The sequence below is a fragment of the Agrilus planipennis genome, unplaced genomic scaffold (genome assembly GCF_000699045.2).
Source record: "Agrilus planipennis isolate EAB-ADULT unplaced genomic scaffold, Apla_2.0 scaffold156, whole genome shotgun sequence".
In the NCBI taxonomy this organism is placed as follows: domain Eukaryota; kingdom Metazoa; phylum Arthropoda; class Insecta; order Coleoptera; family Buprestidae; genus Agrilus; species Agrilus planipennis.
The window spans coordinates 225026-295076 of NW_020438859.1; the positions used below are offsets into that span (position 1 = coordinate 225026).

General features: G+C 32.7%; 9 protein-coding genes across 14 annotated transcripts; 2 read left to right on the plus strand and 7 right to left on the minus strand.

Annotated features, from left to right (window-relative positions):
• Positions 1 to 1439: 1439 nt before the first annotated feature.
• LOC108741040 (GDP-mannose 4,6 dehydratase-like) lies at positions 1440 to 5170 on the minus strand. The gene is made up of 6 exons (XM_018475627.2): positions 5069 to 5170; positions 4046 to 4191; positions 3667 to 3956; positions 2260 to 2492; positions 1803 to 2018; positions 1440 to 1739 (listed from the first exon to the last, which is right to left on the minus strand). Exons 1-6 carry the CDS (start codon positions 5120 to 5122, stop codon positions 1608 to 1610), a joined length of 1071 nt encoding a protein of 356 aa, XP_018331129.1. The 5' UTR covers positions 5123 to 5170; the 3' UTR covers positions 1440 to 1607.
• LOC108741044 (uncharacterized protein CG1161) lies at positions 4838 to 6199 on the plus strand. 2 transcript variants are annotated; one of them, XM_025977386.1, is made up of 6 exons: positions 4838 to 5057; positions 5112 to 5170; positions 5339 to 5408; positions 5477 to 5604; positions 5662 to 5902; positions 5985 to 6199. In XM_025977386.1, exons 3-6 carry the CDS (start codon positions 5355 to 5357, stop codon positions 6138 to 6140), a joined length of 579 nt encoding a protein of 192 aa, XP_025833171.1. In that variant the 5' UTR covers positions 4838 to 5057; positions 5112 to 5170; positions 5339 to 5354; the 3' UTR covers positions 6141 to 6199. The 2 variants fall into 2 exon arrangements, with proteins under 2 accessions (XP_025833171.1, XP_025833141.1); XM_025977356.1 differs by lacking the exon at positions 4838 to 5057 and having other exon boundaries at positions 5078 to 5170.
• Positions 6200 to 6366: 167 nt separating this feature from the next.
• LOC108741041 (ADP,ATP carrier protein 1) lies at positions 6367 to 7860 on the minus strand. Its single transcript, XM_025977225.1, has 5 exons — positions 7552 to 7860; positions 7217 to 7478; positions 6932 to 7163; positions 6644 to 6868; positions 6367 to 6486 (listed from the first exon to the last, which is right to left on the minus strand). Exons 1-5 carry the CDS (start codon positions 7721 to 7723, stop codon positions 6475 to 6477), a joined length of 903 nt encoding a protein of 300 aa, XP_025833010.1. The 5' UTR covers positions 7724 to 7860; the 3' UTR covers positions 6367 to 6474.
• Positions 7861 to 8016: 156 nt separating this feature from the next.
• LOC108741061 (gastrulation defective protein 1 homolog) lies at positions 8017 to 10955 on the minus strand. Of its 4 annotated transcripts, none has more exons than XM_018475680.2 (8): positions 10601 to 10955; positions 10256 to 10306; positions 10070 to 10196; positions 9808 to 10011; positions 9453 to 9745; positions 9110 to 9386; positions 8909 to 9060; positions 8017 to 8840 (listed from the first exon to the last, which is right to left on the minus strand). In XM_018475680.2, the coding sequence occupies exons 1-8, from the start codon at positions 10775 to 10777 to the stop codon at positions 8196 to 8198; spliced, it is 1926 nt and encodes a 641-aa protein (XP_018331182.1). In that variant the 5' UTR covers positions 10778 to 10955; the 3' UTR covers positions 8017 to 8195. The 4 variants fall into 4 exon arrangements, with proteins under 4 accessions (XP_018331182.1, XP_018331181.1, XP_018331183.1 ...); XM_018475679.2 differs by having other exon boundaries at positions 10256 to 10289; positions 10584 to 10954; XM_018475681.2 differs by lacking the exon at positions 10601 to 10955 and having other exon boundaries at positions 8909 to 9048; positions 10256 to 10559.
• Positions 10956 to 10983: 28 nt separating this feature from the next.
• Positions 10984 to 12263, plus strand: LOC108741062 (Down syndrome critical region protein 3). Of its 2 annotated transcripts, XM_018475684.2 has the most exons (6): positions 10984 to 11152; positions 11203 to 11346; positions 11403 to 11565; positions 11623 to 11877; positions 11949 to 12074; positions 12124 to 12263. In XM_018475684.2, exons 1-6 carry the CDS (start codon positions 11096 to 11098, stop codon positions 12207 to 12209), a joined length of 831 nt encoding a protein of 276 aa, XP_018331186.1. In that variant the 5' UTR covers positions 10984 to 11095; the 3' UTR covers positions 12210 to 12263. The 2 variants fall into 2 exon arrangements, with proteins under 2 accessions (XP_018331186.1, XP_018331185.1); XM_018475683.2 differs by having other exon boundaries at positions 10988 to 11152; positions 11403 to 11877.
• Positions 12255 to 13067, minus strand: LOC108741063 (ragulator complex protein LAMTOR3). The gene has a single exon (XM_018475685.1). It carries the CDS (start codon positions 12836 to 12838, stop codon positions 12458 to 12460), a length of 381 nt encoding a protein of 126 aa, XP_018331187.1. The 5' UTR covers positions 12839 to 13067; the 3' UTR covers positions 12255 to 12457.
• A 1802-nt stretch (positions 13068 to 14869) lies between these two features.
• Positions 14870 to 55470, minus strand: LOC108741070 (probable G-protein coupled receptor B0563.6). Its single transcript, XM_018475695.1, has 5 exons — positions 55221 to 55470; positions 47374 to 47693; positions 16990 to 17314; positions 16259 to 16619; positions 14870 to 16198 (listed from the first exon to the last, which is right to left on the minus strand). Exons 2-5 carry the CDS (start codon positions 47624 to 47626, stop codon positions 15998 to 16000), a joined length of 1140 nt encoding a protein of 379 aa, XP_018331197.1. The 5' UTR covers positions 47627 to 47693; positions 55221 to 55470; the 3' UTR covers positions 14870 to 15997.
• On the minus strand, positions 20776 to 25821 carry LOC108741071 (protein artichoke). The gene is made up of 3 exons (XM_025978994.1): positions 25556 to 25821; positions 23548 to 23930; positions 20776 to 21558 (listed from the first exon to the last, which is right to left on the minus strand). Exons 1-3 carry the CDS (start codon positions 25603 to 25605, stop codon positions 21299 to 21301), a joined length of 693 nt encoding a protein of 230 aa, XP_025834779.1. The 5' UTR covers positions 25606 to 25821; the 3' UTR covers positions 20776 to 21298.
• An 8290-nt stretch (positions 55471 to 63760) lies between the features above and the next one.
• On the minus strand, positions 63761 to 67046 carry LOC108741064 (zinc carboxypeptidase-like). The gene is made up of 7 exons (XM_018475686.2): positions 66940 to 67046; positions 66088 to 66450; positions 65653 to 65822; positions 65445 to 65586; positions 64807 to 65100; positions 64556 to 64640; positions 63761 to 64010 (listed from the first exon to the last, which is right to left on the minus strand). Exons 2-7 carry the CDS (start codon positions 66448 to 66450, stop codon positions 63838 to 63840), a joined length of 1227 nt encoding a protein of 408 aa, XP_018331188.1. The 5' UTR covers positions 66940 to 67046; the 3' UTR covers positions 63761 to 63837.
• Between the last annotated feature and the right edge of the window lie 3005 nt (positions 67047 to 70051).

Genomic DNA, 70051 nt, shown 5'->3' on the forward strand with positions numbered 1-70051 from the left:
CAGTTCTCTGTTTAAGCACCGAATCAAATATTTGTTAGTAGTTTTTAATAAGTGGATAAATTATTCCCATGTACACATCGATGTCAGGTAAATATATTTAAATTGTTTGACAACAAGTCAAATAGCAACGATGGAAAATCAAATTCGAACGGTCGATTTTTGAAAAGCTGAATTTTTCAAGCTGTTTCTCGACTTGATGCATCAGTATTTTTTCACTAGTTGAGCTTGTTCAAATTTGGACAGATTTTTCCCATACTTTCTTTCATGAGGCAATGTTTTTTCATAAACTCTCGTAATTGTGTTCAGACTCTTTTCGTAGAAAATTTTATGCACTATTAAAGAAAGGATTTTATCTCCTATCCTATTACATTTCAACGCTTTCACTTGGATCAATTTTAAAATCATTCGTAAAGATACTTGATATCTTTTATTGTTACACATATCTGTAGATTTAATAAGGCGATAGATAACATCCACATAATGCTGTCCCCTTATGAGGAGTTAATATCTAGATGTGTTTTAATCCAATATTTATGTTGAATGAATAATACATAGCGAGTTCCGAATGCGAAAGACAAATATTTAACTGTCCACTCCATAATATAAAACGGTTGTTCTTTCGAAAATTTAATGTCCTAACAGGAGCTGCCGATCTTCAATCACGAGTGCGATTGTTAAACAAGTCGAAAGTCAAACAGCGGCGCGGCGTTGATTTAAAGGCCATTCGTCCGGGACCGCACAGGCTACTCAAAGCGCCGAGTCGCACTTGTTATTAGCTGGCATGTGGTAGCGCGGCACCCGTAATTATCTTTTAAAGAAAAGCTCCTGTTTGTTGATTCTAAGCACATTTGAAACGGAAAAGGCATAAGCATAGCATACATGTATATCCTTTCTGCAGACGGTGTATATCTTCCGTTTCTTCCATGTTGATGACGGACGAACGTGAACGTTTATTCGTCTTCGAGGAAATGTAATAAATTGCGAGATGCATACGTCGAAAACCAACAGAACGGTAAAAGTGTGTCTTACGTCAGATATGGATGAACCATGAAAAAAGAACAGGAAGAAAATTCTTTACGATTTCTTTAATTTTTTAATGTGGTGGTCAGATTGTTATCCAAGAAATCGCATTCCTTATTTGGAAAGAATTTTACTTTATTCACTGTAGTGTTTCCCCCGTCGCCTTCTGCTCTGGTGGCAATTTTTACGCGGAGGTTGTTAAAATGCTTTCCTAAATATGATTTTTTACCTGGGAATTGTGTGACACTTTCTCATCCCTTACATCAGGAGAAATGGTACTTTCGGGTCAGGATTTTAGTAAAAAATGGTATATCAGCCTCGGGAAGAAAGTACGGCATCCTTTCTAGAATATTTCCCGAAAACAATCTCTTATGAGGAGTAGAATCATTAAGAAAGTAATAAATATAGTTATATCAAAATACTTTAATAGAGGCAAAATTTATTGATTGTGTCTTATTTCCGTATTTTATATAACCCATGCTTAAATTACTTAATATAATACTGTTATAGTAATAAATATATATAAAACTTTAATAGGCAAGGTAAATGCTAGTAAATAAAGCATACGAATGTGTGTGATGTCTTGATTAGGCCTGAGGATTTTTCTTCATTAACGCAATGTCTGAAGTCATCATGTCGTTTACGAGTTCATCAAATGTTATTCTCGGAGACCATCCCAAGTTTTTCTTAGCTTTAGCTGCGTCGCCAAGCAGAAGATCCTTTAAAAGAAATTGACACACAGTTAAAATAGAAAAAATTGAATACTTTGATTGAAAACTTACTACTTCTGTTGGTCTAAAATATTTCTTGTCTACTTTGACTCTTACTATTCCAGTGTCCTTTTCTTTTCCGATTTCTTCGAGTCCCTCGCCCTCCCAAACAATTTCTTTTCCTATAAATTTAAATGCTGCCTCTACAAATTCTCTCACACTTCTTGTTTCTTCGGAAGCAATTACGAAATCGTCTGGAGAATCCTGTTGAAGCATTAGCCACATTGCCTAAAAAATATTTAAAATATTCTTTTTTTCTTTTTATCAAAGGCAGACAAAGTTTTTGATGATAAGAAAAGTGAAAGGCGTTTTTATTAATCATCTTAAAATTTGAAGTAATAGATAAAAACCAAAAATTACATTTCTATAAATTATTTTTATTTGTCGTCTTTAAAAAGAATTACTGACGATAAACAGAAAATTTATGACTTGAAATTTTTGTTGCTGTAAATTACTTATTGATAGGTACCTCGATGTAATCCTTTGCATGTCCCCAATCTCTTTTAGAATCGAGATTACCCAGAACGACATTTTCTGACAAACCTAAATGTATTTTAGAAACCTCTCTGGTTATTTTCCTGGTAACGAATGTTTCTCCCCTTCTTGGACTTTCGTGATTGAAAAGAATACCATTACAGGCAAACATACCGTAGGCTTCTCTGTAGTTTATAACAACCCAATACGCATACAATTTAGCACAGGCTAAAAGTTTACATTTGAGTCTTATGTAATTAGACATTAACTTCTTAAAGAAATAAAGTAAAATAATAATAATTTTTTTAATTCAACAGGGGGAGTTCTTTTAGGCCTAGCATATAATAGTTCCTAAAATACTTACTACAAATCGGATGGTGAAATAGACAAATGTTCAACATTAACGTAGGTATTCCTTTTAGTTGAGTAGTCAAGGACCGGTATATGTATTAAACTTATTTATTTGTTAATTTTCATTCATTCCAGAAATTTAGAGTTACATGAAGCTTTTAATGTAATCCTTAATGAACAAATTGGAGTGAATACGACAAAACTTTTAAACTCTCAACAAATATGTTAGTCTTAATAACTCTGACACAAAGTTTTTCACAAGAATATTTAATACAATTTGTGAATTTGTGAGGATTTTGAAGTTTGTGTAAAGATTGGATATAACAGAAAATTTTAATTAGGTACGTTACCAATGTATATATAAAGTTTTATAGCACTGCCTTTGCACACGCCTCTGAAAAGTGTTAGTACACGCCTTTGAAATCTAATTTTTCTTGAGACAATGTAATGATTCTGTTTGCTAACGTTTCGTGAATTAGCAATAACATTGTCATCGACAATTTACGAAATAAAATATGCAAAAAAGGTAAAAAATATTTTTTAAAAAGTGATTTGCGTAAAAATGTTTGTAAAATAAATTAATTTGATAAGTAAATTATCATTTTTGATAAAATTAAACTTGTACTTTTTTTGTTTGCCCGTTTCTATTACCTGATATAAGTATAATAACTACTTAGGTATTACCTAATTAGTTTTGAAAGAAAATATCACTTTGAGTAAATAACATCTGTTGTATTTTTGATAAGATATGACTGTGGCTCACTCAATGCTAAAACTTCGATTTTGATAAAAGAGTTCGCAAACTATTTTCGTTACCTAGATTAATCCGATTAGGCGTTGAAACGCATTATTAGATACCTACTAGTGTCAATAACAATCGTAAATCATTTTTCTTTTTATTGAAGAAGCTTATCAAAACTCTCAGTTGAAATAAAAAGGAAAATTACATTACTTATTTGAGTTTAATGTAAAAATGTAATCCTAAAATTTCAACTTTATTTACTTAATTATTCTTTTGTACTTAAAAATAGATGTTATTAAAAACAGTTACCGTATGGGGATCGAGGGTAAAATGGCGTCTTTTCCGTCTGTGGAATTTCTTGAACTTTACCATATAGCTCTGAAGTGGAGGCTTGATAAAATTTAGTAGTCTTTTCGAGGCCACAAGTGCGAACAGCGTCCAACAATCTCAAAGTTCCAACAGCATCCACTTCAGCTGTATATTCGCTCAAATCAAAAGAAACTTTAACGTGACTTTGGGCAGCCAAATTATAAATTTCCTCGGGTTTCACTTCACCCACTAGTTTTACCAAATAACTCGAATCTGTCATGTCGCCGTACCTATTAATTATTTTTTAATTATGTATAAAATGAGGCTTGAAGGCTGAGCTTTCTCAATCTTTCTACTTGATTAATAGCTATTAATTTACCTGAGATGCATTTTACCGCCTTTATGACTATATTTATCGGCATATAAGTGTTCTATTCTGGATGTGTTAAATGTGCTGGATCTTCTGATAATTCCGTAAATTTCATAGCCTTTTCCTAACAGGAACTCAGCTAGATAAGAACCATCCTGAGAGATAAAAGTAAAAAATACAAAATTTGCTCAAGAAGAATAACCTTCCTGTTGAAGTTAAGTTTCAATTATTATGAAGTCAACTTCATTTCGTTATTTGATTCATTCGTTAGTTAAGATGATAGTTGATGAAAATGAAAATATTGAAGAAGTAGAAATAGAAGAAATAGACTAAGATGGAGAAAAGGAAGAATCAGTCTGCAACAACGAAGAACTTTCAAAAAAATTATGATATAATTTACAACTCAGGGATTATATTATGCCCACCACAAATAGAGCATACCATGCAAAATAAACGCGCTTTCCACTCTATTTGAATGGCAAATGGAAACGAATTAAGCGTATGCCCGAGATTATTAACTCTATACCTTGAAAATGATCAGACTTTTGATTTAGATAACAATCCAAATAAACGTTAAAAACGATAATTACGAAATATTCGAGAAAAACTGTTTTTCTGTAACCTTTGGCCGTTTGTAATTTTTGTAGCCGTCCAGTTGGCTTTATGAACCTTTGAGAAATTATTTGTAAAGCTAAAATAAAGGGAACACTGTCGGAAAATCTTCTGTTGGATTTTTTACATGTTTGGTTTTTTTAATAAAGGACTGTGCTATTACAAATACAGCAGTTACGTTAAAATGTAGGGCATAAAAAATAGAGTACAATTTTTAATTTGTGTACTAGGTTATTTAGACAGAATACGCTTACTGTGTACGTAGCCACAGCTGTATTGTATTTTGCTTATCTACGGTATTTATCTATGATGGTATTTTTAAGGTTAGCTAAACGTCAACCTAATTGCTAAAAGCAGTAAAAGTGAATCACAAATTTGAGAATAAATTAACGTTAGAGTGATTTTATAGGTATTACTTACCTGTCCAGTAATGCCTGTGATTAGTGCAACTTTTTTCTTATAGTTGTTAGCCATATCCGCTGCTTTACCACCTCCGAATCTATCTGGCACTACTATCAGAAGGTCTACCTTAAATTTTATGTATCGTTTGTTTCACTTCATTCCTTATCTCTACGTTTTAGTTCAATAAAATCTTATCGCTTACTCATACAACAAAATTATGTTTGATTTTTTTTTTTTTTGATAAGCAATAGGAAAAACTTATTTGAAAGATCCAAAATTGTCTTCCAGGTTATTCAGAAACAAAATGCTTGCTCTAGCAATTATTTGTTCATGCACTTTTTTGCTGACAACAGTCGAGGTTTGTTTTGATAATAAACATAATGTTTACTAAGTAATGTTTGGTATTGTTAATTTATTGTTTTGTAGGCACAGTCATATGAAAACACACGCTGTAAGTGTGTATGCCCAAAGTTTAGTTCGGTTATAAACAGTAGCACAGAATCTTCTCATACAGCTAGAATATTGTACATTGGAAATGGACCTCCAAATAAATGGTTAGTATTGCGAGCAACTGCAACTATTATGACCTATACCTATACATTTTCTTCTAGTAATTGTGATGAAGTTGTTCTTCCAAGAATTTCTGAACAAATTAAAGGAAAGGAACAAGAATTTTGTCCTCGATGTGAATGTAAATATGAAAATAGAAACGTAAAAACGATACAATATGTCGTAATTTTTGTTATTTGGGTTATATCTGTATTGGTAGTGTACATGGCCTTTTTAATTATTTTGGATCCACTACTCAACAAAAAAGTTGATGGTAGTTACCAGGAGCATACTAATGAAGATGTAGGTTTGAAATTAATGTATTCAAAGTTTAAGTATTAATTTAAATTATACTTTTGTACTTTTTTACCAATTTACATTGCAGGATGAAACGATATCAGGAATGGGGGGTCCTTCCTCACACAATATGAGTGTGAGGGGTAATGTTCTTAACAGGGTCGGACATCAACAAGACAAGTGGAAGAGACAGGTAAAAGAACAGAGAAAAAATATTTATGATAAGCATACAATGCTGAATTAAGTTTAATTGTTTATTATGTGTAATCTCTTTTAAATAAAGTTGCTTAAACAATTAAATACCGACTTTTGTTAATTATAAAATTTTTTATTGACCTTTGTTGTAATTAGATATATCGCGTGTTCACTGATGTATGTAACAAATGCTTTTTACACACAAAAATTAATAAAATGGTACAAATATAACACATTAAATTAATAGTGTAATGACTATTAATTTAATATAACACATTAAATTAATAGTGTAATGTCTTTTTTATAATAATAATGCGGAAAAAATAAATTCGTGTAGAACGAGGTATTCTTTTTAGGTTTATCAGGAAAAGTAAACAATGAATTCATAGCATTTCCTTAAGTTTGTCATAAAATACAAGTANAATATAACACATTAAATTAATAGTGTAATGTCTTTTTTATAATAATAATGCGGAAAAAATAAATTCGTGTAGAACGAGGTATTCTTTTTAGGTTTATCAGGAAAAGTAAACAATGAATTCATAGCATTTCCTTAAGTTTGTCATAAAATACAAGTACTAGGGCACCTCCTGTGCCTCGAATAACATTGGAAAAGGCGCCCTTAAATAGAGTACCTACACCTTCGTTTTTTATTAATTTCGCCCAACAATCCAATGTATTTTTGTATTCTTTTTCAGCTCGTCCCGATTGCATCATCATTCGCCTTCGGATGGTATCAAATGGATACGATATAATTCCTGCTACATTTGTAACAACCTAAAAGTATACATATCCCCATTTACGTTTTATATTTATATTTTCTAATCAACTTAGAATTACCTGTGCAATCAGGAATGAAATTATAACGGGGGTGTTTTTCGGATCCGGCAAGAAAGCTTTAAATGTGTCAAACATGCCAAAATATGCTCCACGGTACATTATAATACCTTGCACAGACACATTAAACCCTCTGTATAATCCAACTATTCCGTCACTTTTTACAGTCTTTAGAAGACAGTCTACTAAACCAGTGTATTCTCTTTCTCCAGCTTTACCTACATCCGCACCAAGTCTAAAGACGAATGATTAAGTAATGATGAATTAACAGAAAAAATTGTAAAGTACCTTGTTCTCGCATAATCTAAAGGGTATACAAAACACAACGAAGTAGCACCAGCCGCACCTCCAGATGCTAAATTACCAGCAAAATATCGCCAAAACTGTTTCTTTTTATCAATCCCACCCAGAAACAGTTTCTTGTAGTGATCCTTAAAAGCGAAATTTAACGCTTGAGTTGGGAAATATCTAATTACATTAGCCAAATTTCCTCTCCAAAAGGCTCCAACCCCTTGCTCTTTTGGTATTCTTATAAAACAGTCCACAATACCTTTAAAATGTTATTAAAAATTAAGACTTCATTATGATTTTTTTAATGGATCATGTTATATAAAACTAATTGCCTTTATAACGTTGATCTTCAGGAATTTGTTTTGAAGACGCTTGAACTTGAAGAAGTAATTTTACTCTTTCGATCGGAGCTACTGCTGTTTTTGCGACTGCTGCTGAAATGCCTCCAGCCAAGAAATCTTTCATAAAATTTGATGAATTTGAAAGATCCGGTCCATCCCCCATCTTGGCAATATAATGAATGAATTTCTGTGAGACTTTAAAGTTTTTTAAAAAAATCACATTATACTTTGGTGTAAATTTTTAAATTCGCAAAAGAGAAATGTGAAATGTCAAACCGTTTGTGAAATGATTTTGTTACTTGGATCTTTTTCATCAATAATTGGGTCATTTCTATTTGTATTTTTAATTAATATTTATTTAAATTAGAATATATTGAAAGAAATTTAAAATTAAATTATAAATCCTTACCACCTTCTTTGTAAAAATAGTAAATTAAATAACAGCAATATAGGATTTATTTTTATTTTAATTAAAAAACAACGCAATTATACATATAACTATTATAAATAGTTAAAATTGAAACGTCACTAAACTACTGTTGGAATTTAACAAACACTCGGTAAAAGCAGGCAAAACTTTTACCAAGTGTTTTCGTTAAGTTTTTGCAGTACTATTACAAACGGTTTAAAATAAGTTATTCTGTCTTTTGCTTTTTAGCTGACGTTTCTCCATCTTCCAAACCTTCCAAGATGGATTTCGGCTGAGTTTTAGAATAAGCGGGTGCAATCCAATAAGGATTCTCTTCTGCTTCTTTCGCGTACTTGAGAATGGCTTCTCGTGGATCTTGATCGTCGTCGACACGTTTACTTAAACCTAAATTTCGTATAACGTAACTGCTCAATGTGCCTCCGCTTGAAGCCAGACGACCCCCTTGGCCGGATGTTATTGGCAAGTCTGGTCTTCGGGATTTAACGGGATCCAGTCGATCTTTCTCCATCTGCTTCCGGCTTGTTTTTCGCCGTTCCTGACGAAACAAAGGAAGCGCGTGGGGAGTAATGACCTGCTGAGTGCTGACCACCTCTGCATGTTTAACTCGTCGATGCAATTTAGCGGCACAAAGGGTAATTCCCCTCAAACTAACTTTATCATCATAGTAGCAATCTATAATTCCACTTCCAGTGCCAACGAATATTTGATTTAGTTTTGGATGCCAAATAATTTTGATAACATGTGAATTGGGTGAAGAAATTGAGTGTTTCAGTGTGAATGTTTCTGTATCATAGAACAGCAGCTTTGCATCGGTTTCTCCTTTATTTATTGAAGTTCCCGTTACAAACACCTACAAAACACGTGCAAAAAGAATGAAGTTAGTGAAACGCGTTAAGATCTAAAGTTAACTTATTTTACCGAATCATCTGGACTGAAAAGGCAATCAGTTGTGTCATAACGTGCAAAAAGCTCTACTTCTTTATGGATTGGTTGTTTTAGGCTCCGTTGGTCCCAAACCTTTAATGTATCATCACAACTACGCGTTAATAGAAGGGACGCTGCAAAATGACCTTATTTAAGACAAATGATTATATACCATTATTATTTTTTTCAGTGTACCTATATGAGCATAAGAAATGCAAGTAAATTCAGCCTGTTGATGTGCATTCCTAACCAAACTTGCAGGTGAAACTATACTTTTTCGCATGTCCCATAGTTGAAGAGACCCATCTGGACAACCACATGCAAGAATACGACCGTCTCTACTAAAGGAGCATGCTGTAGGGAAAGTTTTCAAACCATTTTGAGATCGTAGTTTTACAAGTGTTTTATGATTTTTACTGTTATTCAGGTCCCATATTCTCGCCGTCCCATCAGCACTAGTCGTCAAAAATTCCTGTATGTGTAAGATAGATATCAGTTACGCAAGCAGTATGCATTTGTTTTTTCCAAAATTAATTACCTGTCTGTTTACAGGGTTCCATGCTCCACTTAACAGTCCTGCAGTGTGTCCTTTGGTTTTTGCTTGATCGGTAATGTACATGTCTCCTTTAACAGTTTCTAATTGTTCAAAGCCATCTCGGTCTAATATTTTAGCCTGAGCTGCCCCAGAAATAACCAACAGTAAGTCGCCAGTAACAGAATATCGAAGCACTCTAATGGGGTGGTTGTCACAGGGTTGCAATGTCCTAAAACTGCGCATTGTGGAGTCCATTCCAGCAAAGTCCCAAAAACTGACATCATAATCCACAGAACCTTAAATGATAAAAAAAATATTACATTGGTTACCCATCACTGGGATAAAAATTGGTATATACCTGAAGCCAGTCGTGCCCCACTTGGGTCAGCACTTAAAGCAGTAACAGCTTTATTTCCATGTGTCATTTGTGCTTTGTGAGTACATGGTATTAAACCCTTTTGTTCTTCACTTTCACTGTCTGAATCTTCATCTTCATCAGTATTGTCATCTAATTTCTCTTTTAATTTCTTTTTAGTTTCCTTTTCTGGTTGTACACCATAAACTAAAGTATACAAATTTTTCTGTTAATTATGTATAAACGTTAAATGAAAATATTTTACATTTTGGTATTGGAGGCCCTATAAATTCATCATCTTCACTACTTTCACTGTTATCTGATTCTTTACTATCTGCTTCAGGAACTTTTGTAATTTCTCTTGCAGTTTTTGTAACTTGTATCATCATTTCCTAGTAATTCAAAGAATCATTACTAACTGTTTGCTACTAGATATATCAATTATTTTTACCTGAACATCAAAACTTTTAGCTTTCTTCCCAAATGTTGTTATTCCCATTATGTCCTTCATTGTTTGTTGCTCATTATCATCATCAAGGGACTCAATCTGAATGGGTTTTTGCTGAATCCCTGAGGAAATTTTCTCAATAGTACCAATCTTTCCAGTAGCTTCAACAACCTCCGCATTTTGACCAAAATTGCAACTTATTTTTCCAATGTTTATCTTTTTTTTGTTCATGATTGCAAAACTTCTATTCTATATTTATGTTTGTCTAATGAATTCTACATCAGCTTTTTCTTTACTCTTATGAAACCACTAGCAAAAATAATAANCAAATGTTGTTATTCCCATTATGTCCTTCATTGTTTGTTGCTCATTATCATCATCAAGGGACTCAATCTGAATGGGTTTTTGCTGAATCCCTGAGGAAATTTTCTCAATAGTACCAATCTTTCCAGTAGCTTCAACAACCTCCGCATTTTGACCAAAATTGCAACTTATTTTTCCAATGTTTATCTTTTTTTTGTTCATGATTGCAAAACTTCTATTCTATATTTATGTTTGTCTAATGAATTCTACATCAGCTTTTTCTTTACTCTTATGAAACCACTAGCAAAAATAATAAAACAGGACAATAAAAGTGTACCTCTCAGCTTTTTTTTGATAAGTTTGTTTTGTTTATTTCTGTTACATTAGAATATCAGACCAGCAGATTATTTAAGGTTAGGATTATCTGACGTTTGTCATTATCATCTTTCAAAATGCTCTCAAAGTAGTTTTGGCTCAAAGTTTAACGTTCCCTGTCCCAACTTCTGACTAAGAAACTCTTGTTTGGAAGTTTATTTCAGAATGTCTATATCTTTAGACATAAAATTTAAAAGAGTTGATAAAGTGTATCAGGAGGGGGTATGTAACTACCCATTTTAATTCTTGTTAAATAATACTTTTTCTTTCAGGAAAATGTTACCGGTATTATAATAATACAGTGTAATAACAATTTAAAACACGATGGCATTGCGTTAACTATGGAAGGAGCTGTTAATTTACAAGTCAGTTCAAAGAATGTTGGAATACTGGAAGCGTTTTATAATGCCGTAAAGGTTTGTTGTAATAATTGCTGGCTCATAATAAATATCATAACACCATCAATTTTAAGCCAATACAACTTCTGCATGTGGTATGTGAGGTGTCAGGTCCCGGGCGCCTACCAAATGGTTGTACAGAAATCCCCTTTGAGTTACCTTTACAATCACGTCCGAACAGGACCCTTTATGAAACATACCATGGTGTTTATGTAAATATCATATACAGTATTCGCTGTGAGATTAAACGATCGTTCTTATCAAAAGATTTACTTAAAGGACAGCAATTTTTAGTACAATATAAACCTAAAAAACCAGAACCACCTCGTCCTATCAGTTTTAATATTAGTCCTGCTTCATTAAGTATTGGCGGTGCGGGAGCACCCGATTTTCTTCTTAAAGGGAAATTAGATTCTGCACGATGCAGTGTTTCCAAACCTTTCACAGGTCACCTTATTTTGGAAAGGTGTGAAGTTCCAATACGCTCCCTGGAATTGCAGCTGGTAAGAGTAGAAACTTGTGGATGTGCCGAAGGATATTCCAGAGATGGTGGGACAAAGTTCTTTTATTCCGTTTGATCTTGCATTTTATATTAACAGTAACTGTGTTTTGTTTTTCAGCCACTGAAATTCAAAATATCCAAATTGGTGATGGAAATATCCCCCATAATGTCCCTATTCCCATTTATATGATATTCCCCAGGCTGTTCACGTGTCCGACGTTAATTACGCCTAATTTTAAGATAGGTAACTGGGTAAAAAGAAATTAAACTGATGACCAATTTCTTTTTTTCAGAATTTGAAGTTAATATCGTCATCGTTTTTTACAATGACCATTTAGTCACTGAGAATTTTCCAATTATTTTAACTAGGGAGCTTTAATTTCAGGCATTAAAATGAGGAATAATAAGCATCTATAAAGAAATATTGTTTTTATATAGTGTTTTATTTTAACTCCTACTCATACAAGGCATTTATATCCCAACTTTTTATTTAAACATAAAAATAGGACAACAACTTATTTAAATACATACAATTTAATTTAGTTGTAATTTATTATATATAGATGTTAATCTAGAAAAGCCAGTTAGCTTTAAAAAATCATTAGATCTAGAGCTGTGAAAAGTTATTTACATATATGTTTCACCTACAGCTAAGCTTAAGACACTTAATGTGGGTTCTATCTGCTTTTCCAATGCCAAAATGTGCCCCACATTGCAACTGTTATTGGCTATAAAAGTAACTACTAAGGGCAGCTTGTTCATTTGAACAATCAAGTATTGAGGGTATGAGCAAATAAGTGTTTTAGTTTTTCCTAGACCAAGTTTTCCTCCTTGGTCCACTGCCAAAGCGAATGTTGATAAAAACCCTGGACGCATGGGGATTTCAGGGGCCTTGTCAGTGTTGACTTTCAGCACTTGTACCCCATCGCGGTCAGTTATAAGCACAGAATAAACACCTGGTACTTTTTGAATCATTTGAAGAATGTTTTTCTTTATTTCTTCTACCATTTTGTTAACTTTCTGTGCTAGCTATTTATTTTGTTAAATATTTTGCCTCTGATACTTAACTTAACATTCGTATAATTTGTTGGTACAGCTCTTATAGTTATTCCAGATTATTTTACAATACTATTTGTTGTTACCTTGGTTTTTACACACTAATAACATTAAATTTCTTATATTTTTATATAGCACAATTTCACATGCATTATCTGCTTAAGTGTTTAACACGTGTGTATTGTTGGTTGCATAAGCAAAACATTATTTTTCTATTATTTTATATGACGTAACTCTCGGCGGCCATTTTGGTTTTATACGTCATCAAGGAAGTATTCGAATAATGGTACGGATTTGTATGCAACAAGCTCACCACATCTTATTACCTTTTTACTTTTCTTATTAAATTTTTTTTACAACTTATATATTAAAATGTTATTGAATCACTTGCGTTAATGTAAATTATGGCTAGTTCCGATACTTTGCGTAATGTTACGGATTTCTAGCGTCGGGGACTTCTGTTATACGTACACTTTTTTTTTAAGTTGAAACTTTTAATTTTCATTATAATTAGTTTACAGTTTATATCTTTTTAATAGGATAGGTTAATATCATGGAGGCGAATCGTTCCTGTTTCAGTACTTATCATATTTATGAAGATTGTTTTCATTTTTAAATTACTCTATGTTGTAGGTACAGTATTACTACATATCATACATGTATTCAATTGATTGGTTTTAATCATCGGCTTAATAATTATTCTTTATTCTTTCATTTTTTTTAGTTATCACCAAGTTATAACAACATAGTTGTTTGAAATAATAATTTAATGCCAGGAGTGATTTTGTTTTTCACTTAAAAGTTTTTCTATACGTAGGTCATCACTGCAAACACGCTTACTGTTGATTCTAAGTATAATAAATTATTTTGTCGTAATAATATTATATTATATTTATTAGTTTTCAAAATCACCAACAGAATAAACAAGAACCTTTGAAGTTAGAAGTGGCAAAAGGGATCAATGTTTTTAACGTACCAAGTTTGTATGCCATTTAAAAATAAAACCAATCTTTATAAATAACGATACTGATGAAAAGAAGAATCGCTGCTGTGATGTTAACCTTTACTATTAAAAATACAAGCAATTAATAAAATAACTTTTACTGAAAATGAATAGTTTCAACAACCAAATGTTACGCATAGAAATCCGTAGCATTAGGCAAAGTAGTAGAGCTTATTATGTTATAATTTACATTAATCTTATTAAATGACATTAATCAATGTATAAATTATTTTTATTCATATATAATCCGTGCTTTTAATTTCGTATTTTAATATTCTTTAAAATGGATGGGTAGTCGTAAAAGTTTAAAAACTTGAACATCAACGAAGATGTGATAAAGTTATATCAGGGTCAACTTCTCTCTTATCATTCATTGCTATCATGGTCATTCATTCAGTTTTTCAATTCGTCTTTTAGTTGTAGAATGTAGAGCGCAATTTTATTAGAACGGAATGTCGCGTAACGTGGTGGCGGTTGTTATTTTACATGGACGACTTTGTGTTGTTAATTTATTTGCAAATGCAGTCAAGTTTGAAGAAGGTGATGCACCTAAATTTGGAAATGTAAGTTTTTTCAAATCTCTTTGTCTCCTTGTTTGAATTCATTTTCTTGATAAATTTTTGTTGCTAGATATTTAAAATACATTACATTTTGTACATGTACTTGATAAATTTTCAGTCTAAAGGTCATTTAAATTATTGATCACAATGATCATTTCGCCACATTGAAGTGATTCTTCCACCGGAAGGAGGCTACTGTGTTACGAAATCATCACTGTGGTCTAAAGATAAGCAATTTTTAATTGTCTGTTTATTATTGTTATTAATGTCTTAGTTAAGCATTTTCAAGAACATTCATTTTGTGCTAAAAAGCACAAACTATTTTACCAGCATATGTACATATGTTGATTAAAATTGATAAGTAGGTACCTGGGAACATTTTTTTTGACATAATCTTGTATTATGTATTGGTATCGTCACTCTACTAATTAATTAGGTAAGATAAATTAGAAATAAGTTGCGAAATGGTAGAAACATTTATTCTTATGGGATTGACAATTACAGTTTCTTACGATCAGATAACATTGTTATTATATTACATTTTATAGACGGGGAAGGGGTCGGATTTACGATTTAATATATATACGCTTTTCTTTTATTGAAAATGTACGTACATACCTATAATAATATACATGATCTTAAATTAGGTAATAGGAAAATCAATTGTCAATTGATATTAAGCGTTAGATATGCTTACGCTATCTTAAGGTCTTTAAGATACATATGTACATACATATATTGTTTTACATGTAACAATATATTTAGAGCAGGTAATTGTGGTGTACGTTTGGGAGTTATTTATAATTTGCTTTGTTTATGCCTTTTAATTTTTTTATTCAGTCGCATAATTACTTGGTGATCGTTAGGTATTTGAAATTTGAAATCTCGTCAGAAGTGTGAATCGTATTAATACTAATGCTGATTTCGATATCTTATTCAGTTCCTAATGCTTTTTCGAAGAGGATGTTGTAATTTATTAGGGTATCTTCTTTCAGTATGCTCTTATTCCGGATGTTGTCGTGATAGACATCAATGGAAGATACCGTAATAAATTATTCAAAATTTAAGTTAAATTGCAATCATATTTTTCTTATACTTACTGCTAATTACGTACAATGCTGTTACAATTAATAAAATATAAACAATAATATTCAGTCTGTGTAGTCATTTTTCTAATCGAATGTTTCTTAGGAACGCTTTGGTTAAAAATTTTAAGAGATCGAGCTGAAATTTAACCCTTTTAGAAATAAAAAGTATTTGACATCTTACGCAATATATGATACCTATTTAACAATTTATGCTATTCATTAACATTCATTTACTATTAAACATATACACACATATGCATGTATAATAGTTTAACTCTTTTTTATAGCGTTTCTTTCCCTTATCAGTTATTTATTTTTTAAGTAGTATCGTGTATTACATACAATATCAGTCGCCATTGGTTGTCACTTCGGACTTTTCTGATTTCTCGTGTTTTTTTGTTCGTTTTTATACTGGAGTTGAAAGTGGAGCAGCCGAAAGTGATATTGCTGAGGGTTTATATCACACCAAGCTCTTGTGATGGGTGATAGTGGTTGTTCCTGTAGAGGCCGGTACCATAATGAAACCCCTTCGGGGATGGTTTTCGGCGCAGCGTAGGGTTCTGAGCAAAGTATTTCGGAAATCTTCGGAAAACATGCAGTAGATATAAAACGTGATCGAATAATTCGTTATCTCTAATAAATTGGCCAAAGCTCGAAATACCTGCAATAAAAAATTAATTTTAACAATATTAACAAATAAATAATTTAATAGTATTTTTACCTGATACGGGTATCTTGTTAAGTTCGAATCCGATAGGGTAATGTTTAATATGACCATGGGTGAGACGCAAACTAGGAAGAGGACGCTAGTTGACCCCAATAACATGACCAGACGTCGTTCTTCGGCGAATTTTCTAGAGTCATCCTCCCCATTACTGGCCCGACTTAATGTCATTCTTCGTCTTTTTTCACACGAACGGCGATACACGATTAGAATACGCAAATTTAATATGGCCAACAAAACGATGGGGACCACTTTGAACAACAATTCCAATACCACGGTGTAGGCGCTATACAGAGGGTGCTCAACTATTTCGGGTACATCTTGACGCTGATATAGCGATTGACCAGTCGGATAAACCCTATACAATATAAAACAGAAATTTGTACAATGAAAATGTGTTGAACGAATTCTCGTCTAATTTCACAAATATCTTTTATATGAGATGAAATTTGCTGAATTCTCAGTTTATCAGTGAAGAATTAGGTAGAAGATGAAAGATGTGATTGTTTTGCGACGTTTCGTTGACTTGGTTTGCGAACCCCTTCAGGCAAGTGTTTCCACGATCGTCTTTGTAAGTTTCTAATAGTTGTACATTGCCTAAAGAGGTTGACAAACCAATCCAATTAAACGTTGCAAAAGGAAATCGTGTATTAATTTTTCTCCACTGATTGGCTGAGAACTCGGCAATATTGATCTCATTTCACTTGCAGTTGGCTTAGTAGTCTTACCGACATGATATGACGCGACTTCTAAATATTGCTGGAAGATAGAGGATAAATGTTGCAATGGGGATGATGGCAACTGCCCTGTGGGGCGATCCAAGAACAGGTCGTGCATGACCGGGATGACAGACGCTCACGTATCTTTCGACGGTCAATGCCAAAAGCATTATGACGCCCACTCCCAAGCATCCGTTGCCTAGAAAAAGTTCCAAATGGGCATGATAGAAAGCTAAAGAGATGTTTTCCCATCGTCCCCGGTCTCTATGAATCAGCACTCGCCACGCAAACGGGATCGCAAATAAGATTGCCAAAAGGGCTGCCGCGGAATATCCTGCAAATGAAAAATAATCATCATCGGCGTAAAAACGTTAAGCATTTTGGGACCTGATAAACAAAAAGTCGTAAGAAATATAATGAAACATATAAATCTGTACCATTTCTACCTAAACACTCCCTTCTTATATCTATTATGGATTCCGGCTGTGGAAACCTATATTTTTATATCCTGTTGTTTTGTTTTTATATACACTATGTAACGAAAATTACCCGCAGCGAAAGAAAATAGTCTTCTTTACCCTACATATATTTTTGACAATGAGGTTCTCTTTTTTGTCAGTTACATTGATATAGGTGGCTGTTTGCTGTCGACCGATTGAAGTTAATTATTATTCGGTTCGACAGACTTTGCATACAAACCACGTTATCGGGAGATAACATTAGAGACCCATGTTCAGGCAGACTAATTTATATGATAATACCACCTAAAACTCTTGGAAATCATTTTCCACCCTACGGGTCAATGTTGGTTCACGTCTCTACTTGTTTTTAACACTTTCGTTCTTCTCTTTTTATTTTACGTATAGTATATTAGGTATGCTTTTTCTTTATCGTTCGGTATGTATTGATATAAAAATTGAAATTGTTTAAATAACGTGAAGAGAACTTCATTCATATAGGGACTTATAAAAGTCTAAACATTACTATATTTTGTGATTATTATTATGATATCACTCTTCACTATATGCATCGGTATACCACACTTGCGAAAGGAATTTTTTGATTTTAATATTTCATGAAAATCTTGTATTTCCCTGCGCGCGTTTTAGTTAGTAGAATTTAAACAAAATTCAGGGTGAAATTATTGTAGGGTCTTTTGTCAGTTAATTGCTTTAATGTTTTACTTTCTGTCGAAAAGTTGACGGTTTAAATTCGGTTCGGGAAAAAGCAATTTTCTCGATATGTTTACGAGCAAATGACCGACTCCTTTGTAATTGGTTCTTTCGGTTTCGTGTCAGTTTAATTTGTTCCGTTGTTCAGTGATCGTATAAACGTCTTTATTTTCGCCTTGATGTCAGTTAGGAAGCGAACGAGTGTCCCCCTTTGCGAACGGGAGTCCGTTTCTAAGTATGCCCAAGAGTCGCTCACCCACTTTTTATTCCATCCGATAACAAAAACACAATTGGAATGGTAGGAAAACGATGGGAAATTGCTCACGTGATACGACCGGACGTGTTTTCCTTACAAACGGACAAAGTTCCGAAGAGTGCATATGGCGTCCGTCGTTTCAATTGAAAGGTTTTATTTATTTCTAAAGAATGTTAGGTAAGCTTTATCGAACCACCGTCAGATGTGGACCGCGATCTCGAATTTATTACTTCTTTGGAATATAGGTACCACAAGTAGTTTTGATCACTTTTGTCACTAGCAGTATAATATGCCTTTTCGATGTCGGGTTTTTTGTATTTCTCATAACAAGCTCTTTTAAATATTAACCCAGATGGTTATAGAAATACTTCTTTTATCATCTCAACATTCGCCGTTCCTTTCTGAACGACAACTGAGAAAAATAAATAGCTAACTCACATCTATTATAAGTAAGTAAACAATGTGCGATCGCAAAAAAATGATCAAAGAAATCGGCAAAAGTGGGAAATAATGAAATATGATATGTCAATGTCGAGAATATGTGACGCCAACAAATTACCCGGCATCGTCGGCTGTTCGGGAACGCGAACCGCTTTTATAATGACTAATGATGCGCTACAATCCGAATTTTCTTTTTCACTTCTTAAAATGTCGACGAAATTAGCTGAAGAGGTCGTTAACCCATTTTCCACCCTGTTTCCAATTAAGACTGAGTATTTCGTTCAAGGATCTTCTTCTAGCTAAGCTAAAACGTTACTTTATAAGAAAATGTATGTAGGCACTAACGACGGAAATTACATTTATCTATATAATTTAAACTTTCGACAGACAATAATTTTATAAATCATGTTTAATAAAATTAAAGCAAGAACCAAGAATAAAATTATTTCAGTTTAAATTACTACTATCAGGACTAAGTATACAACGGATTACTTTCTTAAATATTATAACCGAAATTATTGTCTGATTGTAAGAGCAGATGGGGGTGTATAGGAGCCTGCAATTCTAGTTGATTCATCAGAGACTCCTTCCTTTCGTCCGAAATCCCTAACTACTTGAGAATAGTAATCTCATGTAGATCTGTCTCTGTTTTTCTTTTTCTGTTTGTGATAGGTCTCTAACTAGCCTTGCATGCCAGATAAGGTATCTTACTATAATAGCTTTCGTTTTCATTACTGGTTAGAAATGACGAGGTATTAGACTAATAGAAAAAGTAGGAGAATAGAGAACGCTAAGAAATAGACGAGTTATAAGTTGGTAGGATATCTTCTCAGGCATGAAAGGTTAGTTAGAGACATATTAGAAATAGAACAAGATTCAATAGGGGCAGTTAGAGATGCAAGATCTAGTTTTCTTCAAATGCGAAGATTGGCTCAAGTTAGGAAGTGAAAATACATACGAGTCCAACCAGTATTCTGACTGAACCCCTTATGATATCCGTCGCGCCTTCTGTTTTATTACTTTCTCATTTGAAACCTTTTCTATTCACGTTATTTTCATCGTCCTCTCCTGACATCACATCTCAGACGATGCTTTTCCGGCGAGTCCACCGGAATCGTTTTACATCCGTGCAACGCCGTACACCAAACACTTTTTATATTTTTTTCTGATACCCAAATTAATAGTTTACAAGTACATAGGTGATTTCTGTTTTTTTTTTTTTTTTTAATCGACTGGACCTTCCATCCTGACTTCTTGGATACTGAAAATCGGCGACTTTTAGTTTTCCGTTTATTTTCACATAATTATTAATCAAATGTAAGTGATTTTTTATTTCTACATTAGCTAATCAAGATAATTTTTTGTTCTTCGGAAAGTTTGAATGCAATATTGAAGATTTTTCAAGATCTATTAAATGAATTAATATAGAACAATGATCTGCAAGTTCAGTTTTTTCTGTTAACATAAAAGGGGTGCAACACAATTAAATTAGCTTGAAACAGGTATAAATTTTAGTAGCGTATGCTTTGGATTATTGAATTTATTGTTCCGTTTTTTTTATTTTTAGAAGTGTTTCTATTAAAGTAGATATGTGTAAATGTAACAAAATTGCAGTGATGATCCATGCGGAATGTTTGTTACTGTTTTGTATAATCATTTCCCAAATGAATAATTCAGTTAGTTTCCTTTTTCGTTGTCGTGTAGTTTCCTTTTGTCCTTACTTAATATTCTGTACGGGGTGCCAAACAAAGCCGTTAAAACCACGTTAAGCTCTGAACGAGGTCATCGACTCTTTTAATTTATACATACACCGATTTATTTTTCTCGAAATTAATTTTTTAAAGTTAATTAACCATGCTAATAACAAAATTTATCAGATGTAAAAAATAAATAGTTTATTTTAGAATATAATTAATTAGTTACCAATCTTATTACTAACAGTTGTTTATTTTCTATATCAAAGTTTAAATTCAAACAAGTATTTTTAAAACATACATTAAGTGTACTTAATACCGTTATAGGAAAATAGAAATAAATTGACGTCACGTCTTTTCTTTTAAGGAAAATGCAGCATCTTATATCTATAATTCTTAATAGCGTAAATTGTATTCTTCTTTCAGTATTATTTACAATAGTTTTGTTTTTTATTTTTTACTTCAACATATGCGAAGATATTGAACTACTTAATTTTTTTTAATATTAACTTTTATATTTACCAAATTTTTCATTGTAAAAATTGTTTGAAATCCTTACAATTTTCAGGATCATGCATAAGGCTTAAGGTGCAAAGCAGTGTGCTATTTTTAGGTATAAATGTGTAAAGCTGTTATTGTTAAGGGTAGCTGTTTTATTCACACCAGCAATATCCCCATCAAGTTTTTGTTTCCGTTTCTTCTTTAAATCCTTTCCCTCTGTTCATTTTCCTTATTTCAGGTATTATATAATGATTTTATACAGGATTTCCTTTAGTTATAAAAATCTTCAAAGAATCTGGTAGTGAAGATTTCGATGGTAACTCCGTAAGCCGATTATTTCCCACGTGAAGATACTTGAGATTAGTGAGAGGCTTTATTACGTCCGGTCTTAAATGCTTCAACAGGTTACGATCCAAGTAGAGAACTCGCAGTTTAGGTAATTTTGAGAAGGTGTAATTCGTTAATCTTCGAATTTGGTTGTTGCTCAATGAAAGAGTGGTTAGCGAGGATGAAACTAAGAGAGGGCGTCTTTTGGGAATATACACGTTGTTATCAGCCAGNGTACAAGTTCCTGATGAAGGGAATAAGCTTCCTACTAAAATCCTTCAAATTAGGTATTTTCCCAATATTAGATTCTAAAATTGTTTCATTTTGTAGTAGACATTATAATTTTAGATACTTGTGAAGTTGTAAAGAACCATATCTACTTATATAATCGACCAAATTACAAAATTTATTTTTAAGTCAGTCAATGTTGAACAGAAATAGGCACCCGACTTATGACAGTTTCTCCCCTTCCTTATTTCGGTTGTAGGTATTTATGGTAATTTTTGAAAAAGAAAATATGGGAATTGCATTGTCTTACTTTTAATTTTAAATAACTGGGTAAAAACAATTTTGTTACATATTATGGTATAGGAGAAAAGCACACCGTGTGTTTGGAAAGCTACTTAGACGATTAGTCCCGAGGGTGTACTTCCGGTATTTTCGCACCCCGCGTTGAAATTGTTTTCCTCCCTGTTACCAAGGTGCGCGCTATATCATTTTTATAGCTCGATATTTGTTCTTCTGTTGTTTACTCTCCTTTAGGAGCAGCAAGCGACTTCCTTTATTTTTCCGCTATTTTTATCGGACGGCAGTAACAGAACACCAATGAAATTGCAATTTTGTAGTAAGTTGATGCTATTCGATCTGTTTGTCGATCGATATCGACACTGGTACATAAGTAGCCATTAAATTTAATTAAAGTAGATTGGTAAGTCACATGATGCAAGTTAACTTTGATAAGGATATAGAAAACCACTTTCATTTTGTGTTAACCATTTTCACATTCGGCCTTTAAAAAAGTTGCACTTTCTTTTTATTCCTACACTCAAAATAATAGATATTTTATAACGTCTTGGATACCGTTAAATAATTAAACAATTTTTAAGATCTGAATCGTGATAACTATTAAATTTAGTATAAATAATGTGTTAAATGTGTTGTAGATACTTGAGTACGTTCTTGATCCAGAATTTGCTACTTTAGTATAAACGCATCTTAGTGTTCATAAGATTTACTACATTTTCGATGAGCATTACAATCAGTTAATCAGGACATCATCATCATCATAAAGTAGTTAGTCCTAAGACTGATTGAACACGCACCTCCACTTTTTCCTATCCTGAAACTATAACAGACTATGAGATGTTTTAAATTTAAAAATTATAATTAGAAGTCAGAGTTATGTATGTACTTTTTCCTCACTACGTTTTTAGTACCTAGTTATCGGATAACGGAAAACAGATAAGTACAGAACATTGATAAAGAATAATGGTGCGATACCTAATATTATGCAAATATTGCAATTTTGCACACACGTAGTTATTCATTTTCAGTGAGACAGCGAATTATAGTCCATACAAAGATTTGATAGAAAGTTACAGAGAATCGAGCTGACGCATCATTTCTAAAAAAAAGTTACCGGCTAGACGCAAAAATAGCGTATTGAAATTAGAAGTTTTTCAAAAATAAGAAATGTATATATTAATCTTGCCCNCCTTACAATTTTCAGGATCATGCATAAGGCTTAAGGTGCAAAGCAGTGTGCTATTTTTAGGTATAAATGTGTAAAGCTGTTATTGTTAAGGGTAGCTGTTTTATTCACACCAGCAATATCCCCATCAAGTTTTTGTTTCCGTTTCTTCTTTAAATCCTTTCCCTCTGTTCATTTTCCTTATTTCAGGTATTATATAATGATTTTATACAGGATTTCCTTTAGTTATAAAAATCTTCAAAGAATCTGGTAGTGAAGATTTCGATGGTAACTCCGTAAGCCGATTATTTCCCACGTGAAGATACTTGAGATTAGTGAGAGGCTTTATTACGTCCGGTCTTAAATGCTTCAACAGGTTACGATCCAAGTAGAGAACTCGCAGTTTAGGTAATTTTGAGAAGGTGTAATTCGTTAATCTTCGAATTTGGTTGTTGCTCAATGAAAGAGTGGTTAGCGAGGATGAAACTAAGAGAGGGCGTCTTTTGGGAATATACACGTTGTTATCAGCCAGGAGAAGGGTCTCAATTTTCCGTGTGAATCGTAAACTTTTACTGCTCAACTTGCGGATTTTGTTTCCGCTCAGGTCGATCATTTCGAGATTTGGCAGTCTAAACGTGGCAAATTTTGGAAACAATACGAGATTCATATGATCGGCATAGAGGGTGGTGGCGTTCGTTATTTCGGGCGTAAAGGGGAGACGCGTTCTGTTTCCCATGCCACTGATGTCGACGCATTGCACTGCAACAGGTGGCAGACGCCAAAGCCCGGTGGCTTCTAAAAAGGCTGTATTTTGAGTGCTGCAAGGCGCTCCTTCCAGGTAACCCGCTTCACATTTGGGTAATAGCAAACTGAAAAAGGAAACAGGGATTTCGATTTATTTCTTACATCGTAGTCATTAATTATAGTAATTCTTAGATATAACACTTATTCGTTTGGTGTCAGACACGACCGTATAGCTATGCTCGATTGCAAAAACTTGTACTTTTATGAATTTTTATGGTGCGAGCTTTAGTCACATATACGAAATTGCGCACAACGACGTCTACAATAATGATAACAAATGGACTATTTTAAAACCGTTTAATTGAGGAGGTTTTTGTTATAGAAAGGTTAAAGCTCAAGTTGTATTTCAAGGATTTTCAATAAGATTTAATAATTTTTTTCTTACACGTGTTGGAACTCCTCTATCTGAGTGGTCCTGGATCATTTCAACAATTGATACGAGAGTGCACGACTACGCCCCTGTTTCTTTTTTATTGATTAGATTGTAGATTCGGTACGGAGTTAGGTACATCGATTTGTTTTCTTTGTAAACGAAAGTGAGATGGAAATTTCAAAGTAAAATTAGGCGGGTTTGGTCACCTAACGTTTTTTATATTTTTAGGGGGAAAAAAACAACAAATGATGCTCACACTTTGTAGGTTCATTTGAAATTTAAATGGGAGGAAGTTATTGGTAGGCCCACTGGCGCCATTTGGAATGAATTATGAAATTTTCTTCGCTAATTGGCGTCATTTTTTCCATAACGGCAGGGAAAATTTATAGTGGCAATCAAGAGTCTTTAATGAACATAATCTGCCGTTGCAAATTCGCTTACAGCCTTAATTGGAGACAATTTCGATGTAAATTGGTAAGGCTTTTACAATTGTTCAATAAGCAACAACAATATTGAGAAAACTACCATAATATGTAGATGAAAACACTTGCATTTTGATTATTAGAGATGTTTTAAATTTAAAAATTATAATTAGAAGTCAGAGTTATGTATGTACTTTTTCCTCACTACGTTTTTAGTACCTAGTTATCGGATAACGGAAAACAGATAAGTACAGAACATTGATAAAGAATAATGGTGCGATACCTAATATTATGCAAATATTGCAATTTTGCACACACGTAGTTATTCATTTTCAGTGAGACAGCGAATTATAGTCCATACAAAGATTTGATAGAAAGTTACAGAGAATCGAGCTGACGCATCATTTCTAAAAAAAAGTTACCGGCTAGACGCAAAAATAGCGTATTGAAATTAGAAGTTTTTCAAAAATAAGAAATGTATATATTAATCTTGCCCAAAACTAACTATTATTATTTTAATTGGCTATGGCTTAATTTAGGAATATATGGCATTTGAAATACACAGACTTAACGATTTGGCTTACACAACTTACTATGCCAAAATAAAAAGAATCTGCTGCAATTAATAAGTTTTGATCCAAAAGAATAATGAATGATGTTACAATTTACACGGTTGTACACAGGCGTAGTTTTAAAGTCTTTGGGTTATCGAAAGCAAAATGGTTAAGTCAAAAACTTATAAACTATGCCCATTAGTAAACTAAAAATAGAAAAAAAAATTCCTCTTAATATAAATTATGTTGCAACAGCGTCGATTATAATTTATAATTCCTGTAATTTATAAAATTGAATTTGATATCTGTAAAAATGGAGCATGCCTAAAATTAATACTTACATTGTTAACACAGAGATGAAGAGTATCGATTTTACAAGTTGATTGGACATTCTGCCAAGTTGTGGGTATTATTATCTCACGTATGGAAACAATACAAACGAAAAAATGTTGATACCTCAGCTCGTGTTCATAAACGTAATATCGCTCTCGATACGTGTGGGTACGTGTGTGACTGACGATTAACCGAGATTAATAATAACAACAACAAAACAGTGGTGCACTTTCGGTTACGTCACACACATATGTATCGTATATGTAGGTTTCCGTGGCTTGTTTCGATGTCGATATTAATTTTTCGGTCGATTCTATGCCAAAATGTTTCTGTTTTTCCTAGAATAATTATAACTGACGGTTGGCCTTAATTTCTCGTCGTTTTATTAACTCATAACTAATCGTCTTTGAATGTAGATGTATTTGTATATTATTAGCCGAAATTTGTATCTTTAATATCTATCATGCAACGCATACGAATGCACTCATATATTGTCATTATTCTGCATAATGCAGGTGATAATAGGCACAAGCGATTCAAAAATAGGCGCTAAAACAATTTGAAACTACTCGCAAATTAAAGAAAAATGCAGGGGTTGAGGGATACAGGGATCACGGAAGCAGATATGTATGATTTTTGTTTTTAATGCATTTTTCATTTGAATTTTACATTTGGTAATATTTGAAACAGGAATTTTTAATGTATCGTACAAGTTCCTGATGAAGGGAATAAGCTTCCTACTAAAATCCTTCAAATTAGGTATTTTCCCAATATTAGATTCTAAAATTGTTTCATTTTGTAGTAGACATTATAATTTTAGATACTTGTGAAGTTGTAAAGAACCATATCTACTTATATAATCGACCAAATTACAAAATTTATTTTTAAGTCAGTCAATGTTGAACAGAAATAGGCACCCGACTTATGACAGTTTCTCCCCTTCCTTATTTCGGTTGTAGGTATTTATGGTAATTTTTGAAAAAGAAAATATGGGAATTGCATTGTCTTACTTTTAATTTTAAATAACTGGGTAAAAACAATTTTGTTACATATTATGGTATAGGAGAAAAGCACACCGTGTGTTTGGAAAGCTACTTAGACGATTAGTCCCGAGGGTGTACTTCCGGTATTTTCGCACCCCGCGTTGAAATTGTTTTCCTCCCTGTTACCAAGGTGCGCGCTATATCATTTTTATAGCTCGATATTTGTTCTTCTGTTGTTTACTCTCCTTTAGGAGCAGCAAGCGACTTCCTTTATTTTTCCGCTATTTTTATCGGACGGCAGTAACAGAACACCAATGAAATTGCAATTTTGTAGTAAGTTGATGCTATTCGATCTGTTTGTCGATCGATATCGACACTGGTACATAAGTAGCCATTAAATTTAATTAAAGTAGATTGGTAAGTCACATGATGCAAGTTAACTTTGATAAGGATATAGAAAACCACTTTCATTTTGTGTTAACCATTTTCACATTCGGCCTTTAAAAAAGTTGCACTTTCTTTTTATTCCTACACTCAAAATAATAGATATTTTATAACGTCTTGGATACCGTTAAATAATTAAACAATTTTTAAGATCTGAATCGTGATAACTATTAAATTTAGTATAAATAATGTGTTAAATGTGTTGTAGATACTTGAGTACGTTCTTGATCCAGAATTTGCTACTTTAGTATAAACGCATCTTAGTGTTCATAAGATTTACTACATTTTCGATGAGCATTACAATCAGTTAATCAGGACATCATCATCATCATAAAGTAGTTAGTCCTAAGACTGATTGAACACGCACCTCCACTTTTTCCTATCCTGAAACTATAACAGACTATATCCTCAACTATTTGTGAACACTAAGTAATCTACGAAGTAGTTTCCATTTCTCTTCCTAATGTATATGATGTGATGAGACTAATTTAATAATAAAACAACTGTTGACTTCAATTCTAAAGGGAAAGGCATTGGACTACGTCAATTAATTAGAAATAGTTACTTCTGTATTGTTTTTATCACCTTGAAGGGGTTGTTTTCGTAGAATTTTACAGAGGTAATTGCCCAATTACCTTATTGTTGACAAGTTATTGTCATATTCTGCCATCATCTACGTCGCAATTGTGCCCTAAATTTGCATGCTGATTGAATACATTTTGACTGACTTGTTTTGGAACGTACTTACTGCGAATACTTAATGATTCTAAGCTCGATAGAATAAATATAGTTATATAGTACCATTATTAAGAGATTGTGTGTGAACCATGTATTCAACGAAATATGCCTTATATTACAACAGGAAAATAGGCTGAATCGTATGCTATACAGCATTCAGAGTTAGCCATGACTTACGTTTATTTTACTTTGCTTGAAGACACTGGTTTTGCCGGGGACTTAACTATACCAATAAAACTCTAACTTTGGCGTCGAGATCGCTCTCCGTACCGAGTCGTAACAATTTTTTACGTATACTGAACCTATATAGAAAAAATGCTTTAATTTTTCACGTTGATAACGTCTTTTGTTTCATTTGGACGTAGAATCGTGATGTTCTTTTTGTGAGCCAGTCGCAATTCCCAGCAAAAAACATATTTTACCGTAATCGTTATCGCTGTTGCTTACAATTTCGTAAACTTTTAGTAGCGCTTTGTTTTATTTCCCTGATTAAATTGCAAATTTCTCTTTATTCCTGTCTACTGTTCTTTTTTTTGACAGGGTCGTAGAACAGAACTCTTGCAAGCTGTACCACAAAGTGCTTATTAATATTTTTCGAGACGGAGTCGTTTATTTGATTTGAAGCTTTATATAGCGTAGATATAGTTGCTCAAAGTACATACATACATATATACGTAGTAAGAATCTTATAATTTGACACAAAGGAAGAATAAAAAAGCCAAAAATTATTAATTTTTAATTCTAATTATGTAGAATTATTGTGCTGTAAATGTAATTTACAATGCGGCATAAACCATTCAATTAGCATACAAAACTTACGTTCTACTTAGAAGGCAAACTTCTCAAAGTCATGTTAAGAAGGACTGAAATGGTAAACAGTTTGGCTAATCTCCCACTCGAGAAAACGATACTGTTTGCTACTTACAAATTAAATAATATAGACGCGCAAATATTTCAACACATTTTATTAAATAATTAGGCAATTTTAACTTGCATGCAATTTATATATCTTCTTTGTTGATGAAAGTGTATTGTTGATTTGTTTTATCTTTCAGTGCAAATCGATTTTAATACAATCTCCCATTTTACATCATTACCCTCCCATGACGCTGGAGGAGGGTTGCTTTAATAGGCGTTAGATACTTAAACTATAATATTGTTTATTGCTTCATCATTAAACGTATCTGCGATTTTATTTGCCTATCGCACTAAAGCTTATACCTAGATCTCAGTTTATGGGCAATAATTTTCCGATGCAAGTGAATGGAAATAACACTACACGAGAATTACATTAGGAAATTTATTTGTTATTCACTTTAAGTACATGAGAGACAAATATATTTTGTAGATATTAGTTTGGAAAATCCAGGATTTCAGCAGAATTAAATAATCTGCCCTTATTTTGTAAAGGATTCGATTGTTGTTATGTAAGTAAAAGCCGCTTTAAAGTTGTTGCTTTGTCAAAAAATTAAAGAATCGTGATTTTTAAACAGATCCGTATGATATTTTCAAATATTAAGTACTAGATTAAAAGTAAGTAATTAAAATTAAATTTAATACAAAAATTAAGTAATGTGTTTTACAATAAATGTTAATAATACGGTGGATATGCGTTTTTCTTAAAATTGTCCATAAAGATAAACGTCTATCATTGCTGTAACCCTCGGGAGAGGTTGATGACCCCGGCGGTAGATAAAGCGTCACCGATACTATTTCTCAATTTTTCACATTCCCGAGAACACATGTAAAATATCTCCGAAATAGGGTGTTCTTGTATGTACTTAATAGGTATTTTGTCTTCGTTTTATTGTTTTGCGACCGATAAATGACACCACAAGAAGACAATAAGCGAAATTGTTAACTAATTTCCTCAAATACCACAGTAGATAATTAATTTATGTGATAGGTAATAACAATTTTCAAAGATTACTATCTGTAGTAGCATTATTGGGATATTGAGTGATTTGGACCAAGTTTTGTAGCTTCAACCGCCGCTTTAAGACAAACAAACTGCAGTTATACTTTTACACGAACTTTTTTAAATTTAGTTCAAGCGCTTCGGAAAATATTCAAATTCGCTGGCGATCCGCGAAAATGGATTTATGTGCGCGGAACGGGTCGTTATTCATTTTTTTAAAGGGCCGTCTATCATAATATTTTCAAAATTCCTGGAAGCAATAACTTTGGGAAATGCCTTCGATTTATTTTCTCGTAATATATCGCATATACAGAAAACGGTCCCCAAAGGAAACACAAAAGGGATGAGTATGAAGAAAATCGGTTTATATTATCGGAAAATTTAAATTTGTCGTATACGGTGTACCTACCTCCCGATGCAAACAAATTATCCGATTTTATGTTTCTCTACAATAAAGGATGAGCTTATCCTGACTAACTGATGGGTGATCAACCTATTGAGAGAAACGATTTGAATGAAATTTTGAAAGAGGTGGCATGCCGCTAATTTTACTATGTTTAGCACATCATCTGTAGTAGTATTACGGTCTTTTGTGATTTTTTACTGTAAAGATTTGCTTCTCAAAGCCAGGGAAATGTTCGAAAGATATAAGAACGTTGACAGTGATGTTCCCATTTATGTTTGAGTCGTCTGGCTGCAACAATGGGAGAAATAAGAGTTGCTATGGCTCAGGAATAACGTTAACAAGAGAATCAGTCCAACTTTCATGAAACTTAATCCAGACATTCTCCCTTTTATTCCCACAGTTTGCTAGCGTAACTTTTTGACTAACTTTTAGGTTCACTAAACCGAATGAATAAAACATTCGCGTTGTCGTTGCACCTCTATGCACTTCGTAAATTCGAAAATTGAAAAGATGCAGGTGTGCATTTTTTATAATAAAATGATAATAATTAATAATATATTAGACATTTATAATACACGCCCCGAAAAACAAAAATATCATTGTTTTTAGAATTTGTTTGTTTGAATTCAAATGATCTGGATTTCTTTATTATTAAATTCGAAATTTGAGGATGTTCATGGAAACATAATTAAAAAAGTTAAACCTTTAATAATGTAACGGCCGAAACACGTTAGATACATCAGTCAACCCTTCTGCAAAACTTGAACTAAGCGTTTTTTAATTAACGTTCTTTCAGGATGTTTTACTATATTTCCATTCAAAGGTATCTGATACTAAACAAAAAAAAAGCTTTTTCATCGTGCATTCTTTATAAAAACCGTTTAAAAAAGGTTTAAAATGGGGAAAAAATTAAAATAAAAATGCTATTCAAATTATGGTCACAATCTTGAGACGATTGTTAATTTTGTTTTATTTTGGATGTAAGTTTACAAAAACCCGAGCACCTATATCTGCCGTGCGCTTTTCATAACATTTGTTAGACGAATGTATGATTTTTTCTATGAAAACTTAGCTATTTTTTGTTTTACAGAATACTTTAATATTCTTTGTTGTCAAGCAGGTAGTGTATGTGGTCTAAAAAAGAAGTCAGACTTATTATTTAGTTTTATTTTATGGATCTCCACTTGCTAGTGTGTAGGAATTAATAAAGAGGACTTTTATTATTTTCTTTTTTTCTGCATCTTTGGTGACCTTAATACACTTCCTTTCGTCGATTTTCATTTAGTTAACGTTATTTTCTTAGTTATTTCTGACTAGAAGTTTTTCCAATTAGACCCAGTAAATGAGCTTAATTCATTATTGTAGATGTTGTACATGTTGGTATAGTAGAACAGTGAGTGTTAGAACGGATCAGAGCGATATTTCATGTAGTTTGTCTTGGTCACGTAAGTCACGGGCCATCGTTCCGTTGACAAGGTGTTTAGTGTCTTTATTCTTGCCGTGGGCGATGTCTTCTTGTAATAGGGGTAGATGGGGAGGTATCTTGATCACATTTGAGGTTCAGGTTCAAGGATAAAATGTTCGGAATTTATATTTGCTACCGCCGTTCAAATTCCTGTCGTTTCTTTAATGAAATTCCATTACCGAATTCGTATTTACGTATTTTTAAAACAAAACGAAAAAAAGACGAGAGAACCCCAACTTTATATAAAAACTACATTTCGCTAGTTACGTTTCAATGAGATGTTTGTTTCCACCATTGTAAAATGACAATGACCGATAAATAATATAAAAGGAAATATCTTTTGAAAACGATTTGAATTGCAAAAGTATTTTTAACTTGACTGAGGTACATAATTGTTATCGTTCGAATAAAAATTGTCTCTTTGTCTTTTGAATAAAAATCTCCCATGGTTTGTTGTCATTTTCGTTTACTTTTTTTTGATCCTCCCACATGTTTGGTCACCTGCTTCTATTCAATTTTTATTCTATCAGTTCGTTTTGTGTTTCGTGTTCGTGGTATATTTGCAATGAAAGACGTTGAACCTGTGAACCAACGAATCGCGAAAATGTGATTCAAAAGGGGAGAAAAATAGTCTCTCTCCTGATTGATATTCACCAGTTTTGTTTGTTTTAAAAAACGAGCTAGAGCATTTTGCAAACACGGTAACGGAAAAATAATGAAGCGCAATTCTTTATAAGCTCTCTCCTATTTCCCAATTTAGCGTATTTTCTAAAAATAATGTCGGACATTAACGAAACAATCTCGCAGAGATAAACAAGAACATGCGAACATCGCGACACGATGGTTAAAATTTATCATTAAAAATAACACCAAATTTTCGCTTAAAGGTTTTGTATTTAGTTTTTATTTAGGATAATTATCTTTCCACCGGCGGAACCCACTGTGTGCTGAAACAATATTGTAGGTTAACTATAAAAATTTTGTAGGTTTTATGTGTTTGTATTTATGTTATTTGAAGAAGATTGTCTTTCTATCTTTTCAGTACCTTCTCGTAGCTTTCCATATAACACAAAATCTGTATAAGATTAAATTGAACGTGCGTATGTGAGAGGGTTGATAATGTGACCAAAATTTGAACTTATTATGCAAATTTGCCAAAAATGTCTGTCGAGGGAGTATTTCTATAAAGCATATTTATACCTCCTCATATGCGACACACTCCAGCACGATAAGGAGCATCTTATATAAGATATACGTTTTTATTGACGTGATATTAACCCGGAAATAAGACGGCGGTAAAACGTAGCATTTAGGTTTACAGCAGTCATAACATTCATACAACTCGATAGTGTGAATGTTGCATAAAGTCAATTTCACATAATGTTATAATACAGCAGAGCACAAAAATTTTAATTTACCCCGTGCGTCGACTACAAATGTTCGGGTTCGGATCATGTTAATTAACTAATTAATTAATATTTCAAATTGGTAATTCAAAACTGTGGCGCTTTCTGATCGTACCCGAACTGTTGAACTATAATCTGGAATAAAAATGGAAAAACGATCGGAAAATGCCATCAGGTCTACTATGGAAATTTATTACCAAAAATGCTAAAGAATGAGTATCTATGACGTTACNAGACAGCGAATTATAGTCCATACAAAGATTTGATAGAAAGTTACAGAGAATCGAGCTGACGCATCATTTCTAAAAAAAAGTTACCGGCTAGACGCAAAAATAGCGTATTGAAATTAGAAGTTTTTCAAAAATAAGAAATGTATATATTAATCTTGCCCAAAACTAACTATTATTATTTTAATTGGCTATGGCTTAATTTAGGAATATATGGCATTTGAAATACACAGACTTAACGATTTGGCTTACACAACTTACTATGCCAAAATAAAAAGAATCTGCTGCAATTAATAAGTTTTGATCCAAAAGAATAATGAATGATGTTACAATTTACACGGTTGTACACAGGCGTAGTTTTAAAGTCTTTGGGTTATCGAAAGCAAAATGGTTAAGTCAAAAACTTATAAACTATGCCCATTAGTAAACTAAAAATAGAAAAAAAAATTCCTCTTAATATAAATTATGTTGCAACAGCGTCGATTATAATTTATAATTCCTGTAATTTATAAAATTGAATTTGATATCTGTAAAAATGGAGCATGCCTAAAATTAATACTTACATTGTTAACACAGAGATGAAGAGTATCGATTTTACAAGTTGATTGGACATTCTGCCAAGTTGTGGGTATTATTATCTCACGTATGGAAACAATACAAACGAAAAAATGTTGATACCTCAGCTCGTGTTCATAAACGTAATATCGCTCTCGATACGTGTGGGTACGTGTGTGACTGACGATTAACCGAGATTAATAATAACAACAACAAAACAGTGGTGCACTTTCGGTTACGTCACACACATATGTATCGTATATGTAGGTTTCCGTGGCTTGTTTCGATGTCGATATTAATTTTTCGGTCGATTCTATGCCAAAATGTTTCTGTTTTTCCTAGAATAATTATAACTGACGGTTGGCCTTAATTTCTCGTCGTTTTATTAACTCATAACTAATCGTCTTTGAATGTAGATGTATTTGTATATTATTAGCCGAAATTTGTATCTTTAATATCTATCATGCAACGCATACGAATGCACTCATATATTGTCATTATTCTGCATAATGCAGGTGATAATAGGCACAAGCGATTCAAAAATAGGCGCTAAAACAATTTGAAACTACTCGCAAATTAAAGAAAAATGCAGGGGTTGAGGGATACAGGGATCACGGAAGCAGATATGTATGATTTTTGTTTTTAATGCATTTTTCATTTGAATTTTACATTTGGTAATATTTGAAACAGGAATTTTTAATGTATCGTACAAGTTCCTGATGAAGGGAATAAGCTTCCTACTAAAATCCTTCAAATTAGGTATTTTCCCAATATTAGATTCTAAAATTGTTTCATTTTGTAGTAGACATTATAATTTTAGATACTTGTGAAGTTGTAAAGAACCATATCTACTTATATAATCGACCAAATTACAAAATTTATTTTTAAGTCAGTCAATGTTGAACAGAAATAGGCACCCGACTTATGACAGTTTCTCCCCTTCCTTATTTCGGTTGTAGGTATTTATGGTAATTTTTGAAAAAGAAAATATGGGAATTGCATTGTCTTACTTTTAATTTTAAATAACTGGGTAAAAACAATTTTGTTACATATTATGGTATAGGAGAAAAGCACACCGTGTGTTTGGAAAGCTACTTAGACGATTAGTCCCGAGGGTGTACTTCCGGTATTTTCGCACCCCGCGTTGAAATTGTTTTCCTCCCTGTTACCAAGGTGCGCGCTATATCATTTTTATAGCTCGATATTTGTTCTTCTGTTGTTTACTCTCCTTTAGGAGCAGCAAGCGACTTCCTTTATTTTTCCGCTATTTTTATCGGACGGCAGTAACAGAACACCAATGAAATTGCAATTTTGTAGTAAGTTGATGCTATTCGATCTGTTTGTCGATCGATATCGACACTGGTACATAAGTAGCCATTAAATTTAATTAAAGTAGATTGGTAAGTCACATGATGCAAGTTAACTTTGATAAGGATATAGAAAACCACTTTCATTTTGTGTTAACCATTTTCACATTCGGCCTTTAAAAAAGTTGCACTTTCTTTTTATTCCTACACTCAAAATAATAGATATTTTATAACGTCTTGGATACCGTTAAATAATTAAACAATTTTTAAGATCTGAATCGTGATAACTATTAAATTTAGTATAAATAATGTGTTAAATGTGTTGTAGATACTTGAGTACGTTCTTGATCCAGAATTTGCTACTTTAGTATAAACGCATCTTAGTGTTCATAAGATTTACTACATTTTCGATGAGCATTACAATCAGTTAATCAGGACATCATCATCATCATAAAGTAGTTAGTCCTAAGACTGATTGAACACGCACCTCCACTTTTTCCTATCCTGAAACTATAACAGACTATATCCTCAACTATTTGTGAACACTAAGTAATCTACGAAGTAGTTTCCATTTCTCTTCCTAATGTATATGATGTGATGAGACTAATTTAATAATAAAACAACTGTTGACTTCAATTCTAAAGGGAAAGGCATTGGACTACGTCAATTAATTAGAAATAGTTACTTCTGTATTGTTTTTATCACCTTGAAGGGGTTGTTTTCGTAGAATTTTACAGAGGTAATTGCCCAATTACCTTATTGTTGACAAGTTATTGTCATATTCTGCCATCATCTACGTCGCAATTGTGCCCTAAATTTGCATGCTGATTGAATACATTTTGACTGACTTGTTTTGGAACGTACTTACTGCGAATACTTAATGATTCTAAGCTCGATAGAATAAATATAGTTATATAGTACCATTATTAAGAGATTGTGTGTGAACCATGTATTCAACGAAATATGCCTTATATTACAACAGGAAAATAGGCTGAATCGTATGCTATACAGCATTCAGAGTTAGCCATGACTTACGTTTATTTTACTTTGCTTGAAGACACTGGTTTTGCCGGGGACTTAACTATACCAATAAAACTCTAACTTTGGCGTCGAGATCGCTCTCCGTACCGAGTCGTAACAATTTTTTACGTATACTGAACCTATATAGAAAAAATGCTTTAATTTTTCACGTTGATAACGTCTTTTGTTTCATTTGGACGTAGAATCGTGATGTTCTTTTTGTGAGCCAGTCGCAATTCCCAGCAAAAAACATATTTTACCGTAATCGTTATCGCTGTTGCTTACAATTTCGTAAACTTTTAGTAGCGCTTTGTTTTATTTCCCTGATTAAATTGCAAATTTCTCTTTATTCCTGTCTACTGTTCTTTTTTTTGACAGGGTCGTAGAACAGAACTCTTGCAAGCTGTACCACAAAGTGCTTATTAATATTTTTCGAGACGGAGTCGTTTATTTGATTTGAAGCTTTATATAGCGTAGATATAGTTGCTCAAAGTACATACATACATATATACGTAGTAAGAATCTTATAATTTGACACAAAGGAAGAATAAAAAAGCCAAAAATTATTAATTTTTAATTCTAATTATGTAGAATTATTGTGCTGTAAATGTAATTTACAATGCGGCATAAACCATTCAATTAGCATACAAAACTTACGTTCTACTTAGAAGGCAAACTTCTCAAAGTCATGTTAAGAAGGACTGAAATGGTAAACAGTTTGGCTAATCTCCCACTCGAGAAAACGATACTGTTTGCTACTTACAAATTAAATAATATAGACGCGCAAATATTTCAACACATTTTATTAAATAATTAGGCAATTTTAACTTGCATGCAATTTATATATCTTCTTTGTTGATGAAAGTGTATTGTTGATTTGTTTTATCTTTCAGTGCAAATCGATTTTAATACAATCTCCCATTTTACATCATTACCCTCCCATGACGCTGGAGGAGGGTTGCTTTAATAGGCGTTAGATACTTAAACTATAATATTGTTTATTGCTTCATCATTAAACGTATCTGCGATTTTATTTGCCTATCGCACTAAAGCTTATACCTAGATCTCAGTTTATGGGCAATAATTTTCCGATGCAAGTGAATGGAAATAACACTACACGAGAATTACATTAGGAAATTTATTTGTTATTCACTTTAAGTACATGAGAGACAAATATATTTTGTAGATATTAGTTTGGAAAATCCAGGATTTCAGCAGAATTAAATAATCTGCCCTTATTTTGTAAAGGATTCGATTGTTGTTATGTAAGTAAAAGCCGCTTTAAAGTTGTTGCTTTGTCAAAAAATTAAAGAATCGTGATTTTTAAACAGATCCGTATGATATTTTCAAATATTAAGTACTAGATTAAAAGTAAGTAATTAAAATTAAATTTAATACAAAAATTAAGTAATGTGTTTTACAATAAATGTTAATAATACGGTGGATATGCGTTTTTCTTAAAATTGTCCATAAAGATAAACGTCTATCATTGCTGTAACCCTCGGGAGAGGTTGATGACCCCGGCGGTAGATAAAGCGTCACCGATACTATTTCTCAATTTTTCACATTCCCGAGAACACATGTAAAATATCTCCGAAATAGGGTGTTCTTGTATGTACTTAATAGGTATTTTGTCTTCGTTTTATTGTTTTGCGACCGATAAATGACACCACAAGAAGACAATAAGCGAAATTGTTAACTAATTTCCTCAAATACCACAGTAGATAATTAATTTATGTGATAGGTAATAACAATTTTCAAAGATTACTATCTGTAGTAGCATTATTGGGATATTGAGTGATTTGGACCAAGTTTTGTAGCTTCAACCGCCGCTTTAAGACAAACAAACTGCAGTTATACTTTTACACGAACTTTTTTAAATTTAGTTCAAGCGCTTCGGAAAATATTCAAATTCGCTGGCGATCCGCGAAAATGGATTTATGTGCGCGGAACGGGTCGTTATTCATTTTTTTAAAGGGCCGTCTATCATAATATTTTCAAAATTCCTGGAAGCAATAACTTTGGGAAATGCCTTCGATTTATTTTCTCGTAATATATCGCATATACAGAAAACGGTCCCCAAAGGAAACACAAAAGGGATGAGTATGAAGAAAATCGGTTTATATTATCGGAAAATTTAAATTTGTCGTATACGGTGTACCTACCTCCCGATGCAAACAAATTATCCGATTTTATGTTTCTCTACAATAAAGGATGAGCTTATCCTGACTAACTGATGGGTGATCAACCTATTGAGAGAAACGATTTGAATGAAATTTTGAAAGAGGTGGCATGCCGCTAATTTTACTATGTTTAGCACATCATCTGTAGTAGTATTACGGTCTTTTGTGATTTTTTACTGTAAAGATTTGCTTCTCAAAGCCAGGGAAATGTTCGAAAGATATAAGAACGTTGACAGTGATGTTCCCATTTATGTTTGAGTCGTCTGGCTGCAACAATGGGAGAAATAAGAGTTGCTATGGCTCAGGAATAACGTTAACAAGAGAATCAGTCCAACTTTCATGAAACTTAATCCAGACATTCTCCCTTTTATTCCCACAGTTTGCTAGCGTAACTTTTTGACTAACTTTTAGGTTCACTAAACCGAATGAATAAAACATTCGCGTTGTCGTTGCACCTCTATGCACTTCGTAAATTCGAAAATTGAAAAGATGCAGGTGTGCATTTTTTATAATAAAATGATAATAATTAATAATATATTAGACATTTATAATACACGCCCCGAAAAACAAAAATATCATTGTTTTTAGAATTTGTTTGTTTGAATTCAAATGATCTGGATTTCTTTATTATTAAATTCGAAATTTGAGGATGTTCATGGAAACATAATTAAAAAAGTTAAACCTTTAATAATGTAACGGCCGAAACACGTTAGATACATCAGTCAACCCTTCTGCAAAACTTGAACTAAGCGTTTTTTAATTAACGTTCTTTCAGGATGTTTTACTATATTTCCATTCAAAGGTATCTGATACTAAACAAAAAAAAAGCTTTTTCATCGTGCATTCTTTATAAAAACCGTTTAAAAAAGGTTTAAAATGGGGAAAAAATTAAAATAAAAATGCTATTCATATTATGGTCACAATCTTGAGACGATTGTTAATTTTGTTTTATTTTGGATGTAAGTTTACAAAAACCCGAGCACCTATATCTGCCGTGCGCTTTTCATAACATTTGTTAGACGAATGTATGATTTTTTCTATGAAAACTTAGCTATTTTTTGTTTTACAGAATACTTTAATATTCTTTGTTGTCAAGCAGGTAGTGTATGTGGTCTAAAAAAGAAGTCAGACTTATTATTTAGTTTTATTTTATGGATCTCCACTTGCTAGTGTGTAGGAATTAATAAAGAGGACTTTTATTATTTTCTTTTTTTCTGCATCTTTGGTGACCTTAATACACTTCCTTTCGTCGATTTTCATTTAGTTAACGTTATTTTCTTAGTTATTTCTGACTAGAAGTTTTTCCAATTAGACCCAGTAAATGAGCTTAATTCATTATTGTAGATGTTGTACATGTTGGTATAGTAGAACAGTGAGTGTTAGAACGGATCAGAGCGATATTTCATGTAGTTTGTCTTGGTCACGTAAGTCACGGGCCATCGTTCCGTTGACAAGGTGTTTAGTGTCTTTATTCTTGCCGTGGGCGATGTCTTCTTGTAATAGGGGTAGATGGGGAGGTATCTTGATCACATTTGAGGTTCAGGTTCAAGGATAAAATGTTCGGAATTTATATTTGCTACCGCCGTTCAAATTCCTGTCGTTTCTTTAATGAAATTCCATTACCGAATTCGTATTTACGTATTTTTAAAACAAAACGAAAAAAAGACGAGAGAACCCCAACTTTATATAAAAACTACATTTCGCTAGTTACGTTTCAATGAGATGTTTGTTTCCACCATTGTAAAATGACAATGACCGATAAATAATATAAAAGGAAATATCTTTTGAAAACGATTTGAATTGCAAAAGTATTTTTAACTTGACTGAGGTACATAATTGTTATCGTTCGAATAAAAATTGTCTCTTTGTCTTTTGAATAAAAATCTCCCATGGTTTGTTGTCATTTTCGTTTACTTTTTTTTGATCCTCCCACATGTTTGGTCACCTGCTTCTATTCAATTTTTATTCTATCAGTTCGTTTTGTGTTTCGTGTTCGTGGTATATTTGCAATGAAAGACGTTGAACCTGTGAACCAACGAATCGCGAAAATGTGATTCAAAAGGGGAGAAAAATAGTCTCTCTCCTGATTGATATTCACCAGTTTTGTTTGTTTTAAAAAACGAGCTAGAGCATTTTGCAAACACGGTAACGGAAAAATAATGAAGCGCAATTCTTTATAAGCTCTCTCCTATTTCCCAATTTAGCGTATTTTCTAAAAATAATGTCGGACATTAACGAAACAATCTCGCAGAGATAAACAAGAACATGCGAACATCGCGACACGATGGTTAAAATTTATCATTAAAAATAACACCAAATTTTCGCTTAAAGGTTTTGTATTTAGTTTTTATTTAGGATAATTATCTTTCCACCGGCGGAACCCACTGTGTGCTGAAACAATATTGTAGGTTAACTATAAAAATTTTGTAGGTTTTATGTGTTTGTATTTATGTTATTTGAAGAAGATTGTCTTTCTATCTTTTCAGTACCTTCTCGTAGCTTTCCATATAACACAAAATCTGTATAAGATTAAATTGAACGTGCGTATGTGAGAGGGTTGATAATGTGACCAAAATTTGAACTTATTATGCAAATTTGCCAAAAATGTCTGTCGAGGGAGTATTTCTATAAAGCATATTTATACCTCCTCATATGCGACACACTCCAGCACGATAAGGAGCATCTTATATAAGATATACGTTTTTATTGACGTGATATTAACCCGGAAATAAGACGGCGGTAAAACGTAGCATTTAGGTTTACAGCAGTCATAACATTCATACAACTCGATAGTGTGAATGTTGCATAAAGTCAATTTCACATAATGTTATAATACAGCAGAGCACAAAAATTTTAATTTACCCCGTGCGTCGACTACAAATGTTCGGGTTCGGATCATGTTAATTAACTAATTAATTAATATTTCAAATTGGTAATTCAAAACTGTGGCGCTTTCTGATCGTACCCGAACTGTTGAACTATAATCTGGAATAAAAATGGAAAAACGATCGGAAAATGCCATCAGGTCTACTATGGAAATTTATTACCAAAAATGCTAAAGAATGAGTATCTATGACGTTACATGTTAAATGTTTCTTTTTAAACAGGATTTAAATTTTAATTCGGTTTTGGTTTATATAAATATGTTGTTATTTCACCGTAAATGAAGTTTCGACCGGACTACCTTAATAGAAACGAATGTCCATTAGCCTTAAAAATCAATATTTAGCCGTTGCTGTTGCGCCATTGTTGCAAATTCACGATATATTTGGTACGTCCCCAATAATATTGTTGGAGAGATGTTGTTTTATTCGTGTAGGTATTCAATTTAGTTGTTGTGTTATCTGTGTTTTGCCAATCCTAAAACGTTGAGTACAGTTTAATTATACGGACTCTTTAAACGTAATAACCCAAAGCACATAGGGGAGTGACGTCAACTTACTGACCTGATGTTTATCAAAAGGACTAATTCAAAAAGCCATTTTGCAAAAAAATAAAACTTATTAGAAACAAACAAAATTTTGATTTTTTTCAAAAATTAATATTTAATTACTATTTTTTAATGAGTGCATATTAGAAATGGAAAATGAAAACTGTGGCAAAGAAATAAATAAATAAATAAACCAAGAAAACGCACCCTAATTACCACAAAACAGAATCAAGTGAGCAAGTTTTGTAGCAATTAAGATGAGTCTAGTTTAGGTTTGTATAGTTTGTATTACATATTCTGTTAATTATAGGTTTTTATTATATGTTAAATATAACATTAAGTTTCCGGTATAAAATACTAAATAAGTAACAATAGATGGCGATACAGTGTCTGTACTTGGAAACATAACATTCGTTATCGCAAGTAAATTGATAATGTTAACAAATGTTGCTTTTCAAGTTCACACTATCAAGAAGTATCTACTGTATCTAAATAGATATATTTTTTTCTTTCGAGGAGAAGAAAGACGATATTTTCCAAGGAATCTTAAATGTTTTATTTCTAACGATGATAATGAATAGCAGGAAAATTTTTCATGTGATTGAGCTTCCATTGTGTGGAGTTTCACTTCTGTGCCTATATTAATTTAAATGCAGTTTGCTATTAAAATTGACTGATGAATTTATCATCTCGCCCGCTTTATTTCTGATTCGTGGATGCTTCTGAAGTTAATTTATTATAGAGAACAAGGTTTTGCCACACAATCTTCTTTTTTTTCGAAACATGAAAAACATTATAAATTGAAAGTTAATTTGCGTGCCGTATTTTTCGTTTAATGAATCCATTTGTCATTCCTCGCTTCTCTATTCGCGTGTTTTTCTAAATGGCAAAAACCAATAACACAAAACTTAATTTAGGAAGTGATGTAATGGAAGAGAGGTTTATGTATGTATTTGCTTCCTTCCACCTGGATTTGCACACTCACCGTCGGGATAATGTTTTGAGTGAGTTGACACAATTGTCTTAGCCATTTTTATTAAGTTCTTATCGTTATGCTGATGGCTGCGACTACGTTTCTTTAACGAAAGAAAACATTTTATTAAGAAAAACGTGTAAAAAAGACATGCGAATCGTAACTTATAGAATTTGTATAAGGGATCTCAAAAAATATTTTTTTTATCGTGAATTGACTATTTATTGATAAAGGGAGTGAAAGTTGTTGAACCTGGGCAGTTGTAGTAGGTAGACGCTAATGAGGCATCGCCCGTATAGTTGTCGATGTGCTTGCCGGTCAATTCATCAAATCCTACGCATAAATTGCAAAGTTGTTCAATTGGTAACTATCGCCATTTTAACCTTTAATTACGGGGATAATTCGTATCATGAATAGGAACGTCCAATTATTTGTGAAATTAAAATACGCCCAATAAAAAATATCATTTTTTGGCCAAAGATTGTACAAAATTGTCAAATATATTAAAGGTTTTTGATTAAGCTTTTAGAGTACTCTGGTTTTGTAAAAGTTCATCCGATTTTATTAACCTGATAATACGGGATTATGAAATTGGCTGACTATAAATTTGATACATTAGTTCACTAGTAACGCAACTTTACAGAAATTAGCTAGCGTCGGTATGCTGTCTCTAAACAGTGGCAGTAACCAATAGTAAAAAACCACGCCTTTATCATGTTCAATCATTATAATTATTTTATCAAATGCATAGGTACAAAATACTGCGTGTACATTTGCTTGCTGATTCGGAATCTTTCTGAAGTGTATTCTCTTCTCTTTTGTCTCTTACAATTTCGAGGTTCGTGACCTTTAAATTGTGCGTCTATATTGTTCTACCTAAGTAGGTGACAGATCAAGTTTTTCCTTCGTTCGGCGATATTTTTCGCTCTTCGCTGATGCGGTGGTTTTAGGTGTTGTTTGTCGTAAAGCGTTACCGGGGCACTCGGATATTCAGCCCTCATATTGTCTAGAAGGTAAATTCGCTTAAATGGATCACGGCATTGTTTTTTTTTTCTTTAGGCGAGAAGTCAGCGATTGAGACAATTTTGATCGAAATAAATTTGATTTGTCCTAAAATTCCAAAAGTTTGCTAGCTACGGTTTATTAACATAAGCAAAATAACATTACAAAATGGTACTCAAGTAAATATGCATATCAGAATCTCATATAATCGTACGGTAGATATCGTATATAAGGATGTGAAAGGGGGATGTAAAATTTGGTTGTTATATCCAAACAATCCCTCTCCAGAGTAGAGTCGCGCATAAAAAGTATTATTTCTGTCCTGGAATTCGTCGTAATAAACCGTAATGTCCTTACGAATGATATGTATTGTATTAATATAATACTAGTTAAACCCTTTCAAATTTGGGGAAAGTGATAGCTGCACAACGTTTACCTAACACGGTAAATTATATATTTTACGATAGGAAATTAAATTGTAATTTAGGTATACGAGCATTTGATCATCTGTACAGTTTTCTTTTTCTACAACTAGCGAAATTATCGTATTTAAAAAGATATTCGTTTAAGGTAGGAAAATATTAGTTGAAAATTGAGGGAGCTGTGTGTGCTGAAAGATTTTCGATTTGTAATTTATCTGAGAGAAAGTTTTCGAAATAAATGACGGTCGAATAAGCGGTCTTCTGGAAAGCCCCTGAAAGCTGATTTCAAGGTTGCCATTATTACGTACCAGGGGGAAATCGATGTTTCCCACCTGCACCTATTCCTTTATACATATATTCCTGTACGCATTTCTGATTTAGACAGATTGTTGTTTTATCCAGACAAAACGAGCCCTTCACGATAAATCAAAGACGAATCTGAATTGCTACAGCTCGAAAGGCAGAGGCAAAATAATCATGAAATTATTACAATCCAATACAACTTTAGGCAAACAAATAGAACAATGTAATACTGTACAGGTTTGCGAGGACCCTGCGGCCAGATAATTATGAAACATAATAGTACCCATCTAATAATGCAAATAATGGAATTACTTTTTTATACTGATATTCTTCAGTATAATATTTACGCTTTAGGAAGATATTCGTAATTTTAAAAAATATATTGTTAATTTTCCACATGGGAAAGTATACAGATAATGGTTCTTTTTTTTACAATATGGTGTTAAACATTTTGGATATTTTTTATTTTTAAAAGGTTGTCCGTGAACTTGAAAATAATATGCACATCCAGAGGAAATTTGTTGCCTGTTGAGCACGAGATATATNTTAAAATAAAAATGACGATGTTACAATACATTTTATTTACAATGTACGTATAAAAGGTTCTAAACTCTTAGAAAAGGTCACACGAAGATGATTTTTCGAGGGTTGAAAAGGCCATCAGTTATGCTTTGCTGTTAAAGTTATTTAGTGCCGGTAGACAGGGTAATTCAGTGCATTTTAGGAAAAATACCCCAGGCAATAACTTTGCCTTAACAGAGATTTACGTCACGTGTAACATGTTTCCGTATTTAAAGCTCAAAATGGGGTGTACCGTCAGGGATGACAATTAAATTCCAAATCTAAAGGACTGGTAAACTTTGGTAACGTTGTAGAACACTGAAAAGCTCAAAACCCAACGCCTAAGCACGACACAAACGTCCAAATTACTTTTCGTTAACAAAGTTACCTTCTTCAGGGGTTGAAAAGAATTAAAAACTAATAAAGGTATAGCAAACGTTATAAATACTATCTTATGTTATGGTCCACTGAACATAATTCGATATGCTAACTGCAATGTCCGTTGGACTTTACAAAACAAAAACAAAATAATTAAATTTGATTAGGTAAGTGGTGCCGTACCTTTAATCTTTAGTCCTCTTCAGTTAGTCCCTGTAGCCGAAAAGTATTTCGGACATTCACTGTGTCGTGCTTTGGCGTTGGAGTTCGGGCTTTTAGTGTTCCCCATGAAATTTCACCAGATAGTTTAACAAAAAATGGGTCTAACTCCTACTTCTTTTTACATATTTTTTAGTTAGTTAGTACATACATAATAATGGAGCTTTTATTAAGCTAAATGATTAAGATTACATATTGCTGACTACATGTAATGCTAGGAAAATTTATCAGCTTTTCACGCGAAATCGCTCTACAAAACTTTTAACACAAAAGCTGACCGACGGCTTCGTAATAAATTCAAAGTTTAGTTTTCCTCTACACAATAAGCCATTAACGTTGATAACAAGAAAAGTTTATGCGGGTCCGATGGTTTTTGCTAACTCAACTTTTTGAGAGAGAAAGTTTCCAAGTTGTTTTTAGAGCCATTTCCTTATATTAGCATATGTTAGATAGCACAAAAGATGGCTTCCAAGTCCAGAAAAGGTCTTGAAGTAAGTGCACCACGTTAAACTTGTTGAAAGTTTGAGGAGGTTCAGCGTCCGTGTCAACGACAGAGCATCTCCTTTATTTGCTAACATCAAAGAAATTCGAAATTCTAAATCAAATTTTCTTGAGCTAGAATCTGACATTGAATTTAAGGAAGTTTGCCTTGAAGTTTACTAAATTTTTTATTTGCAGAATAGCTTCCGGAGACATGATTTTCAAATTCGTTCTTCCATTTCTAATGAAAATCTGTTATGAAGTTTATAAAGTTAGGGTAATTTATTTGTAATAAATGATATACCCGGAAAATAAGTAACGATATATGCCCCAGAATTGTAGGTTACAGTAGATAGTCGAGTAATAAGAAAGTCATAACAAACCTTGCATGCATTTTATAGTGTAAAATGAAACATTTTGTAAAATTTCAAGCTTCCTCACTCATAGCTGTACCTTGATCGATACATCAAACTTTGAAGCCTCATTTCATCCCTTTAGGGGTTGAATCTTAAAAAATTGTTTCTTAGTGTCAAAAAGAAAAAGTGGAGGTGCGTGTCCAACTAGTCTTAGGGGTGACGATCGTATGATGATGAGTGCTCGCCTACGCTATATAAAGAATGTCTATGCAAATTGTCAACAAACCTAACAAAGGAAATTTTATTAAAAATTTGTTTACTGGAGTATAATTTAATGGATTTGTCTGTTAAATTAAGCAGTTGAGGTTGTAATCAGCTAAATTAACATACCTTTTGTCTCTTGAATTTTAATACGGCGAATTGTTGTTTCTATTTCTTCTAATTAATTGCGTTATTTAGTAGATAATTATTATCTCTATTATAACACCAAAATGATTTAATTTTCAATTAATTTAGCTAAATAACTAAATTTTCCTCGCGACTTCGTCCGTTTGATGGTATTTATTTCTAATTGTTTATAATAAACGTAATTATTATAATCAACAAGTAATTTAAACGTAGCTTGGATCATTCCTGAAAAATTCCTCTCCATGCTTGTAAAAACTCCCACATAAACCTATACACACTTAGACGGGTCCTTTTGGCGACGGACGAGAGTTTTGCGATTACAATTGAACGATTCACGTCTCAAAATCCATACCTAAGCAAATTGCTTTAATGGAAACATTAATTATGCAAACGGTTCGTACTGGTCATTAAAAGTTTCAGAGAACTCTCCTTCAAAGTTAATCCGGGAATTTTATTTGTTTCACAATTAGCTATTAATTTCGCAGCTTGAGTTTGATATTAATCTAAATTTTCTTGACTAACATTGCAGAAAGTTTGTCTTTTTGAATAATGCGACCAATTTTGTATAGTATCAGTATAATTAGTTTTCTAATTTTCATAGCGTTAAAAATTGGGGAAGAAATGAAGGTGAAAATGACTTACCTCTCATATAGATGTAGGCGGTTCCTCTCATATTTCGTCTAGTGAGCACAACCAAATTAAGGATGTTTCCGAAAATTCCCAGGCAACAGATTGTCGGCAAAACAATTCCATAAGAGTATCGTCTTAATATTTCGATATGCGGCTCTTCATGCCAAGTTGTATCATTCAGCCAGGGACATATCGTGCAACTCCATTCACTCGAATTCCAACACAACAAATTTCCCGGCGAATCGCTCGAATATAACAAAGACATTCTACTAACTAATTTTTGTTTTAATAAATAATTAAAACGCGAACGAAGTCCCAGCTGCGTTTTGGACCTATAACAAAAAGAGAGTATCTATATTGTTAAACAAATGCTTCTTTTTAATTTAAACAAAAACGTTCTAGTTTTTATTGGTGATTTCCTTATTTTTTTAAAAAAATATGTTAAGGGTTTGTAGTGGAGAAATAGCGAACTAAAGGTTTGATCTTCCACATTCAACTACTCTTTTGAACGAAGCGGTTTTTTTGTGTCATTATATTACATAATGCAGGCATCAAACGGAAGTTTGTCTCTTCAGTTTACGTTCTTATTGTAAGAAGATAGTAATAGTGATTTATACTCTAAAGCGCTTTATGCTACATTCGTATTCACAATTTTTAATACAAATAGACTACTTTGCTTTAGGAATTGATAAACTTAGCAATAATATTACAGTTTGTATTTCAAAAAAGCTATTGGTTTGATTTTATTGAAAATGCAATATGTAATTCGTAGCATTCAAGATAAAATCTATGGTCGATTTCTAACAAATTTTATTCCCAACGCTTGAATTACGGTAGGACGTACGTGTTGTATGTATATATGTGCGTGTGTGACTCTTTGCAATCAAAACAAATTGTTTGGAAAATGAAATTTGTTTTGACACCGAACCATGTCTTTTCCCACGGATATGGATAGCGGAAAAGACACAGATGACAACTTGAATTTTTGATGATATATCTACGTAGCATAAGAAAGAAAAGGTCAGAGGCTGACTAGACATTATGAATAAAAATTACCTAATTTGAATTTGACAGATTGATATGAGATCTTTCTTTCTCTAACTGCACTGTGTCTAAGTCCGAAAATACGGATAAAAATATCAAAAATTTTTTTTTAAATATCAGCGTACAATGCATAAGATGAACATGTTTAACGCGTAACGAAAAATTGTTACTAATTGTAATTGTGGTAGATAAAGGCAATAGGATACAGAAAAATACCGCAAAATACATTACTATTTAGAAAATTGTTATTATTATAATTGTTCCACATTCGACATAATGTAGATGTAGAACATTGATTTTATTGACTAACTCCATCGCCAAGAATTTGTAACTGTGCGGTTACACAAGGCAAAACATTTCCTGGCAAATTCATTAATATGCGTTCAGCATTTTACGGTAAGTAGGGGCATTTTTGTCAATAAGTACTTAACTAAAAAGTGAAAACTTACTGATTACTATTAACTACAGCAAATATGCACTAATGGTAAATGTTAAAACTATTCTGATGATGTAGGATACATTTTGAAACTATACCACCCACTTGATACGCAAAGAATGTCATAAAAATTGATGTTGCAGCGTTATTCGATTAATTTGATTTGTTTTAATAGATTATCAAATACATGATAACAACTATTACGGTATTACGATTTTATTTTTTGGAGAACCGCGGACTTTACATAAATGTCACTTGTGTTTTGATCGTAACTCCGAACAAGAGAAAGCGATAGGGAAAATTAAGTAAAAACCTTACATGTTTACGATTAAATTTAGAAGAGGGTCGTTCGTCCCCTAATAAAACAATTACTCCGTGTTCGGAATGTTTTGCCAAGTTGGGATATTTCTGTGGTCAGTTGAATGGTGGATATTCTCCGATTTATTTTTGTATATTGTACGGAGGTCGATAACCTTTTTGAACAAGGAAACTTTTCTCAAAGAAGCCAAGCATATACCTTTATTATACCTCGATCACAGCGTGAAATTAAAATATCTGTTTCCGCTCTTTTCCATGTTCTGACAGAAAGCCAATAGTAATGGTTTATAGTTTCACGATTTAGATTTCTATACATTGATAAAAGTAGCTTTTGATTGACTTCATGATAATTATTACGAATGGAAACCGGAAGAAAATTTTGTCGTACGCCCATTTATATTGATATTGTAACAAATTAAATGTCTATGGAGTAAACGTTTGAGGAGGTTGCCAAAAGTTACGAGACTTTCTATTCATTAAATTTCCTTTTTCTTTATTGGTTGCCGACCCCAAAGGAAATTAAATTTTATGGTGCAAAGAAAGCATTTTTGTAAAGATAGAACAGGATATCCATCCTTTTGACTCCTTTCCCATCAGTCATCTATCCTTGTTATTAATAGCTTTTAAGCGATTACAATCCTTTTGAGCCTTCTTGTTTTTATTTCTGACGTTGAATTTCTTTAACGAGTAATTTTTTTTTCAATTTCTGATGTAAAGCTTTGATTTTTTTGAAACTCTTTTTAAATACTGTGGATTCTTTTTATAGGCGTTCGTTTATTTAAAATGTTAAATACAAGATTGATATTCGAAATTTTTGTCGCGTTTTCACTCTTATTCTGTTCGAAGAAGTGTTAAGTTTACGCAAATGACTACAGATTTGCATTTTAATTATTACTTACTTACTTATCGTTAGTTTAAAACCAATAAAGAATTAAAATTTGCTTAAAATGTTTGGCATTCGCCGATGCTTTTAAATTATTTGCATTTTTATGTTGAAACTGAACGTCGCCGTTAACAGGTTTTTTTTTCTTTTTCATTTGGGTATAACTTCTAGTTAAGTAAAGTAGCAGCATACTAATTAAAATATTCTTTTCTTTTTAAACCATACTACCCTTTTAAACGTGAATTCTTACAAGAGCCTTTTTGCAACACTAATAACAATACACAAACGGAAATTTCGTCGTTCTTGGCGTTCATGTTATTAATCGTATTCAGAATAGGATTTCTTATGAAAACATAAACTCCTCTTTGTAGTTTTATAAAATGTGCACTATCGTTTAACTGCTGTTCTCGCGTTCCTTCAACAATATTTTTCTTTTTTATTAATCCGTTCGTCAATTGATAAATCTTTTGAAACGTATTTCAATTTCTTAATCGTCTTCTGTTTTCGTATCGATTGGCCATTATTTAAGGGAATTTAAGGAACGAAGGAGAAAAAAAAGAGGGTGATCCGTACGAATAGTGGTAACGTCGCTTTAGATTTGGTAGTTAAAAGGTTTAGTTTAATATAGTTCGCTAACCTGCAATTACGTGAGGATCAACTATCGTAAGAAGGATTTACTAGTTAGGGATAAAGACGAAATATAGTAAATTACGGAAAGGGAAGAATAAAGTGGAAGAGATATAACGGAAAGATTGATTAGAAAAAGATTGTCTTCTCAACCACAACGTTGTCACTAAATACTTATAAGTACATTATTGTAACAAAGATATATTTCCATAGAGGTAACATAATTAATGTATGGTTACAGTTTGGAATGAAAGGAAAATTTTCAAAAATTGTAAGGATGATTTCAATTCAATTCCGTGAGAGTGTTATTAAAATTTTTCATTTCATTTAGTAATTCGCCAAGTGCGGAATTAACGTTCAATTTTGCTTGATAATGCAATTAATAAATTACAGATACAGTCATCTTGTTAACAAGAATGTCAACCCATTAACATAAAAATAATTGTTATATTTAGATTTCAATACGGCTGTTCATCTAGGGTTTAGTTGAGCATTGGCATTAACTTTTCCCTAAATTAAGTTCGTCGATTTTTCCCTCATATCAATTTTCAAACACGCTTGTAGTTGCATTCAATTGTAAAACAATCACGGTAAACATGCACCGATGAAAAATAAACTGGAAAGTTGCGAAACTATTTTCATTAAAAAGTTCTTAAAATAAAAAATTATAACAATACTGGTAACATTGTATATATTTGACATAGCTAGTAGCTTCAGTAAATCGCGATCATAAAGTATGATGGTGAGAGTTGTTGGGGTTCAATGTACTTACTTAAAATATAGAAAAGCCCTTTTGTAATTCACCGAAATCTTTGAAACGTGAGAGGCGAGTTTTCTCACAAATTTTAACTGGCGATAAACTTGGAAACAATTTACGCTTGAAATTGGCACTTGCTTTATTTCCAGCTTAATAGAGAAAGCCTAACAACCAAGAAAATTAGAAATAACGAATTAAATTTTAGAATCGTTCCAATCCTTACCGAATACCTTACAGACTTGTGATGATAAAATTTACGATAGTTACATGTTTATTCCCTTCTCTAAGGGTAACTACTTACTATATATTGCTTCTTTATCGTAAGCAGCTTGAAATTAAAATACGAATCGAACAATTGTTTATTTTGATTTTGGAATAAATCCTTGTTGTTTCTCAGCTTCAGTTTATTCTGGTCACCTGTTATAAATAGAGTGACACTGTTGAATCAAATCTACTCTGTGAGATAAGTTATAAATAATAATTTAATCATCACCTTTATTCTGTTCTTACAACGAAAAAAAAAACAATAAAGCGAAAACAGTGTTACGTCTAGACTTGTATGATGAATGTGCTCGTTGCCTGCGTGTGCATTCGCCATGCTAAAATGCATTCACTGATGGGGTAGGTTCATTTTGCATTCGAACGTGCCCGTCGCTGCCACCAAATATAAATCATTTTAACGACGCAACTTCTCCATTGGGAATGAAACAAGTGGAAAATTGATGCAACAGGCCCTTTGAAAATATCATGCAGAATTCATATCATTTTTCTGACTAACTGTTAGTAACTAGCTATTAAAATTTTAAATTTCTTTTTATATTGTGATATAAAATCGCAATTCGGTATTTTGAATTTCAGTAACATGGCACAGGGTACTAATTAATTTTCAGTAATATAACGCTGCAGAAACATTTAATAATAATTAATTAAAAAGCTGTTTTAGAGAGTCGCCTTCTATAAAGAAGTTTTTGTTACTTTATTAAAAGTTTCCCTTCCTTTTAATTTTTGTTTTATCAAAGATAGAGTTGCCAAGTTAATGTCAAGTGATAGGAAACAAAATGTATTTCGTGTATGTATCTATCAGAACAGAAGCAGATTATTCCTGTAATTTGTTGTGGAAGCTCTTTCAATTTGTACTAAAAAAGTTATGGTCCTTCCTATTCATTTTCTTAAGGCAACTTTATGACTTTTTATCTACGTGACCATAAAAATTCTCCATTAAAATGGAAAAGGTAGTTTTAACTCGGGAAAACCAGGAGTAGCGTCGTTTATAATATTTACTCCGGGGAAAAGAGATTATGATAAAATATAAAACACCATTCTGAGCATAAGACGATTTTTATTCCGTAATTTGGATTGATACTGGAAAATTTAAATCTGTTGTACGTTACCTTACAAAGAAAACAGATTTGCAGCATTATATTACTCCAACGTTTGGAAGGATGTTTATTACCATCAGAAACAAATTTCTAGTAAAGAATTCACTTCTTGAAACGTACTTATGTCAAATAGATTTGGGTGTAATTTTTCTCTATGTCAACATCTGGCTCTGTTTTTATAAATTATGCATAAGCAACTTGTATTGAAAAACATAAAAGAAGGCAAAACTGTTTACAAGAAAAACTAGAAAGTTTTACCCTTCGTCTTGATGACATCTGCTGGGACAAAGTATTCAAGGAATTTTATTCTGTAATTCAATGTCCTTCTTAATCGGTCAACGAAATAAAGTTAATGCAAGATACAAACATTTAATTTCTGGAGAGCGTTTCTTTATTTATTTTGATTGTACGAAATGGATATTATCCTTTTGCTTTTATATATATCCTTCAGAATAGTGAAATCTAAACAATCAGCTTAGCATGTTACGGTCTCATCTATTATGCTTTATCCAACAAAGTTATTATAAATTTTAATTAATTAAACAATTACCCGTTCATTAATTTCATTGTTTCCTTGGGACTCTAATCGTTCATAATAAATCTCCAGTATCGAAACATACGAATTACCAAGGACAGCCACATGGTTGTTTGAAAGTTTCCTTTCCGCAAGATTTGATACGATCGCGTTTCTCTAACGTCCGAGGCACGCAGAAAATATCAACTTTAATGAGTATCTTTGTTCGGTGCTTGTGCATTAGCCAGACGTTTCCGAAGACGTTGGCCATGGGAATGAAAGGAACAATGATAGATGGGAAAAGTTGAACGAAGAGAGTCAGCTTTCAAACAACGACGGGTGCAAGCAACAAGAGACCGGTAGGTTTTCGTACTTTTTGTAACCGACCGAAATTCATCTGCTGTAGCAGCGAGGAAATTGAAAAAAAAACGGACATCTCTATGGTCTCTCTCCCAAAAGGAAGTAAATCTTACACTTATTGTTGAATTAGACGCCCACAAAGTACTTAAAAAGGTTCAAAAGATGGATTCTTATTTTTAGTTACGTGCAGAAAACAAAAGTTTTACTAAAAATAAAAATTTTTGGCACATTTGTTAATCAGAGAGATAACCCTCCGGTTAACCCACCCTCCTGTCAATAGCTCTTCTGTTTTTTCTGAATTGAAAGATATTGTCCTATTTTTTTACAAATTGTTGACAACAAAATTGTGTTTGTGTAATAATTTATTAAACAAATAATATTTCTAATTAATAGAACGTTATATTACGAATATTATATTTATACAAAAACGTTACTGCTGTAGTGCGATGACTTGTTTTGACTCCCTTCAGTGTTAAAAACAAAACCAGGATCTTATCGGACAAAAATACCTATTTAATTAACTGACACTATACAAATACGGATTACCATTAACTCGTGCAACACAGATAGTTTAGTACTATCTTGTGGAATTAATACTTAATGTCTGATGCTTGACGTTTATTAAAACTCTACCCCTTTTTGAGAACTGTAAATTGTAAATAACCGACCGACAGCATCAAAGTAATAGAAACAAAAATTTAGAAAAGTGTAAAGTTTTTTGTTTACGAGATGTAAGACGAAATTGTCTAGGGAAATTTCCTTGTCCATGCTTTTTATATAGAAAACTGAACTAACCTAAAACGCCCTGTAAATATCCATATCATGAGCTCTTCTTAAATCTTAGTTCTCATTTGTACCTCATCCTTTTTACAATCAAACTTGTTTGAAAGAAAAAAAAAGTGAGTTAGCCTAAGGTTTTTAGATGTTTGTTTGTCATTTTTACAAACTGAAAAAGAAAAATTAATAAAAGAATTAATAATTTTTTCAGATGGCAAAGTCGGTTAATTTTGTGAAGAAGTCCATCGAGCCAGAGCTTTATTGGCAAATAACATAATGATAATAATAGAATGTTCACGTTCCACACGGTGTCGGCTTAATTGTCACAAATGGCCATTCATTTTTAATTAAGACTGTGTAAGTGCCACTCATGCCATCATTGGCGGTAATTAAAACTGTTTCTATCGATCCCTTTTTTCCGTACTTTTACACTACACACATGACACATTAGTTTTTCGGTTCATTGTACTCTTCTCGGATATCAAGCGACATCCAACACTTTTCAACACCTCAAAATATGCATTTAGTTTTAATTAACTTAAAACCAACGAAAAGTCCTTTTAGGTGCCTGCATAAAAGTTTTGTATAGATTACGCCACTGTGGATATAAATTATTAGAAAAACAATAATTTCGATTATAACATGCGCTAATACATTTCGCGGTTATAGGTACATATCATATGCATGTAGCAGTGACATTTTACAGTTTGATCCTTTTTAAATAATTTGGAGTTTAATATTTGAATAAACAACATTAAACTTACCGGTAGCGATTAAAGAATGTACGCGCGCTCGTTGAAATTCCGCTGACGGTGAGAGAGGATCCGGTTCCGGAGTGAGAGCTTTTGACAGCTTCCGGAGTGCACGATTGGCGGTGAACTGCGTACCCTAAACGCGACTAAAGTTCAAGTCGTCGGTGCTTTTAGCAAAGTGTTTGGCACGCGCAGGTCAGTTAACTAACGTCGCGACGCACACTTTATCTCTTTCCAAGGAGTATAACTCGTTATCAACTAAAATTAAAAAGCTTATTAAGAATTTGTGGAGGAAAATCTGAAGCTCGTAGTTGCCATTTTAGTTTTACAAAATAGGTACACATGGAATTTATAGAATAACTGTATCCAGTTAATAGTTTTTAATTTATTTATAAAGTCAAACTTTTGTAACTCGAACCTCGAATAGTTTAATATTTAGCTAGCTCTTTAACTCGATTTTTTCTCCATTTCTCTAACTGGAGATTTTAATGCGGGATTTACTATTACCACTATAAATTTTTAGTGCGGCACTCAGTATTATATTGCAGCAAAAAGCGGCTAGGTTGGGATCATGAGAAGATTTTAGGGATTATTAACGGTTAAAAGGTTAACTTGATAGTAAAGCAGAAATTTTCCTTCATTCAAATTTTGGTTGCGTTTAGAAGATTCGAGATACAGACGTTTTAGTGTAGAACTAATTAAGTATTGTCAGAAAAATATTCGAAAGCTTCTTTAGCCTTATAATTTAAGATGTAAACAAAACGTTTTACCTCTCGCTGACTCGCTTGTTTAACTTTGTTTTGTTCTTTAAGCTTTTCACTTGAAAGAGAGAGTGAAAGTAAAAATTACTAACCTGAAGTTTTCCAACTTAATTAGTGTCTATCGAAGGAAAAGAAAGATATATTTTTAAAAATCACAACAAGCTTTCAGAAGCAGAGAATAAGTTTTAACTTTTTCAATTTCTTTATGCTTGGAGGGATTTTTTTGTATAGTACGTGCAAAAAGTACTGTTGAATTTTGTTGTACACAAACACAAGCGTCAAAATTTTCGATCCATTTTTAGAACAACTTTCTTTTTGATTGTTTTGTAAAATGTCTGCTACCAAAAATAATATAGAAATAGCATAAATACACTAGTACAATTCGTCCAAATTAGGACACATGTTATCGTTATCTTTACAAACGTACACTTAACGCAGAACAATAGATAGATTTTTCGTTTAGGGTAAGATTATTGGCAATGTGGCATGCTCTTCTTCTTATTCGTATGTACTATATCTCTTGCACTCCTAACTATTCTAAAAGTTGTAAATGTATAAGAAAGATAGGTTCTTTTATTACTTTGAAATGGCTCCATTAGAGAATTTGCAAGAATTGTTTAAATGTAAATGCCTTGTTACTTTGGAATTTTCGTGGAAATATCTGTGATAGTTTTTAGTGGTGTCAATCTTCTCGGGTATGTCTTTTCTTGTACGCACTAAAAAAATAATTTCAGGAAAATATCTTTCTCTATTTCTCCTAAATTCAAAGTAGCCATTATAACAAAATGGCATTGTGTTTGGAAGGAAGGAAGGCGAAAAAAAAGAAATAAAGAAACCTTTTATACTGTCACTCCCAATCAAAATTGAATGAACATTCGTCGTCCACTTCCGTGTCAAATTAAGTCCCTTTTGTGTTGATATTTCTGGCTAAAATTACACATTTACGTTTGAGAGACTGTCGTGGAAGCAGCAAAATATTTGAAGAAGTGAATTGTGTGCGTCAATTTTATGCGAAGCAATAAAATTTTTTTTTCTCCCCGTTTAACGATAGTAAACAGATTTTACGGAAGCTAAGGTCGTGATTCAAGTGGGAGTAAAGGCCAGCGTACCTTCGATCGATTTAAGTTAAGTAAAATGGCCAATAATAACTTGCGAGCCTTCATAGGACTATAAAATTTGAAGAAACCTGTGTTAAGATTTATTGTGTATCGAACCGTAACAAAATTTATAAGGATCTGCAAAAATCGCAGTTTTTTTTACGATTCTTTTCTATCAGAAGGAAAAAGTGCCTGTCCATCTACAGAACCCTGCGACTAACTACTAATATTAAATTGAATGGGGGTTGCTGTGGGAATACAAAAATATATTTTCATAATTTTAACTAATTGTAAGTAACATATCAATTTGTGAGCTAACCTTTACATATGGTATGCTGAAGGTCCGTTTTATATCTCGGCGAATGAATTTTTGAAATCGGATGAGTAGTTTCGGAGTTATTAGCTGTGGAAAAAATTGCACTTTTTGCTTAAAGATTGTAGAAAAACTTTTTGACTTACGGTTTAATTTGTAATATTTCATCCAAGTTTACAATTAACCTGTTTAGAAGATATTACAGCGAATGGAGTCTGTCAGAATTTGGACAAGTTCAGCCAGTATTATTTACTAAAGCATTTGGTAGGGTACGGAACCGTCGGTGTGCTTGTTAGATTTGCATTTGATTAATTGTATTAATAAAAAATTTACTAGAATACAAAGTGTATACCGATCTACTAATATTGACATTTTGTTTAGTGGATTACCTTTACTAACCTCGCGTGTTCACGTCAAATTAGTATAGGCGTTGTTTTGTTAGTAAATCTTTCGCGCGATCAACAAACTTACATTCATTTATAAACTTAATAATTACTTTTTAGTCCTTAAGCTTAGGGCAGATTAGGGCGCTGCGGCGTCTAATAACTTGGCAAGTTTGTAACTTAAACTGATTAGATGTGCGGATGATGGTCTGACCGATCCTCCCACAACAACACAAGTTTAGTTTAGTTGAATTAGGTTGTTAGTTTTGGATATTGCACGAACTTCTAGAGAAAATTGAATATGTGTATATAATAGTATTATAATTGATTATTTGTATTGCGTACAAGTGAAGCTGGTCAAACTAACGAAACATATAAAAACTAGTCTCGGAAATGTCATCTCTCAAAAATTTAGAGCAGTACCTAGTTCCTCTTCTTTTTTTTTCTGCAAAAATTTCGTTACATATCGTACATTCATCTATTTAGTTTTCGAAAGGTGATAATCATTTAGTTAATCTGTCTTGAATGAAATGTACTTAAGTGGATGTGCGATTCAATGACCTCGAACGAGTTCAAAGTGCGGGCTGCTAATACTCGAGGAATCTGGGTTTTAGAGGGCTCTCTATTAAGGCGCTTGTAGAATCAGTAAGGACTTCCTTGAAAGTGAGAGACGTCTCGTCTCATAATCCTCTGAATGGATGTAACGTTCGATGTAATCTCGAACACGAATATATTCAACATTTTCATAAGGGAAATTCACTAAATTGATCCATGAATTTAGTTAAGTAAATTTACCTATCACAAAACTGAATTTACAGAAGGCCAATTCAAAAGCTAATGCATTACATTGTTAGACTCTGATACTAAATGCCAAAATAAATTAGCAGATCATTCTACAACTTTTTTATTATTTCCAAATTTTATGTCGAAAAATTGTATCTATCTGTAAAAAATATATATAGCCCCTTATTTTTATGATATTACTAGGAATAATATAGAATAATCATTACATGATTCATAATTTTGTATTAATGTTGTACAAGTTTATCCAAAATATATCCTGAAACTTTTGATAATAGGAAAGTTAAATTACCTTCTAACGGACGATGATAAATTACAGGAGCAGTAAATTCGCTTATACTAATGGGCCATTTGTTACAATTCGTATTTCTGCGGTCGTGTGTGAAATAAGATAAATTATAAAACAGCTTTCAGTAATTATAATCCCAAAACACACAAGAACGCCATGGGATCGGTCGGTCCAAGCTATTATGTCGCATATAAATTTTGATAGTGTGCACATTCGGCTTGGTACATAGTTTTATAATAATTACTGATGATGCTTATTAAATTAATTCACTTAGCGTCAAGTCTTCGTTCCTATATCTAGTCCTCTTGGTAATATCCTTTTCACTGCAGTAAAGTAAAGTAATAAAATACATGTAAATACTTATCACGTATGTTCAACCCTTACAAAATAGGTAATGCAGGAGGTATGAATGAGAATACGTGCCGCATGTCGATGAATAATAAATTGACTTACACGCAATCTTATAAAAATGCGTTAATAAGTACTTTTGTTATTAGTTAATTGAGAAAACATCAGTAGGTAGATAATTTGACATTTTTGTTCATGAAAAGAGTTCTATGTCGCAGGTCTATTAAACCTACGCAATGTTTATAGTTCGTTAGACGAACAACGAATGAAAATAACCGTTATTCCCGAATATTTTCTGTTTTCATTAAATTAAAGGCTGCGCTCGTTATTTCCAGAACGCCCTTTTTTGTTCATAATACTCAATTTTCCTTACAAAAGTATTTTTCTTAATTCAGACAACATACAAAGGAAATCATGCTGCACGCATAAGGAAAACAGACCTCCCATTTTTGGCCACCTTAATCATCGCCGACCACAAAAATTTGTGAAGGTTATTGACTTCAACAAGCGTTTATCTGTTTCAACTTGATGACAAATGATAGTCTATTAATTATATAAATCCGAAATTTTCCACATAGGTTTCCTTTATGACGTATACAAGGAACGAAAAAGGATATTTTAAAATTCAATCCCTAAGGGGGTGAAAAGGCGTTGCAAAATTTGTTTTCGTTGTGGTCACATTTACTTGAAACTTACTCTTAATGATAAAACACTAATTCTGGTAGAAAGGGATTACAACGTTTGTATCATATTTTATTAGTGATTAGTAGGTAATTAACAATAAAGTTGTTGGTAAAAGTAGTTAAAGTTCAATATTCTATAAATATACCATATACTAGAACGTATAGGTTTTTAGTGTTAAGATTAAGTATTTTTCACACCTCTACTTTATTTTACGGTTGCTGAAATAAATGTTGAATGTGTACATATAAGCAGGGCTGGCGTCGGCGATAAAGCGAAAGCGAATTGTCGCAAAATGTTCTCGACCCCTTTCAGACGATAGCGACCGGTGACTGATGGAGACGCAACTTTATTTTTCTTACATATACTACTGTTGATTCTCTTTTCATTTTACGATTAAATATAAATGACATTCGTGGTTCGTTCACTTAAAACTAATGCGAACGCTTCACTTTCTTTGAAACTGATTGATAACAAAATTTAGAAATGCTAATGGATAAATTTATAATTTAAATAAAATTAGCTCGCAAAATTCTAAATGGTAAAATTCTTTCCTAATATTAAAGATTAATGTGATTTCTTATCCGGAGGGAATGCTGCGTTTTCTTTCCTAAAGTCAGGGAAAAACATCGTACTCTCGGCAGAGGTATGGTAGTCAAATTACACTAATATATTTTGTGAAACAAGCCAAATGGATTTACCATTTAATACATGTATTTAAATTTCAATTTCATCGCAACATCTCCTTGCTCCATTGTGCTCATGTTGCTTATCAAAATTAATTTACACTTCAACAAGATGAACAGATTTTAACTTTTATTAAATTAGCTCCCTTTGCTGCTTAATTGCATGGTAGAAAACCGTCAACTAATTCAACTAAAATGAAAACTTTTTGAAGACCAAATCGGGGTGGATTCCGTCGTGGTTTAGAACGAAAAGGAGTTGTTCAAAAAATTTTTTCGTCAATATTAATTGTGGTCGATTCTGCCCTTTAATTAATTGTTGTTGTCCCCGTCCGTGCTAACTCTTGAACGTCAAATTGGAAAAGCGGGTTTTAGGGGAAACACCATCTTTCTTTTTTACAATGTATCTGTTTGTCTGTGTGAGTAAGTGTATCTATGTGATTAGAAAGCCGATGGGCTTTACCAATTACCGATAAGAAGTCCGAGAGGCTGTAAATAATTCGAAAGTGAAACCAGAAACTAACATTTCAGCAACAATCATCGATTACACATCTTTGATTTCACTTGTACCTATTCGGCCTCAATTACCTGCCTGGTTTAGCTAGATAACTCACTTTGGAGCTTTGATTTGCTTTCATTTTCTCTTTGTTTTTTATGATGAATACGCTTTTTATTAGATATTGAATTCCATTGGGCTTATACGTATAATAATAATAACATAATTTTAACTGTTACCTTTTTGAAAGTTCAAGAATTATATTCAGAGGGTCGCATTGTAAGCAAAAGCAATTTGCTACGCAAATGTTTGATTTACAATTTTATAAAGGAACGAATCGAGTTCGGCCAAATAAAAGCGTAAATTCAAAAACTTGATCTCCTTTCCTGTACAACGTAGGTAGATAGATGTTTGAAGAGATACAAATTGTTCAAAAATTGTCTCTTTCTAAATCTGATGAAAATAAAAGTTGGGTTAACAAGGTCGTCTGCTTGGAATACCAAGTTACACATATGTAGTAATAGGTATTTAAAAATTCGACTCAACTGTTTTTGTAAAATTAATTGCATTCTCAATAATTTCAATTACAAGACCTGACCTTTAGTCTCTTTAATCATCAACAAGTCGTTAATGTAACTACCAAATTATTTAGAATTATTTAGATTTGTCAGGTGAAATAATTGGTATCGGAGGTAAACGTGGATCAGATCGATAGAAATTCTAATCGATTACTCTTATCTTTACGCTCGACCAGGTCGATGAATTTAATCGGTACATGGTGCAGTTTCTTGTTAATTATCTCAGAAGTGCTTTTAAACAGGGATCGATGAATGTAGATATTAAACTCTTCTTATTCTCTATTATTATGTAGCTAGTAGTAGTGAATTTAGATGTAAAGCAATTGATAAAATAGTGTTCGAGGAACGAGTGAAATTATTTTAGTGACAATTGATACACACTAGAAGTAGGTGTTAAAAGATGTAAACGATTAAACTTGAAGTGCTACAAAACTTGATTCTCGATTTAAAAAATAACACTAGGCCAAAGCTATAACCTTTAAACGAAATCTCGTAGGTGGGCACTTTTATTATCCACGTAGAGCACAGTACCTCTAGAAAATTTTGATAACACTTTCATCGATATAGGACCACTCAGTCCGGAAATAGGGGCCATCGTGTGGCATCAGGAAAACAGTAAAACAAACAAAAAGCAAATTTCGCGAATTGGGTCGGCTCTAGCGAGGACCAAGAGTTTCACAATTTAAAACTGCTTCCGTCGAAAACTTGCCCCATTCATTGGGATTTGAACGAGCCCAGTTTGGTACGGATCGGAGGTACATCTGCGGAGCTATGAATATTTTGCCGCGGAGATGTTCGCGAGCCCACAGCTCCTATGTTTGACGTTTTGCGAGCTGTAGCTGGAAAACTATCGGAAAAATTCTTTCACAGACGGATGACCCGTCTCAGCGCAAACGATATGAACCGCATGCGGTCGCATTCGGTGTAGATGAAAAATTCAAAATTTTTAAAAATTCGAAATTAAATTTTTCCTGTACACTTAGGTACCGGCCAACCGTTGGTGAAAGAATTTTTGCGCTATCTTTAATAGTTCGCCAGATATGTTCTCCTAAACATTTAATCCTCGATTTCGAAAATAACACTTGGCTAAAACTTCCGACAGCCATAACTCCGAAACGGACTTCTTAGGTAGGCGCTTTTATCCTTGACGCAGAGCAAATTAAATTGTATCTAATTGTAAAAAGTGTACTGATCGTAGCGTAGCCTTTTGGTCATTTGAGTCATGGTCATTTTAAAGATAAAACACAAAAGTACCTACACGTTTGTGTAGCTCTTAGCAAAAGAGCGAGCTTTCAGCATAATCCAATATGTATTGTGGGAAACTGGTAAATATCTTTATCTATTGAAGTCATTTAGTTAATGTACATAAGGTTTCTGTTGTTTACATATCAGTTGATATTAAATAGTCCGATGACTTTGTATAAAAAATTTTGTTCTGGTAACCGATTTAAAATGTTTCTCGATTTCTTGTAAGTAGTTTTGTGAATAAGTTGAAGAATTATTTGCTTTAGGTAAACCAGTTTATCATTTTAAACGGAAGAGGTGTGAAAGTTTACTTACTATTTATTATTTATCTAAAAATCGAGAATTTATTATTGCTAATCACATTTATATAAACATTGGAAGTTTTAATGACAGCGAGAATGTAACGAATGTTTACTTTATAACAGATTGACCTAATTCTCGGTCTTTCCCAAAGGTACCATAAACGTAGATTACATTTTAAATTCTTATGTAATATTAAATAACTTTGCTGGGGGAGGTAAATTACACCAAAAAACTTTATATTTATTTCACACGCTTAGATATTTATACTTAAACTTTGCTTGAAGATAAAAACTAATTTCTTAAGATTTGCTAAACAATATGAGCAAGTCGTGGGGGTTGTTAATGAAAGACTCTGTGATATTCCATTGTAACGATCTAATCGATATACTGAACTTTTGACAAATATTGTCATATTCAATGTACCTGCGGGAATGTACAGTTTAGGGTTATCTTAAATTTTTTTTTAAACACTGTTTATTTGTAAAATGTGTTGTACACTTGTAAATAATATGTATCTACTTCGTCCTTTTAAGAATTGATTTTTGAAACAATTTTACAAATAAGTTCTTTAACGTTGTATTAATTTGCATTATTTTATTTTGGTTTTGCAACAATAGCTACAAATATCAATAATTATTTCTGTTATTGCATTCAATCTTTGAGAATTTCAAGAACGGCGTCCAACGTTTCTTCAGCAGTAGGAATAATTTGACTAGCTGGTAAAACGAATCCGTAACGTCCTGTATCTCTAAGTTCAAATGCGAAAGTCAAATTCACATTGTGGGTACCTTTCACCCAATCGAAACTGCTTCCGCTTGCAACGTCTAAAAAAATCAAATTTTTTTTCACATATTTAACTAAGTACGTTAGATAAAAGTTTAGCAATTTAAAAAAAATCGCTTCTGGTATAAAACAAGCTTAGAAGGTTCAAATTTGGGTAATTGAGTTGGCTGCTACTTAAAATTTTATACACATTTTTAAGCAATTAAAGCACAATCGAACTATCACAACTTATTTATTATTTGCTATTATAGTTTCTGTACACTGTAGCCTTTTCAAGTGAATATTGTATTGAACTCAGTTGTGAAACTTCAATTGTGTTTTAATTGCTTAAAAAGGGTTCAAATTTGATATGGTACGAGAACTTACATGAAATAGTAAAATTAAAATAAGGAAATATCCTGATAAGATAGAGTTTTATAGTTAAAATTGTACATTTTTCGCACCCAAAAACATACAAAAATCGAATAATCAAAAGTAAGAAAAATAATTCCTTTTAAATATATGCAATTGACGACTAATTGTTTAATAAATATACTAATTGCTTTTATAAAGAATTTACCCTATTAAATCAGTTAAAAGTACTTACACAAAACCTCAGCTAGATTACCAACAGTATATTCCGTGCCATATCTTCTCTTTAAAGCTGTTGCAGCTCTTCGGCCGATGGTAAGCTAAAATTAACATGATGTTAGTATGATATCAGCCATCAACTTTAAAGGACGAAATGTCTGCTAGTTCTTGACAAGTAAAATACTTTCTGCTTAAACACTTACATTACTAATATAATTCTTCACCAATTAATTATGTTATTAATAAAAAGATAAAAAAAATATTAACCAATTGATTATAATTGCTCGGTTTTCCGATTCCTGTGACTCCGTAAGGAAGCAGTAAAAGTTGAGAATAGGAATGGATGCTAATGTAAGCTCTTAGATGGGAAACGATAGAGCTGATGTATGTGGAAAATGTTTGTGTTTCAATTTCGGAAAAGGCACCTGCGCCAGCGTATGTCTCTGAACATGGCGAAAAACTAACGCCTCCATTGCCCCATTCGAAAGCCCAATTACGGTTGGGGTCAGCACCGTAGCACATAGCAGTGTATCGTGTACGGGTTTTCCTCCATAGCCTGTTCTGTTTAGAATAAGCACAAATGAAATAAGATGTTTTTTGTTTTGTTTTAATAAAATGCAACATTCCCTCCCACATAAGAAATCGCATTTATCGCTTATTATTAGGGGAAGATTTTATCTCCCCGCCTTCAAATCGGTTGATTATTTTCACGAGGGGGAGATGACAAATATGATTTCTGTATCTAGGAGGTAATGTTGCATTTTTCGTCCTTAAAATCTGAAAATATTTCACTTCGGGAACAAAGTGCAGCACCCCCTTCTGGAAGTTTGCAATTCACACCCTGAAAGAAATGCAGTACTTTCTTCCCTTGGCACGTAATATATGTATGCTACGTATATTCTTACATTGGTGTGTGTGTATTCATAACCATCTGGATTCGAATTTGGGAAAACGTACCAGTCGTGACTATCGGCAATCGCGCGTACCTCAGGATCGGTACTAGTTAAAAGTTCGTTGAGGATGTAAGTGACCGTCGCAGGAGAAATCCTAAAGCACAAATCGCAATTCATTTTACATTAAAATGCGTGGTGTATTTCGAAAGGTACTTCTTACCATTCGCGTGCGTGCATACCGCCTTCTAGAAATACTGCCCTATTTCTATTGCTGGGAGAAAATGAAACATGAACACCCAGAATGTCGCGCCCCAAGTAAGTTTCACCTCCTTTCACCACTTGAACGTATTCGGGATATTCAGATTCCAAGGATCTTAACCAATCATAAATCTTGAAAATAGACGTATACAGTACGTTTATTAAATGTTGGACACTAGGTACTTAATTTTGGAAACCACATATTATGAAATTATTAGAATACTGATTTCAGTGTTTCAAACGAACTTAGGTACCATCATTGAAATTGTTTCGGCACGCAGTAGCTTCGTGAAGCGATAAAAGTGAATTCAAAAGGCTACTGCATATTGAAATAATTAAATCCGTTTGAATCTTAGCAATCAGTATTTTATCAACTACAGAATATAGGAAATCGTACCACATTCAGACGATGATATGAAGTCCATCCAAGTCTACTGTTTGCTCTATCAGCGGTTAGGGGATTTTCCGTGTCAATTCTCTCTTGGACGTTTTCAATAAAAACAGAAGCTTTCATACCCTGAGACTCGATTAGTTCTGTGAATTCGCCGTTCATATGTGGCGGTACCATTATGTCGATAGGTCTTCCATCGCGTCCAAAACTCCAAATAGAATATGCGTCTGATGACCCCAACTGAGCAAGAATTTCGGTTTGCTGTTCATTATCAGGAATAATTCTGTACACTTTATAATTATCAAACCTGGCAACTTGCTCCGATAGCGGTAAGGTTGCCAAAATCGCGACGGCTAGAAGACGGTACATCTTGCAAAGAAAAAGATAAATATACAGCTGTTGAGGATTCCAACTTTTAGTTGAATAAGTATTTAGATCAAGTTTACAGTATATCTAAAGTTTTTTTATGATAAAGTATTAAGAACAGGAAGGTATCCTGCAGCGATACATTGACTGATAAAAGTTAATTTTCTCTTTTTGACTTCGTTAGAATTACTTAAATAAATGGAACATGCTTCAACTGCAAATTACTAACAATTAGTCTAAAGTCTATATTGTCTAGCAAAAGTAGACCTAGACAGAAGAAAAATTGATAAAATCATTTTTGTAGAACATGAAATATCTATCAGTCTAGAGAGCATTCACATACGAAATTTAGACTTTTAACAAACTGAAATTTGACGCTCCTCATCATCTATTCGTTGACTATATGTCTTTGATTGCGGTGCATCGTAATTTTACTGCTTTTCGAAAAATAACTGCTGTAAACTTTATCAAAAACATTACATATAAACTTACCTTTAGCTACTTTTCAGTTAAAATCACTAACTGCACAAATTTTCAGTCCCAAAGTCCTTTTAAATGTGGGACTACAATAAATCATGTATGGGCTTGATTGATTGTCAATTGAAATTCTTTTCAAGTATATATTTATAAAGACAGATTAGTTAAGGTTTAGATAAATTCCAACTAAATGCTTAAAGCCTTATGAGACAGTTCTTGGAATAAAATAAAGGAATGGAATATTTTTATGACAATAATTAAACAGGTACACTAGAATTCGTTAGTGTCAATTGCGTATTATGGAATATTATTATTTATGTTAGACCTTCGTAAACCATGAACAAACTAACTTTCATTGATGAAAAAAAGTGTCTTAAAAATTAATATTTCGTCGTTGCTATTTGGATATTTCTTTAAATCGTCGATATATTTCGTCCTTCCGTAGTCGTATTATCATTGGCTCAAACAGTAGCAATTTTTGTAGATGAAAATAAAAAGTATTTGTGTGGATCTCAATTAAATAAATCTCAAAATTAAAAAAAAAAAACAACAAAACGGGTTTCAATACACCAGACGCCTGTAGATATCGTCCTCATTTAGAGCTTTATTTAACAAGCAAGAGGAGTCATAAAATACTTTTATTTTTTATAAATGAAAATTTCCTTTTATTGAAATCATTTTCCTAAATCTATATAAAAATTTTCTGAAACACCTATAATTTTCTGTAATTTTTAGGTAAGTTTAGTCAAAACTGTAATGTAAATTATATAGATGTCTATACCGGTGTTTAACTTAAAGAATCTCCTTCTTTTGTCAAGTTTAACTCTGATAACTTTCTAGGACGAATTTCCACGGTGAGCTTGAATTTCTCACATTTTCACTAGATGGCAGCTGAAGGATCTCTTAACTCCAGATTAACAATTATTACATGTTTAGCTAAAAATTTTATGGTAGTCACATTAATTAAAAGCAAAGACGTACACATCATTTATAGATAATATTGATTTCTAATCCGCTAAATGGATAAATTAATTAAAATAGAGTTGATTTACTCTATTTATTGCAATCGGTGTGATAACCAAGGATTTTATTAACGATCAAAATGTCAGTTGCATTTTTTTACGATTGTGATGTATTGTTTTGCACACGTTTCATTAATACCTTCAATATTTAAATATCTATAAACAGAAGCATTTGTGATTGATGATTTTCCGTCTTTTTATACGATAAAACATAAACTAAAGTGTTGATGTTTTAATCTTCAACAAGTTATTAGATAAACTTATTCAACACTAAAATCATGGTGAAAAATGAATGAAAACGCAGTATGAACTTTTATTTCATAAATGCAATGTTGCGCCTTAGTATTTGAGAGTGCGTATAAAAATTCAGTAAAAAGATATACAAATATACATACATTGTGTTGATTATATTTATGGAAAAAATAGATATTATTTCCAGAAACATTTGGCAGAATTGAATTTCATATATTAATGTTTCAATTTTGGAAAAATTGTATCAAGTTTAATAAACGCAATTGAAAGCTTTTGAGGAGTGTTTCTTACACTTTGTTCAAAGGAGTTTAGGAGTTTGGTTAGTCTAGGACAATAATTTTCAAAGAAGTAGATGATAGACGTGGTTGAAAACACATATTTCACATGTTGACTAAATTATTCATTTTCAGTTAGTACGACGATACAGAGACACTTCAATTTTATTTATATGTATAGATTCTCTGAATATTTACAAGGGCAAGATTAACAATACATGACATATTCACTCGGAATCCTGCATATGTATAAGTGTAAGTCTGTTATTTGGAAATCATTACACAGTTTCGTAATTTTGTAGTTTCCAGGGAGTTAAATGTATCGATTTAACATTAACACAAACACAACGTAGAAAATATACATACTGATGTGTATACCTATGTATCACACCCATAAATAAGGTTCAGTCTGGAATTCCTATCAAGTAATTACCCGTAGAATTTCAAAGACGGTAATATGCAAAATATAAAATAGAAACAGATATGTAATAATGACGGTTTGCTTGTACTTTACAGATAAAAGAAAAGGTACAAGCTGTGGGTATTTTGTTGCTTTTTGGTATTGTGTCTGTATTTCCATTACGTTATTTATCCGCTGTCCTCTTCATATTAACTGTAAATTACATAATTACTTATCTAAATTTGGGTCTAATATCCCAAACCCTTATATATAAATCACTATACATAGATATGCTAATCCGGAAATCCTCTCGTACCATAGCCTAGCCTAAATCAATACTACAAAGCACTTCACACATATCAAACAGGGAAAACTATCCCATCATAACCTAGCCTACCCTGGTGCAAAACATGTCATACAAGATAATTACGAAATCTTCTCTCACCAAAGCCTAATCTAATACAATCGTGCATATCACTTCACACGTATCGATCCTGTCATAATCCTAATGTTAGTGACCAAATCCATATCACTTAACCCCTGCCCTATTGCATAGCCATTTCCACCCTAACCTAACCTAAACCATGTATTGTTAACTTGAATAACAAAGATGAGGTTGCATCAGAATGTCGCCAGTCTTAACACTTTAATTGTCCCGATGTTTATCGTTCTTTATTTAGTAGACCCATCTGAGTAAGCGGATTAAAACTACTTGAACCGAAATGTTAATTGATCAGTCCTTTGTAAATAAATCCTTTGTACCAAATTGACGCACAAATTTATATGCGTGAACACTGTTCGATTATTAACATCAAGTTTGTTTCGGTGAATTCGGTAACATCCTCTCATTTTCCCCCTGTTTCAACTTGTTAATATTATGTACCCTCTCTTTCGCAATATTACGGATTCATAAACTACGTGTTTCCACTTGAGGAGTCAACTGTGCACTTCATTTGGAACGCAAAATCTGTTGGAAAGTTTTTATAAAACGTTTTGTGATTTTTCCATGTTATTTAAGCTTTTTGCATTAAAGAGCATACGACTGTATGTTCCCGCGAAGAGATCAGGTTTCCCGTTCATGCAGACGTTAAATCACCTACCTAATTTAATTCAAGGAAAAAAACTGATTGGACTAATAGACTCCCTCTACGTTTCATATGCACATATGTAAGTGTAAA

Bases quoted from the DNA above. Each gene is read 5' to 3' on its own strand.
- LOC108741070 (XM_018475695.1), bottom strand. From the start codon at position 47,626: ATGTCTTTGTTATATTCGAGCGATTCGCCGGGAAATTTGTTGTGTTGG. The intron at 17,315-47,373 runs GTAAGTCATTTT...TTTCATTTGCAG, and splicing joins CGCCTACATCTATATGAGAG to GATATTCCGCGGCAGCCCTT. The intron at 16,199-16,258 runs GTAAAAATACTA...TTTTTATTGCAG, and splicing joins TAACAAGATACCCGTATCAG to GTATTTCGAGCTTTGGCCAA.
- LOC108741062 (XM_018475683.2), top strand. From the start codon at position 11,096: ATGTCTATATCTTTAGACATAAAATTTAAAAGAGTTGATAAAGTGTAT. The intron at 11,153-11,202 runs GTATGTAACTAC...TTTTTCTTTCAG, and splicing joins ATAAAGTGTATCAGGAGGGG to GAAAATGTTACCGGTATTAT. The intron at 11,347-11,402 runs GTTTGTTGTAAT...ATCAATTTTAAG, and splicing joins CGTTTTATAATGCCGTAAAG to CCAATACAACTTCTGCATGT.
- LOC108741041 (XM_025977225.1), bottom strand. From the start codon at position 7,723: ATGGGGGATGGACCGGATCTTTCAAATTCATCAAATTTTATGAAAGAT. The intron at 7,479-7,551 runs GCAATTAGTTTT...AACATTTTAAAG, and splicing joins TGAAGATCAACGTTATAAAG to GTATTGTGGACTGTTTTATA. The intron at 6,869-6,931 runs GTAATTCTAAGT...GTATACTTTTAG, and splicing joins TTTCATTCCTGATTGCACAG to GTTGTTACAAATGTAGCAGG.
- LOC108741063 (XM_018475685.1), bottom strand. From the start codon at position 12,838: ATGGTAGAAGAAATAAAGAAAAACATTCTTCAAATGATTCAAAAAGTA.
- LOC108741061 (XM_018475680.2), bottom strand. From the start codon at position 10,777: ATGAACAAAAAAAAGATAAACATTGGAAAAATAAGTTGCAATTTTGGT. The intron at 10,307-10,600 runs ATAATGGGAATA...ACAATGAAGGAC, and splicing joins AGCAACAAACAATGAAGGAC to ATAATGGGAATAACAACATT. The intron at 9,387-9,452 runs GTAATTAATTTT...TTACACATACAG, and splicing joins GGAACCCTGTAAACAGACAG to GAATTTTTGACGACTAGTGC.
- LOC108741071 (XM_025978994.1), bottom strand. From the start codon at position 25,605: ATGTCCAATCAACTTGTAAAATCGATACTCTTCATCTCTGTGTTAACA. The intron at 23,931-25,555 runs GTAAGTATTAAT...TTCCTTTTTCAG, and splicing joins TTCATCTCTGTGTTAACAAT to TTTGCTATTACCCAAATGTG. The intron at 21,559-23,547 runs TTTCATCCTCGC...GCCCTCTCTTAG, and splicing joins CAAAAGACGCCCTCTCTTAG to TTTCATCCTCGCTAACCACT.
- LOC108741064 (XM_018475686.2), bottom strand. From the start codon at position 66,450: ATGTACCGTCTTCTAGCCGTCGCGATTTTGGCAACCTTACCGCTATCG. The intron at 65,823-66,087 runs GTACGATTTCCT...TCTATTTTCAAG, and splicing joins CATATCATCGTCTGAATGTG to ATTTATGATTGGTTAAGATC. The intron at 64,641-64,806 runs GTTAATATTTTT...TGTTAATTTTAG, and splicing joins CGAGCAATTATAATCAATTG to CTTACCATCGGCCGAAGAGC.
- LOC108741040 (XM_018475627.2), bottom strand. From the start codon at position 5,122: ATGGCTAACAACTATAAGAAAAAAGTTGCACTAATCACAGGCATTACT. The intron at 4,192-5,068 runs GTAAGTAATACC...TTTATCTCTCAG, and splicing joins TCACAGGCATTACTGGACAG to GATGGTTCTTATCTAGCTGA. The intron at 2,019-2,259 runs GTACCTATCAAT...AATATTTTTTAG, and splicing joins ATGCAAAGGATTACATCGAG to GCAATGTGGCTAATGCTTCA.
- LOC108741044 (XM_025977386.1), top strand. From the start codon at position 5,355: ATGCTTGCTCTAGCAATTATTTGTTCATGCACTTTTTTGCTGACAACA. The intron at 5,409-5,476 runs GTTTGTTTTGAT...ATTGTTTTGTAG, and splicing joins TTTTGCTGACAACAGTCGAG to GCACAGTCATATGAAAACAC. The intron at 5,903-5,984 runs GTAGGTTTGAAA...TTTACATTGCAG, and splicing joins AGGAGCATACTAATGAAGAT to GATGAAACGATATCAGGAAT.